The sequence below is a fragment of the Colletotrichum spaethianum genome (genome assembly GCF_022836535.1).
Source record: "Colletotrichum spaethianum MAFF 239500 DNA, contig71, whole genome shotgun sequence".
NCBI classification, from domain to species: domain Eukaryota; kingdom Fungi; phylum Ascomycota; class Sordariomycetes; order Glomerellales; family Glomerellaceae; genus Colletotrichum; species Colletotrichum spaethianum.
In genome coordinates, this window is record NW_026054841.1 from 59,845 (window position 1) to 126,340 (window position 66,496).

At 54.7% G+C, this 66,496-nt stretch overlaps 21 protein-coding genes across 21 annotated transcripts in view; 10 read left to right on the forward strand and 11 right to left on the reverse strand.

The window, feature by feature from the left end:
- Window positions 1–2,522: 2,522 nt before the first annotated feature.
- ColSpa_12721 (polyadenylate-binding protein 2) lies at window positions 2,523–3,276 on the reverse strand (the record flags this gene model as incomplete). The annotated part of the gene is made up of 3 exons (XM_049278933.1): window positions 2,523–2,772; window positions 2,846–3,102; window positions 3,172–3,276. The coding sequence occupies 3 exons, from the start codon at window positions 3,274–3,276 to the stop codon at window positions 2,523–2,525; spliced, it is 612 nt and encodes a 203-aa protein (XP_049134890.1).
- A 1,966-nt stretch (window positions 3,277–5,242) lies between these two features.
- Window positions 5,243–5,889, forward strand: ColSpa_12722 (von Willebrand factor A domain-containing protein 5A; the record flags this gene model as incomplete). The annotated part of the gene is made up of 2 exons (XM_049278934.1): window positions 5,243–5,586; window positions 5,640–5,889. 2 exons carry the CDS (start codon window positions 5,243–5,245, stop codon window positions 5,887–5,889), a joined length of 594 nt encoding a protein of 197 aa, XP_049134891.1.
- Window positions 5,890–8,702: 2,813 nt separating this feature from the next.
- Window positions 8,703–9,303, forward strand: ColSpa_12723 (uncharacterized protein; the record flags this gene model as incomplete). Its single annotated transcript, XM_049278935.1, has 2 exons — window positions 8,703–8,816; window positions 8,917–9,303. The coding sequence occupies 2 exons, from the start codon at window positions 8,703–8,705 to the stop codon at window positions 9,301–9,303; spliced, it is 501 nt and encodes a 166-aa protein (XP_049134892.1).
- A 1,743-nt stretch (window positions 9,304–11,046) lies between these two features.
- On the reverse strand, window positions 11,047–12,747 carry ColSpa_12724 (uncharacterized protein; the record flags this gene model as incomplete). Its single annotated transcript, XM_049278936.1, has 1 exon — window positions 11,047–12,747. One exon carries the CDS (start codon window positions 12,745–12,747, stop codon window positions 11,047–11,049), a length of 1,701 nt encoding a protein of 566 aa, XP_049134893.1.
- Window positions 12,748–17,816: 5,069 nt separating this feature from the next.
- Window positions 17,817–18,479, forward strand: ColSpa_12725 (uncharacterized protein; the record flags this gene model as incomplete). Its single annotated transcript, XM_049278937.1, has 1 exon — window positions 17,817–18,479. The coding sequence occupies one exon, from the start codon at window positions 17,817–17,819 to the stop codon at window positions 18,477–18,479; it is 663 nt and encodes a 220-aa protein (XP_049134894.1).
- A 567-nt stretch (window positions 18,480–19,046) lies between these two features.
- Window positions 19,047–19,581, reverse strand: ColSpa_12726 (vacuolar transporter chaperone 3; the record flags this gene model as incomplete). The annotated part of the gene is made up of 2 exons (XM_049278938.1): window positions 19,047–19,402; window positions 19,548–19,581. The coding sequence occupies 2 exons, from the start codon at window positions 19,579–19,581 to the stop codon at window positions 19,047–19,049; spliced, it is 390 nt and encodes a 129-aa protein (XP_049134895.1).
- Window positions 19,582–20,746: 1,165 nt separating this feature from the next.
- On the forward strand, window positions 20,747–21,454 carry ColSpa_12727 (uncharacterized protein; the record flags this gene model as incomplete). The annotated part of the gene is made up of 3 exons (XM_049278939.1): window positions 20,747–20,779; window positions 20,973–21,047; window positions 21,110–21,454. 3 exons carry the CDS (start codon window positions 20,747–20,749, stop codon window positions 21,452–21,454), a joined length of 453 nt encoding a protein of 150 aa, XP_049134896.1.
- A 4,436-nt stretch (window positions 21,455–25,890) lies between these two features.
- Window positions 25,891–26,868, forward strand: ColSpa_12728 (uncharacterized protein; the record flags this gene model as incomplete). Its single annotated transcript, XM_049278940.1, has 1 exon — window positions 25,891–26,868. One exon carries the CDS (start codon window positions 25,891–25,893, stop codon window positions 26,866–26,868), a length of 978 nt encoding a protein of 325 aa, XP_049134897.1.
- A 3,284-nt stretch (window positions 26,869–30,152) lies between these two features.
- On the reverse strand, window positions 30,153–31,460 carry ColSpa_12729 (uncharacterized protein; the record flags this gene model as incomplete). Its single annotated transcript, XM_049278941.1, has 3 exons — window positions 30,153–30,879; window positions 30,954–31,178; window positions 31,381–31,460. 3 exons carry the CDS (start codon window positions 31,458–31,460, stop codon window positions 30,153–30,155), a joined length of 1,032 nt encoding a protein of 343 aa, XP_049134898.1.
- Window positions 31,461–33,727: 2,267 nt separating this feature from the next.
- ColSpa_12730 (norsolorinic acid ketoreductase) lies at window positions 33,728–34,371 on the reverse strand (the record flags this gene model as incomplete). The annotated part of the gene is made up of 2 exons (XM_049278942.1): window positions 33,728–34,215; window positions 34,329–34,371. The coding sequence occupies 2 exons, from the start codon at window positions 34,369–34,371 to the stop codon at window positions 33,728–33,730; spliced, it is 531 nt and encodes a 176-aa protein (XP_049134899.1).
- A 1,947-nt stretch (window positions 34,372–36,318) lies between these two features.
- ColSpa_12731 (uncharacterized protein) lies at window positions 36,319–36,528 on the forward strand (the record flags this gene model as incomplete). Its single annotated transcript, XM_049278943.1, has 1 exon — window positions 36,319–36,528. The coding sequence occupies one exon, from the start codon at window positions 36,319–36,321 to the stop codon at window positions 36,526–36,528; it is 210 nt and encodes a 69-aa protein (XP_049134900.1).
- A 1,037-nt stretch (window positions 36,529–37,565) lies between these two features.
- On the reverse strand, window positions 37,566–39,626 carry ColSpa_12732 (sterol 24-C-methyltransferase; the record flags this gene model as incomplete). Its single annotated transcript, XM_049278944.1, has 3 exons — window positions 37,566–39,282; window positions 39,346–39,421; window positions 39,503–39,626. The coding sequence occupies 3 exons, from the start codon at window positions 39,624–39,626 to the stop codon at window positions 37,566–37,568; spliced, it is 1,917 nt and encodes a 638-aa protein (XP_049134901.1).
- Window positions 39,627–42,180: 2,554 nt separating this feature from the next.
- ColSpa_12733 (neutral ceramidase 2) lies at window positions 42,181–44,569 on the reverse strand (the record flags this gene model as incomplete). The annotated part of the gene is made up of 2 exons (XM_049278945.1): window positions 42,181–42,766; window positions 42,816–44,569. 2 exons carry the CDS (start codon window positions 44,567–44,569, stop codon window positions 42,181–42,183), a joined length of 2,340 nt encoding a protein of 779 aa, XP_049134902.1.
- A 653-nt stretch (window positions 44,570–45,222) lies between these two features.
- ColSpa_12734 (uncharacterized protein) lies at window positions 45,223–47,086 on the reverse strand (the record flags this gene model as incomplete). The annotated part of the gene is made up of 6 exons (XM_049278946.1): window positions 45,223–45,408; window positions 45,494–45,824; window positions 45,882–45,943; window positions 46,005–46,311; window positions 46,412–46,650; window positions 46,757–47,086. 6 exons carry the CDS (start codon window positions 47,084–47,086, stop codon window positions 45,223–45,225), a joined length of 1,455 nt encoding a protein of 484 aa, XP_049134903.1.
- A 1,626-nt stretch (window positions 47,087–48,712) lies between these two features.
- On the forward strand, window positions 48,713–50,160 carry ColSpa_12735 (putative oxidoreductase bli-4, mitochondrial; the record flags this gene model as incomplete). The annotated part of the gene is made up of 5 exons (XM_049278947.1): window positions 48,713–48,854; window positions 48,910–49,243; window positions 49,294–49,389; window positions 49,448–49,915; window positions 49,971–50,160. 5 exons carry the CDS (start codon window positions 48,713–48,715, stop codon window positions 50,158–50,160), a joined length of 1,230 nt encoding a protein of 409 aa, XP_049134904.1.
- Window positions 50,161–53,224: 3,064 nt separating this feature from the next.
- Window positions 53,225–53,807, forward strand: ColSpa_12736 (mRNA stability protein mug134; the record flags this gene model as incomplete). The annotated part of the gene is made up of 2 exons (XM_049278948.1): window positions 53,225–53,260; window positions 53,397–53,807. The coding sequence occupies 2 exons, from the start codon at window positions 53,225–53,227 to the stop codon at window positions 53,805–53,807; spliced, it is 447 nt and encodes a 148-aa protein (XP_049134905.1).
- An 828-nt stretch (window positions 53,808–54,635) lies between these two features.
- Window positions 54,636–55,667, reverse strand: ColSpa_12737 (UPF0173 metal-dependent hydrolase; the record flags this gene model as incomplete). Its single annotated transcript, XM_049278949.1, has 1 exon — window positions 54,636–55,667. The coding sequence occupies one exon, from the start codon at window positions 55,665–55,667 to the stop codon at window positions 54,636–54,638; it is 1,032 nt and encodes a 343-aa protein (XP_049134906.1).
- A 597-nt stretch (window positions 55,668–56,264) lies between these two features.
- Window positions 56,265–56,492, forward strand: ColSpa_12738 (uncharacterized protein; the record flags this gene model as incomplete). The annotated part of the gene is made up of 1 exon (XM_049278950.1): window positions 56,265–56,492. One exon carries the CDS (start codon window positions 56,265–56,267, stop codon window positions 56,490–56,492), a length of 228 nt encoding a protein of 75 aa, XP_049134907.1.
- Window positions 56,493–56,792: 300 nt separating this feature from the next.
- ColSpa_12739 (uncharacterized protein) lies at window positions 56,793–57,515 on the forward strand (the record flags this gene model as incomplete). Its single annotated transcript, XM_049278951.1, has 1 exon — window positions 56,793–57,515. The coding sequence occupies one exon, from the start codon at window positions 56,793–56,795 to the stop codon at window positions 57,513–57,515; it is 723 nt and encodes a 240-aa protein (XP_049134908.1).
- A 903-nt stretch (window positions 57,516–58,418) lies between these two features.
- Window positions 58,419–60,115, reverse strand: ColSpa_12740 (isocitrate dehydrogenase [NADP], mitochondrial; the record flags this gene model as incomplete). Its single annotated transcript, XM_049278952.1, has 3 exons — window positions 58,419–58,843; window positions 58,910–59,446; window positions 59,719–60,115. The coding sequence occupies 3 exons, from the start codon at window positions 60,113–60,115 to the stop codon at window positions 58,419–58,421; spliced, it is 1,359 nt and encodes a 452-aa protein (XP_049134909.1).
- A 5,588-nt stretch (window positions 60,116–65,703) lies between these two features.
- ColSpa_12741 (uncharacterized protein) overlaps window positions 65,704–66,496 on the reverse strand; it is a gene marked incomplete at both ends in the record, with an annotated part of 924 nt that continues 131 nt past the window's right edge. The window contains 2 exons of the mRNA XM_049278953.1: window positions 65,704–66,121; window positions 66,176–66,496. The exon at window positions 66,176–66,496 is cut by the window's right edge and continues 131 nt beyond it. Coding sequence (XP_049134910.1) covers window positions 65,704–66,121; window positions 66,176–66,496 — 739 coding nt within the window. The remainder of the gene's footprint in view (window positions 66,122–66,175) is intronic.

The window sequence follows — 66,496 nt, forward strand, 5'->3', positions numbered from 1 at the left end:
TGGCGGGGCCAGAAGGTCACTGTGGGGTACCGTCCGGAAAGCGGGCAAACGTGCTGACTGTTATCGTCGGCGGTCCGCGACAGTTGCAGTGGTCTACCTACCTAGTACATTGGACTTACCTCGCTCACATCAAACTCTTCGACTCTTAATACTAAACCTTGGCCAGCTGTATCATGGCAGATACCAGAACTAAACATGGATGGAGCGTTCTACGGAGGAGTGGCCGACCAGAGACGGGGGCAGAGGCTGGTGAGAGATGCAGATGGCACTATGCCACCTCTGTGTTGCTTGGTTAGATATGAACACCATCAAGCGCTCATGATACCCACCAAGTCCGCTTCCAACTGCGACTCTGGAGTGTTTACCACGGCTGATGATGCTGGGCTCTCAGGTTTCGACTCTCTGTGCCCTTGTTGGAGATGCTACCGAGGTATATGGTCCCGTCTCCATGCATCTATGCGGCATTCGCATAGCAAGATACAACGCAGTTGAAGCACGGAACCAGCAAGTACCCCCCTTTGACTTGTCTCCGCGTCTAAACGTACCTCGCCAAGCAGCCAAAAGACAGCAGCGGTACGGAGTGAGAGTAGGAGGAAAACCAAAGCACCCCGAGGACACGCCATAGGAAGAACGTGACAGGCCGCCAGTTTCCAAACACTGTTCCCAATGGCGTTTCGGATGCCTATGACCGTCAGAAATGTGCCAATCCAACGTGCCCCTGCCTACTGCACTGCACCACACCTGTCCACATCCTTTCCGAGTCGAGTTGACCTGGGTCGAGGTGCTTCAACAATGGTACCTGTCTCCCGGTACGGACTCTACCGACATGGCCTGTACCCTGGCGGTGCCCGCCATGCTAACAACTGGAGCCCATATAATGAATGAACGCTTGGGAGGCCCCTCAGTCCGGGCCGTCAGGAGGGATCTAGAACCTGACCAAGCGATTGCATGAGCAGATGCCACCCGTTACATAATCCCTCTGTGGCGATTTGGTTACCATCATTCGCCTTCTGTCGAAATTTCTACACAATACACAACCCCCCCTTCCATTCACCGCGCGGAACAAGGAAAGATTTCGTAATGATGTATTTCTCATGTTTGGTCAGAATTAGAAACCAAAAAGTCATCCGAAGGGCCAGGGAGGAAAAGAGAACACGAGCAACCAGAAACAGCGCATTGTTCCTCGTCCCATCCCACCCTCCCGTTCCCCGAACCTCATGCGCCACAGCCACCCTTTCCCTCCTTCTGTCCCTGGTGTCTATCTCGCTCCCCAGCAAGTAGACCCCCAACTGCTCCCCCGGCCAGCGTTCCAGCATGACGGCAGAGCCACCAAAACACTCAACTCACATACTCGGTACATCATGTCAATATGGCCTGAGGCCCGAGGTGTTGAATGGTGCCCGGCACGTCCAGTCCGTTCCCTTCCCTCACCCTCCCTGACGCTCCAACCAACCAGCTATCCCTCCATCCATCCTCCCACATCCCCCCTCGGCGCACGACAGCAAACGAACAAGAACCGCCAGAGGATATGGTATGCCATAAATAACCAAAGGGTCCAACCCAATGAACGCTTGTCTGCCCGAGAGTGTCCTCCAATGAATCATCGTCCTCCTTGGTTCCCTCTACCTACCTACACCAATCGCAGCCGCGGTCTTGTGGACTGGCGGACAGCGACATCCAACAGGATGCACGTGCCGCAGACACACTTTTGCTCTTCTCGAGCCGAGCTATCCCATCCCGTCCAATCCTCGGTGTGAAAAGGGCACCACCATCTCCATGTTTTTGCTATACTGGGAGATTGTTGCGTGGGATTTACGCTTTACTTGTGGTCAGGGCGACCTGAATCCGGAGGCGAGTGAGGCCCTCCCTGGGTGACCCTCCCCCCTTAGCAGAGGAAAAGGCACTTCCGTGTGTCAGCTGGCGGATGGGGACTTTAGAAATGTCAGCGTCCAGGGGCGGCACCTCTGCGCCCGGATCGGGCGACGTCGTGGGTCGCCTGCGGAAGGGCGGCACCGCTAGGCTTGTCCGTCCGTCTTGTCTCGCTGCGTCCCGACCCTGTGGATTTACATGATTGATCACTTGATGTGCCCATGACGTGGTTTATGCCATCTTTTCACAAAGTCTACTCGGTGATGCTGTGTCCTAGTGTCGGAAAAGAAAGATTTTCGGTGTTTAGACTTCCTGGAACGATGGATTGAACGAGTAGGCGCAGGACAATGATTTACCCAAGGCTTGTTCTCGACCAAAAGTGTCGCCTATGGACTAGTACTATGTCTCGGACGTTGTTCACCATCCGATATTCGACGTCGAAAAACGGGAGCACTCTGTCACCCCTCGCAACGTGAGAGTTTCCATCTCATCGACCTTGTGTGTTGGGCCTGACCTATTCCTGAACGCCATATCGAAGCTTTCCCCTTCCCTACCGGTCCTGTATGTTACAATCGAAGTGATAAACCGTCTCGCATCCACCATTCCTACTTTGACACCCGGCAAGCCCACGAGGGACGTAACTGCGCCTATGCCTAATAAGGAGTGTACCCTCCTCTTCCTCGGCCACGGTAGCCTCCACGGTAGCCGCCTCGAGGCGGGAAACCGCCGCGGCCGAAGCCGCCACGACCGCCGCGGATGCCGCCACGGCCGCGACCGCGGGACATGCCGGGAATGTTGGTACGCTTGGGGACCACTTTGATGTTGCGACCCTTGAAGACACTCTCGTTGAGTACGAGAGCCTGGGCCACGAGACTCGGCTCGGTAAACTCGACGTAAGCGTATCTAAAGCGCAAAAACACGTTAGCCTCCTTGACAGTCGGTAGGTCGCTTCGCGCGTGGGGGGGACATGTCATACCCCTTCGGCTGTCCAGTAAACTTGTCCAACAAGATGGTGACGCGGTTGATTGAGCCGCAGCTCTGGAAGTGAGCCTGAATCTCTTCAGGCGAGGCAGAGTAATCGACGTTTCCGACAAAGATACTACGGCTGTCGATGTCTTCCTTGTTCTCTGACAGCTCCCGACTTTGCTGGTCAAGGCTGGCCTGCATCTCGCGCAGTTTAGCTGCCTCCTCTTCCATCTCGGCCACCCGTCTCTTCATCGCAGAGATCTCCTCCTACGGTGTGCTGTCAGTTACCTCCTCTTATCTGCGAAGCCAATGGCGGAGAAAGCCTCTTGAGCGCACCTCATCGTGGCCGTCTTCCTCGCCGACGCTGTTGTTCTCATTGTTCTCGTTGTTCTCAACGTTGTGGTCCTCCACAGGGGTGTCCTCGGGTTTGACGTCCGCCATGGTTATGGATTGAGCAATCGTAGATTGATGCGCTTGTCTGTAGCAAGGAGGGTAGTTAGCTGTCGATGCTCAGAGCTGGCAGAATGGATGGTGCGACAAGGCAGACGCGCCCTTTTTAAGGCGACCACAGCCTTGGGAGGGGCTCCCTGGATGGAAGCTGTCTACACCACCAAAGAACACCTTGATTTGAGATGGAAGATACTCACAAATTGAACGTTTACGTGACAAGCTCTAGCTCTACGCTGGATTGATGCAGCAGCGTGTACAGAGGCTGAGACCGGACGAAGCTGATGGTGAGGCGGACGTGTTGATGGTATCAGCAGTTCCAATGCCAAAAATGGGCAGGGAGAAGATCCACGGTTTAGCCGGAGAACCCCGATAAGAGATAAGAGCTCCGACCTCGAGCTTTCGCAACAACTGAGGGGCCTGGAATAGGTAGCTGCCCTGATTAATGCGGGAAACAAGAAGCGTGGTTGAGCCAGGAAAGAAATGTGCTTGGTACGGAGAGGATACGTTGCCCACTCACGATGCTCAAGGTGATGTTGGGGAAATCTTGGACAGAGGAGGAAGTCCCGTGGGCCGTCAATAAAGTAGGTGTGAAGCTTAGTTCAGACTGGCAAGTCCCTAGAGCAGTGCACCTTGTCTGGCGGGGTCGTATAGCTGCTGTTGCACCTGCCGCTCACCGTGCATGCTTCAGAGATCTGGCGGGCAAAACAACCGAACGAGTATCACAACTAAGAACACGACCAGGGTCCCTTCTAGGTAGGAGTTTGGATGTGTTTGAATTCGATGCTTCAAGAGTTCCAGTCCCCAACTATGAAATCAGGTAGGTCAGGCTGATAGCTTCAATCTTGATCTTTCATCTTTCGAGGCATACGGCATGCGTGTCTAGTCATGCTCAAGGTTTCAAGTCTCACAGGAGACGAGATTTCAGTATACTTTACTGGACAAAGTAAAGACCCAACTACTTTGGTGAGAAGAGGTTTATCAGTTTTAGAATGTACATGGGAGGTTCAGTAGCCGCTTAATGTTTTTCGAAATCGCCAGAGTCAGGTTGATTAGAATGTGGTCTTCTCGACTGCCCCTTTACATGTCTGCTTAGATCACTTGGCTTCACAGAAGGTTCCTGCTAAATCTTTGTACTCGGTTTTTTTTTTCCAAGGGTGCTATTTGAGGGCTGAGATATTCCCCATCTTGAATGGGTCTGCACGGATATCGTATCTCGATCTGCTTTCAAACGTCAGCCTCAATATTCATCCCTTGGGTTCAATATTCGAAAACTACGTCATACGCCAACCCTGCCCACGTTGCATTGCAAATTTCCACTTGTGCTGTCATAGCGGGGGAGCGTGTGTTTATTGAACATCGAGCATCGGACCACCGTAAGCCCCTGCTCCAATTTACCAAGTCGATCGCGACCGTGGAAATGGAGACCAAATCTCCCTCCCAGCCTCCGCGCTGCTCAGACATTCCGATAGTCTCCGTGATCCACCCGGGGCCGGAGTCCGATATTGAGAGACTAAAATCACCGGCCGGGCATCCGGCCGGCTAGACAATAGCGGGCCTCCAACCTTTGGTCTTGACTTTATCTAAGTACGGCTGCTGGATTGGAATGTTCGTCGAAAGCGCCTGCCGAGAAGGTGGTGTTGAGACTTAGTCAGCAGTTCTGCAGGATTTCGGAACCTGAGCCGCCTTGTGCGCCCCGTCGTCCAAGTCCACGTGTGACGTTACTGAAGGTGCACTGCGTCAGCACCGCATCGTCGGGTTGCCGGCTACCCCCTTCACCTCAAATTCTGTTCTCTTTTCCCATCCCGCGTCCGCTCATTTGCGCGCGCGAGGCTTTCGCCCGGATAGGCTGCGACTGCCCGTTCAACGCCCGAGAACGCTACGTTTGGTGTACCACGTATCCCGAACCACTACACTTGGTGTTTCGCATCTCTACTTATGATCGACACCCTACACAGCCATGGCATCCGACGATGAATCGATTAGGCCTCTACTTTGGTCGTTCTCCGGGTTCCGTGAGAACAGACGGCCAACGCCCATCAGGCGACAACTTAGCCAGTCGCGGACCAGCCTCAAGGACATCCTTGCGTCTCGGAGGAAGCACTATGCTGTCTTAGCCCTAGTATCCTTAGACGTTGCGACACTCATGGCCAACATCTTCGTGGAGCTCGTCGCCTGCGATATGAAGCGGGATGATGAACCATGGGTCAAGAACACGCGCCAGGGCCTTACCCTCGCCGGTCTTGTGTTCAGCTGTGTGTTCCTAGTGGAGCTGGTTCTCTGCGTAATGGCGTTTGGGTGGAGGTGAGATGGACATCAAAAGCTCTCGCACAACATACCTGACTGCTCCATTCTAGGTACTTCACCGATTGGTTTCACGTACTCGACGGCACAGTCATTGTGGCGAGCTTCGTCGTTGATGTGCTCTCGCATGGCATCGTGGAGGAGATTGCGTCCCTCGTCATTGTCTTTCGTCTATTTAGGTTCGTCAAACTGGTTGAGGAAGTGAGCATGGGCGCAGTGGAGAGGATGGAAGGTCTCGAGGAGCAGCTGGTGGCCCTCAAGCGAGAGAATGGGGAGATGAAGAGGCAGCTGGCGAGGCGGTGATTCCGAAATGTCTCTAGCACTAATAACGGCGCGCTTCTTGTGCTGATCGATACCCGTCGAACATTGTACTAATGATAGAGAGAGGTTCTGGCACAAAGAGGGGCTTACGCGTGGTTTAGGCGTTGTGGTTTTTTGTTCAATGATCGGCAGAGTTGTCCGAACGAATGAGACATACCTTTATCGAGATGCAGCTACTGCGATGCAACGAACCGTAAGAAACATGCTGCAAGCACCAACGTAAGACGCGGCTCATCTATATCAAGCGTCTTTGATGCGAAGGAGATGCAGACACCATTGTGGGAGAGCTACGGTGTTTCTTGATCCGTGATGACAGCGAGCACACCAAACAGGCCAGCGGAGTTGTCGTCAACTTCTTGACCAGCTGCGAGCCAACAGACATGACTGGCCGACTCATGTGTTCGAAAAGGTTCGATATTGGATCCCAAAATTGAGGGTCTCGGCCGGACTCGGTAGCAGATGCGGTGGGGGATGGTACGTCGCCGGTAAAACATTCGCGATGCAACACCAGCCGCCTGGACTGCTACTGCACCTCGTATTACTGCTCTTACTGCAGATGCTATGCAGAGAGACGTGATTGGGTCGTAAGACAGTTTTTTCGGCGGCGCCCTCTTTTCTCAACCCCGCCATCTCTTCTTCCAGGCTAGACAATGGAGGTGCGAGAACGGATACCCCGTACAAACGACGAGAATAGCATCAGGCAAACACGCCAGTATTATAGGTACCAACGGACGACAGTGCTGGATACGAAGAGGGTGCGAACGTTTAGACACACTTATCCCCAGCCTCGATAGATGCATGGTATGAGAACATGGTGGAGCGATCTGAAGAATTATGCTTAGACTCATAAGCTACAGCCAATGATCATGAGTTAAATAGCGGGTCCCGAGAAGTTCGGACCAGCACCTACGGACGGAGCAACACACAACACAGACACGGGCGCGGACAGACCCATGGACATTCAAGGCAAAAACAAAGAAGGCAGCCAGTCAAAGGCTCGCGCTTATCGGCTCCAAAACACGAAATAAACAAGTCCTTCATCCTGGCCACTCCCATCCGTCTCACTGTCTGCCTTATGCAAGAAAAGGAGGTCAGGCCTTCCGCAATCAACGGACGACAGCTGCGCCGTTTGTGCTTAGATCAGATGCCACCCTCGTCCGCATGTCTGCCTGGCAGGAAGCTCGCTCGACGAACGTCTGTTGGCCATCGATCACGGATCTGCGGGATCGTGACTCTCAACAGGCAGGCGAACTTGCCAGAACCACAGAGAGCCGCCACAAACGGTACTTGCATATCCGGTGCGACCCGTCTGTCGAGGTTCCGACGCCTCCTCCTTTACCCCCCTTGCTCCTTGCGGCAGTCAGGGGTAAGGGAGGAGTCAAAGAAGAAGAGCCAGAAGAATTGTCCAATCAATGGGCCGCTGAGTCGAGCCCACACCCCTCGTCCACCCCCGAACGAGATTAGACTTCATCTCGACGACCGGGCCCCATGTTGGCGCGGCCGGTCGTTCGAACCTCGTTTCCATTGTTGTCCTCTGCCATACCAAGTCGTATCGTTGCAACTGCATAATATATTGGCAGAACCGGCCGGCGAGGGACACCTCAACGGAAACCATCCTGGACAATATCGAGGGAGCACGGCAGGCAGGGACGTCCACCAGCCAAGGAAATGGTCTGGGCTCGAGTGAGTGCCATGTCGAAGACCTGACAAGTACAGTCTCAGCCCTGGGTCGTTCGGTCCTCTGCCAACAATTTCGAGGCATTCCCAACCGCCAAAGAATCCCCCGTTTTCCAGAAACACCCGCGCGGCCTGTGGCTAGAGGCTGAAAGGCTAGAGAAACACACGCCCGACGCGCACAAACCGTGGTCCGTCCGTCCCTGCTCAGGAAAGCAAAAGACGGGGATGGAGCCGGGGACTGTATCTTTTCAAAGCCAAAGTGGGAAGATTCAGGCGGGGATTGGCAGGGACAACGGGGTCACGGGGACTTTACTCCTTCTCTCGCTTCTAGTTGAACAGGGGCTTGACGCCATCACCATGTCCCAATGGCTGTTCCCGATAATCCACTCTCCATTGTTGCTGCTGCTGCGGAAGAAGAGGGCGCGGGTAATGCTCCTCTTTCTTCTCTCTATCTCATCCGACGCACCACCATACAACAACACGGCCAAGAACTCAAGTAGCCTCATCAATCTCCATCAAAGTCAAGCATCCGGCCCCAAAACAAGCACCCCTGGCGACCACCTCCTTCCTCCTCCACTTTGTTAGCTCCTTGACCCGGAGAGAAAGCCAGAAGGGACGAGAGCCTGGCCTATCACATATCCAATTCACTAGTGGCGGCGCGCCACTGTTTTCTGGCCCGCCTCGGCCTAGTCCGGGGGGGAGGCGTCCTCTTTCTGCTCGATTCCCTCCTCGTCCTAGTCTTCCCACCCCCAGCAGCCTGCAGATGGGCGTGCCCAAGAATCGTACGGATACAACGTTTGTGACAAAATTGGTCCGTCCCTAATAATGTTATGTTCCTTATTTAATATTCCCACCCTGTCCACTTTGCCTCGTCTCTGGTCTTCCTCTCCTTCCCTCGCCCTCCCATTCCGTTAATAAGCCTCCGCCAATCCACTGTTGATCAACAGCTTATTCCGTTCGCGACAAACCTATCCACCTCCGGTTCGTCAAGTCATTCGCTACAAGTCCCAGGACTAGTTCACTCGTTGGATCGTTGCATATCCATACCGTCGCTCCCGACAAAAAAAAGAACACTTCGTAATAATCGACTTACCCGGTCAACACAAACCACACTCACAATGAAGTTCTTCTACCCTCTCGCTCTGGCTCTCGCCGCCGTTGTCGCCGCCCAGGATGACGACTGTGACGCCGCTCCCATCGTCGAGGCCTGCTTGACCAGTGAAAACGCCAAGGTAAGCTCCATCTGTGCCCCAGCGCAGCTGTCTTGACATCTTCATGAATGGATGGCTTTACTTCACAATGACCGCGTTACTTACATGACATCCACTCCAGGTCAAGGACTGCGACCCCGTCGACTACGACTGCCTGTGTGCCGCCTACCAGGCCGTGGCCACCTGCTACAACAACTGCCCCAAGGACACCCGCGCCGCGCCCGCCCAGCAACAGGTCACCGTCTTCTGCCAGCAGGCCTCGCTCTACGGCTCCGCCGCCCAGGCCAGCAAGACCCAGACCGTCGCCTCTGCCAGCGGCTCCGCCACCAACGGCGTCGCCTCCGCCTCGGCCACGGCGACCGCGACGTCCACCGCCGCCGACGACTCCGCCTCGACCTCGTCCTCCGCAACCGCCACCAGCACCCCCAACATGGGCGTCGGCCAGCTCGCCCGCAACACCGGCGGCGTCCTCCTCGCCGTTGCCGGTGTCGTTGCTGCCGTCCTGTAAAAGAAGCCTCCCAAGTAACGAAGGACAGGAAAAACGAGACCAAGCGGGTTTCTGGGAACAAGGATACCAAAACATTCATGTCATTTCAGCGGTAATGTTACGGTGCTAAAGAGATTTGGGATTTCATAACGGGAACATTATTCAAAGCATATTCGAGGCGGGCACAGCGAATTATCGGGCCAGACCAGGGAAGAGAGAAAACCTAACTGTACAATGGTTTTAATCTTTGTAATTACCTAATTCCAGCACTTCATGACTTCCATGAAACTCATGAAATGAAGAGAACACAGGTCGACGAATCAACCCAGATGCGCACCCGGTGATTTAGCCCAGACCCAGATTTGCAGTCCAGAGAGCCAGGGGGGCTTACCCGTCCTATGCCGTCCACCAATCGAGGCTCACCTAGCGAGTCTGGCCGGTGGCTGTTTGGCTGTTGGCGAGACAATTGAAACCTGCATCGCTGCGCGTCCATCTCAAGCTACGCTCGCTCACGTCAAAAGTAAAGGGCAAGGGGGGGGAAAAACCGAAACAAATATTGGAGAAGGCGAGTGAGTTGACTCAGCAACATCATCCCAGTCGCTCTTTTCCCTCCCTCCCCCAATTCTGCGTGAAACATGAGCAGTCGATATGCAGAAGCAGCCGTAGCTCATGCACCCTCCCAGCAACACATGTGCACCAGACACTGCAACCACAACTCCGGTTACATCAGCAGTAGCGCGGCAGGGGGAACGTCCTGCATGCGCTCTTTGTCTCGAAAAGTAAAGAAGAAGGAAAACCCCCGTAGGCGTTTATCCGATCATGGATTGTCAGAGACAGATTGGCCCGAGGTCGCCCAAGGCTCTCTCGGGTAGGGCAGAACAGCAAAACTTTGCTCGGTGCGCCCATCAACTCTAAACTTGCGGGAAATGTCCGGACCAGAAACTGACTTTCGGCGCAATGTGCGGGAGTATTGTCGGTTTGAAGTCGGTGGAGAGTGCCCCATCCTCTTGGTGATCTTCATCAAGCCGCTGGGGCGCGCGCGCGCACCTCAGGGATGTCAGCCAAGGCCGCCCAAAGCCAGCACCAAGGAACGGGCGCGCTCTTCCAAGATGAAATCAGATCATCACACAGCCGAGTCACGTGCATTTAATGAGGAAGGGACTGTAGGCAGTGGTCGCTCAATGTGAGCTCGTTCGTATCATGTTTTTTTCGTCATCAAGCCTTCGTCTCCAATCGCTATGATACAACACGGATGTCCTTGAATCCTACAGCCGGCTCGTAAGCGTTGTATCCCTCCCCGGGAGACCATCTCCCTCGTTTCGAGTTCCTCCCGAACCTGTCTCCCGCCTCCAGGAGGGCATTGGGTTAAGGCAGTGAAGTTGTAACAGTATAAAGTCTACAGGCAAAAAAAGACAGAAAACAAGTTGTACGCAAAAAGGCAGACGCTTCCCAACAACCGTGACGCCCGGTTCATATCTCTAACAAGTGACGTTATCATCTCCGGCCACAAACGTCACCGCAGCCTGCTTTTTGCCTGTCCCAAATGACCCCTGGTTGCGCAGAGTCGGATGAATAAAGATAATAGGAGAGAGAAGAGAAACTTCGTCGACTAAAGGGAGTATGTATGCGCAAAAAAAGGTCTTGCTCGCCAGGGAAAGCAGTGAATTCAAAGGGGGGTTTGGCGGCAAGTTGAGGGTTTTGCCTCAGAAGAAGTCTTCATGCAGAAACAGAGCATCATCGGACTTGGAAAGAACCGAAAACGCCCTAAACTTTTCGGGCTCGCTTCGCGCTGTCGTGGACAGGGCTAACGAAGGTGACGTGCTTGTTCTCGTCCTTCTTGAGGCGCATGGCGGCGCCGGAGCCGACGCTGCTGGGCTCCCGGTGATGGGCGAGAGGTCGACCATCATGGTCCTCGTCGATGGTAATCTCAGCAACATCAGACACCGACTCAGCATCCATGCGATCGCTGACGCCAGACTCGGACGACCCGTCGTCTGAATCATCGTACTCGCCATCATCGCTCACTAGCGAAGGCGCGTTGTTGCTAACCATGGTATTCGGGCTGAGGTCAACGTCCATCTCGACGTCCTCGTCACGAAGCATCATCATACCGGGACCATCGTCCTTGTCAGGACTGCTCATGGGCGGCGAGGCGAAGCCCGTATGAGGCGACCTGCCCTTGCTACTCGCCGGTCTCGTCGAAGATGCCAGAGCAACAGGAGACATCGGAGCTCTCGCTGGCATGCGCATGGCAGTGGTGGGAACACGGGCAGCAGGCGCAGCAGTGCTCTGCGGACTGCCAGGACCGGTCTCGGTCTCTTCCGAATCCTCTCCTGGCGAAGCGAGGTCCTCCGTTGACATCTTCTCCTTGGCATCGCTGACAATGTCATTGAGGTTGCCGTTGAAGTTTCTGCTCTGCATGAGTCGCGAAAGGAACGGGGTGTCGGCTGACGGAACAAAGGTATCGGCCTTCTGCGCGGTGGGTTTCGCAGGCTCAACCTTCGAGGATCCGCTGGGAATGCCAGTAACGCCAGGCAGCTTGCCTTCACGGTACATCTTGAGGGAGTCTGCGATCCTAGAACGCAAAGCAACATAGGCCTGTTGAGTAGACATATCGGACTGAGCGAGCGGGTGGACCAGACCAGAAGCGATAGCGGTCGGCGGGGCAGGTGCCTTTTCCTCCCCAACAACGCCGCCGCCTTCATTCACCTCGAAGGGATGGCCGCAGTGAACAGCCGCCTCTTCGTGGCTCTTAAAGTCTCGCCTGTGAGCGATTCGGCAGTGATTGATGAAGCCCTGGGTGCTACTAAAGTTCTCTCGGTTGCAGTCCAAGCAAACAAGCTTGACAGTCTGGCCGTCGGAGCGCTTCAGAACACAAGGCCCAGCCTTTTCCTTGGGTTGAGGGTAGCCACTGGACAGAGACTGCAGCTTTTGGCCACCAAGACCCCGGGCCGGGCGGTTCTTGTTTGTGCTGGCGAGGTCAGACATGCTGTTTCTCGTCGTTCGTCCCTCCGCTGAGCCTCTGCTACGGGCAGTCTCATGTACGGGGTACCACTCAGGCTGCATGCCATCAAACTTGGGATCGGGAATGAGCCACTTGGCATAGTGTCGAGCGTAAGGACCATCGACAACTCCAAAAGGCGGAGCCCATTGGGGGGCAGGCTCTCCCGGACGGGTCTGCAGAGCAGGACCTTTTCCGTTGGTGATATCCAGCATCTGCGCCGGGGTGGGGCAAGCGGTAGGATAAGGAATCAGATGGCAGCGGCGCAGCTGCTCAAGAGCGACCTGGCATTTCGCCAGCTCTTGGTTGATTAGCCTCAGCTCATTATGCTTGAGCAAGATCTCCAGACCAAACTGGTACTGGATCGCGTCGCGCGCGTCTTCAATGTCGTTAGTGACTGCGGGGGAAGCAGCAGGCGCAGTTGCGGGTGCTTGTGCTTGTGCAGCGGCATCGCAGGAAGGCATGTCAGCGACGGAGGGGCTGCTGCTCTCCAGCTTGGCCCGCTTCAAGGGCTGCTCACTGCTGGTGAGTGCAACATCTTGCGAGGGTGAGTCGTCGATGCTGGACAGACGCCTTTTTTGGGGCTAGCCTGAAGTGACAGCGATGTCGTTGGTGCAGGTGGATGCGGCAGAATGAACTGGTGCTTTTGCGCGAATGACGGCATTGGTTGGCTGAGACTGACAGTCGTTTCGCTTCCCCGCTCTGAGCCCCAGAATCGGAACATGAGCGCGATCTGAAGGAAGGCTATGAGATGAGAGGTCGCAAGACGGGCGGCCTGGGGATTTTATGCAAGGTGAGGCGAGGTGCAAGGCAACGACAGCCTGACGAGGATGCAATGTGGCCAGTGGCGGACAGGCCAGGCAACTGCTGCGACGTGATACGCGGGAGCCGGGAGGAAGCGGAAATGCTGAGGTGCAATGGCAATGCGCCGAGGCGAGGTGCTACGGGGGCTGACGTAAACAGTGGATTCCCCAGACAGGTCAGGTCGGGTGTAAGCGTGTGGCTGCCGTGGGCGTGGGCGAGTACGAGGCGGCGGGTGTGTGCGGTGTGCGGTGCGTTGGTTGGTCTTGGGCTGATGGGGCCCGAAAAGGGGTGGCAGGGGGCAAGTGCGCGCGATGATGTGGTCGGGCGTCCACCTCAGAAAAGGCCAAAGCCAGGAGGGAGAGAGAGAGAGTGTGTGTGAGTGAGATGAGGGAGCCGGAGGCCGAAGGAGGCGAGTCGGCGACAAAGAGATGGGATTGCGACGGGTCGCGCAGCGAAGACGGCGACGCAGAAGAACCGAGAACTAATGAAAGCCTCGATTTGGCGCAAGAAAACGGAGCGAAAATGAATGCGCGAAGAGAGTTGGGCGAGCAAAGTGGAATGGAGCGACGCCGTGGATTGCTCTCTAAGTCGGGTGGACGAGTGGTTTTGGTGCTGTTTTGGGGGAGGAGGAGGTTGTTTGTGAGGAGTATGAATTGTTGGAGATGGGAATGACAGCGGAAGAGTGAGAATAAACCGTCGAGCTGTCGGGAAGCTTCCTCCTGGCGGGCGACGTGCGCGAGTTTGGTGGGAAATTGGGCTCTGGGGTGGTGATTGCGAGTGCGGGTGGGCCTGAGATCCTAGGGGGCCCAGAGTCGATGAAAGGTAGCAAAAGCAGCCAGCCAGACAGAGAGCAACGGGGGGGAGACGGCGACAGAGACAGGCAGGAGAGGACCAAGACCGGGAGGTGGACTGGGACGCTGGGCGATGTAGCACACTGTGTGCCAGGTTTTGGTTCTTGCGAGTGGTTCTGTTTCTTGTTGCTGATTGTTGTTGGTGCAGCAGATGCGGTACACGCGTTGACGGGCGGCGCAGGCCAGGCTAGAGAGCAGAGCGGAGGCCAGAGGCAGAGCAATAGGAGAGCGAGCTGCTGGATGGATGGATGGATGGATTGTGGATGCAACGGAAGCTGATGTGGATGCCTCTGGTGCGACTGCGACTGTGCTTGTGCTTGTGCTTTGGTTGCTGGCGATGATGTGAGGGACTGACTGACTAGGAAAAGGCAATTTTGTGTATTGAATGCAAGGGGGGCATAAAATGGTGGGGGGGGAGGGCGTGAGATGTGGGTGGTGTGGATAAGGATTGTGCCCCGAAACACGACGCTGATTGGCCGTGGCGGTGGAAGAAGGAGGGAACGGGGGAATGCGCTTGTTTGGTCTGACCCAGACGACAGACACCGGCTGCCAGGGAAGAAAGAAGGCGAGGGAACCCAAGGAAGGAGGCGTGTGCAGGGGTGGCGGGCGATACGACGGATAGGACAGGAGCGACACGGCCAACCCTAAATGACACCCGGACGGTTCGGTCGCCAGCAAAGGGACGCTGCGAGAGTCAGGACTGATGACTGAGAGGGCCGGGGACAGCGAATGGCTCAGGACGCGAGACTTTTTTGGTTTTTTTGCTCTCTCTGTCTCCCTCTTTCTCTCTCGTTCTCTCTCTGCCTTTCTCTCGGCTTGGCAAGAAATATGCCACCCGAGGGCCGGCACACTGACGGGTTTGCGAGTCTGTGGTGAAGTGCCGGCGGTGGTCGTGGAGTGCCAGATGGCGGGGACAGACAGTGGCAGCGCACTGAACTTGGGGGTCCTGCGTGAGACGGGAGACGAAGGTCTGCTGCTGGTCGACGACTGGTGCGGTGCGGCGCGCTGTCCAGTGTGTGTAAGAGATCCTCTTGAGATGGGACGCCTGTTCCTTCCAACTCTCCCTTGTCTGTTTGTGTCCGTGTCTGGCGCTGGCTTCCAGAACCCAGAATCTTGTGTGTGTATCCGTATCTGATGGGACGATGAGACTGACCGGGGCCCTCCTATCTGTCGCAGCCTGCAGCCGCTTCTCTAGCGACGCTGCACTGTGTGTTTTATCGCCGGCCCGAAAATAGAACGGGACTGATATATGTAGAGCGCTCTCAGTGGATGCGCCCGAGGGCCAAGGAACGGGCACAGCTGTTATTGTGGATGCTTATTAAAAGGGATCCCCTATTTCGCGATGATCGAGGAGGACGGGATGAGAGAGGATGAAGAACGAGAAGGACAGGAAACGGGGAGGGGAAACAGGACACTTCGTAGGAGACGATCGTCTGTCCTGCAATGAACGGCACCTCTACGCCGATCTAGCTTGACTTGCTGTTGTGTTTTGTTTGTAAGGGTTTCAACATGTGTCTTATTCAAACCCGCCTCCCAAGCGCGCCCACGCTGCCCATGCTAAGGTTTCGGTAGGTAATTAATGAGGAGCAGAAGACGGGGAAAGCTCGTGGTGTGTGAGAAGCTTGACTCCGGGCGTGCTCTCTGCCTTACTGTCTCTACCGGATACCTTGGGGCGTATGCTGCACGAGCTTAAAAAGTACCTAGAGGCGTGGGAATGTTCCTAGTTCCTAGTTCCACCGAGTCGGGGCCCTGCTGCCTCTCCCATTGGAATACTCACACACACATCGCCAACGCGCCCGCCCTGTCGCTGTCTGTCTGTCGCATCATGTCCGTACCTCTCTGGTTGGCCTTCGTGTGCCTCCCATCGCCGTCTGGGGCAGGCAGCACATACATGCTTTCTGAAGATGGTCGAGTGCTCCAGCCGACCTGCAGTTCCCCTCAAGTATATTGACCAACACCGGAAGGGTACTTGAGGCATGGTCCCGGCTGGCGCATATCGTGCCAATAGCGACGAGGCCATCAACACGTCCGACGACGAATGCAAACATTCAACAAACAAACCTCATTTGTCCATGGCTGCTGTTGTTGCGTACGCCGGCCGCGCCCTCTTTTCCACGTACCTGATGGCAGCCTCTCATCTCATTCGTCTGAGTCGATGACTCGTCATTCCGGCCGAGCTAGCATTTCGCGCCTAGTATCAACGATGGCCTGACTACGCCGACTTCCAAATGCCAACTATGAAGCACTAAAGTTTCCCATACAGCCCCCGGGCTGACGCCGGCGCCGGAACAAGAGGACGTGGGATGACATGAGAGCTGGACCCTGAGAAGCCAGGGAAAGCCATGTGCCCGTGTGTTTCTTTTGCTTCCATGCTCTTTCCTTCTCGGGCTTCAGTTTCGCCTCACTCTCGAACCCTTCGTGCACCACCACTCGCATCTACTATTCGCTCTTCTAAGAAATGAACTGAGGCCTCACAAGCTTGAGCGCCTTCTAGAGCTCTGCGACCTTGACGGCAGCCCCGGCTCGCACGAGGATGGGTGGGTGCGACATGCAGAAGGGCATGGATGGACCGCTTGAAATGCGCCACGCCACCCGACGTGCCCAGCACGCCTTTAGCCCTTTCTGGTTTCAGACCTGTGCACTGCTAGCAAGGTACTAGGCATCTCGAATTCCCATCCGCACTTTTGCGCCCGAGTCTGCGATATAAACCAATCCCCCTCTCGCTGTCGTGCTGCGACGCTCAGCGGGAACGATGCCGAATTGCCCCGACTCAGCACCCAAGAGCACTGCGACACAAGTACCTAGCTAAGTTGCAAATCCCTGCCCTGAACGGCCCTTTGGACGTTCCTCCAGGCCCCATCCCAGCAGCCGAATGGCGCTTTCTGGGCGAAACGGATTGATGCGACTATGGGTCGTGCAGCTCGACCAGCATGCCGCATCTCGGAAGCTTGGAAATCTTGGGGAGAGCCACTGCAGGCCCTCTTTGAAGCTGTAGTATGACGAGATGTCGGCTTTGATCATGATTCAGTACCCAACACGCCGTTTCTGGCTTTTCCTTCCACCAAAGACAACCCTTTCGCCCTCCGCAGAGTCCCAGGGAGCGAATACGCATCTTGGAGGGTCTGTTTTGACCATCTCGATGTCAGTTCGTCAGGGCTAGTGCGAGTCTGCAAACAGCAGCGCGCGCACCAACGTCCCGCGCATCACACAAAAATGGCGTTCTTGGCGATTAGTCGGACGGACCGCCGCACAGGCCACGCTAAACATGTGAAGTCGAAAAGCCATGGTGCATCGGCGCATGGGCGGCCTGTCTGGTGGACCCTTCCAGCTTCCGCGGGACGCTAGTCCAGGTCCGGCGTTGCAAGTAGGCTCGTGTCCGACCCATCGCTAAGCCTGAGTCCACTCCTGTCCCAAAAACTTGCCGCTTTAAGCATCACGTGGCTGATCACGGGAGCAATGTCGAGATCTCGCCGGGTAAAGACCAGAACGAGTCGGCATACAGCGAGATTTTGAGCGCAGATTAGACCTTGGCTGTCCCGTCGTGACAAACTCCACTACCAACGATGGTAAAGAGACGGCTGTAGGTCTTGGAAGGACTATCGAACCAGAGTACGAGTCGAGCTTGGAAACTGTCAATTTGGCGCTCCGTTCAAAACCGGTCGCCGGCTCCGAAGATCTGGCGGTGGTCTGAGCTTCTTATCCGATAAGATCTCGGAGAGATCCAGATTGACGCCGCACTTTTTTATCAGCAGCAGAAATCCAACGCCAGCCTTGCATCTCCAACCCGGCTCCAACCCAGCCCCGCGCGCGACGTTTCACCCCAAAGCCATCGAGAAGCAACGGCTCTGCCATGGTTCTAGGCCTTTGCGACGCAGACCATGGCTGAAACTTCCTCAATCCAGCAGCCCCAGGGCAATAAGAAGAGAAAATCCTCGACAACGACCGAACCCACCGAACCGAAAAAGAGCAAAGCGGTCCCCAGCGGCCCTACGACCCCTCTACCTACGCACGATGCCCTCCTCGCCGAGCTCAGGTCCAAATACGACATCCTACCCGCCTTCACCATTTCCTCGACGAAGATCCAGAAGCGTGTGAACTGGCTCCTGCGACACCTACGCAAGGACGACGGCGACCCGAGGAAGCGCGCCGTGCTCCTCTACGCGCGGCCGAGCGAGGCTGTCAAGATGATCACCATCGTGGAGCTTGTGAAGCGTATCGTCGCCGAAGAGGACAAGAGCGGACGGTGGTACCAGTACAACCAGATGTACGAGCTCCCGCCGAAAGCCGAGGTCGTGGAGGAAACCATGCTGGGCGCCGGCCTCGGCGAGGATGAGGCCGCAGGGGGCTCGGACGACGACGATTTCGAGGTAATGGAGAGCCGGTTCGAGAGAGCGGTTCTGCCTCAGCCGGTCCGCCGTGTGGCCAAGTCGCTGAGTGTCTTCCTCTCGCTCGCGCCCATTCCAGAGTTGAAGGCCAAGGACGACGTTACCACGCAGACGAACGAGCCTCAGGGTGCTTCAACAAGCTCAGTCGCGTCGTAAGAAACAACGGAGACCCGAGGTCCGGCGCGAGGGCAGCGAGCGAGTCCAAAGGAGGCCGGCAACGGGGCCAAGAGGAGTTTGGCCTATGGATCATCTGGATCTGGGACTTGGGGCGGTACCTTGAGCAGGCTACATCAACAGGCGTTAAAGGATGAAAAGTTTCATGGTTGATACCCATCAGGGCGGGAAGTTGTCAATATGACAGATTTTGATTTTGCTATACAATTAGGCAGCCTTGGTATACGGACTGATGCGATCCTTCCATAGGCCATTACTCCAATATCACAATGCATGCCCTTTTTTTCCCCTGACCATCTCCATACACTCTCGACTTCTCCCCCTTTGGCGGCATCCACTTGCACAAGACATAGGAAACTATGAATCAGACGCGGCAAGGTTGTTCTCACATATGTCACTCTTCCAATATCTCCCTCCCCTTTCAGCTGTTACATATCCTCGGTGCGGCTTCGACAGCGTCCGCTCGCGAGCGCGCGCAAAGACAGCTGTTCCCGATACACCTCTCTTTTTGCCCTCCACCGACCGGTCCGTCTCCGCAAAGCAGCCACTTTAGTGCTTGCCCTCCTTGGACGAGTATGTAATGCGCAGGACAAAGTTGACGACAACGGCCAACAGCAGGATGATGGCCAGGAAGGTGGGGCCGAAGCGGTCGTCGAAGCCGGCCTGGCCACGGACGCGGATGGATTTGGCGCGCCAGTGGTACGTCGCAAGGGCGTATATCATGGTGAGCATGGCGACGCCGGTGAAGAGGAAGGCGCTGATGAACGCCGGGCGGTCGCCAAAGTTGAGCATGCCAATGGCAAGGGCGCCGAGGATGACGGTGAAGTTGAGCCACGAGAGGAAGGTGCGCTCGTTGGCGAAGAAGACCTTGGGCTCGACGCGCGTGGGCAGGGCAATGCGCTTGCCTGTGAGATCGGGGTCGGTTAACTTCTGCGCCTTCTTCGGGGGGGGTGGTCGGCGGATTTCCATGGGTCGGGGCAGCGGGAGGAGCTTGAAGGTTTGTGTAGGTGTAGGGCAAGTGAGGGGTCAACTGAGAGAAGGTGGACATACCGGGAGCGGTCTGAAGGAGAGGCTGGCTAGACATTTTGGTGATCTGCTTGCTTTCTCCGGTGCAACTGCGGTTGTATGTATCGTGCTCTGTCCAATCGCGAACAAAGCTCTTTTTCGTGGCTCGACGGGATCGAGGCGGGTGTTTCTGTTGCTCCTTGCGACGGTTTCGCCGATGCCAGAGGAAATTTAACGTTCGCTGGTGATCTGGTAACAATGTGAACCCAGTGGTTTGAGAATCCTCTGATCGGTTGGCCTACAAGTAAAACCTAAACACGGATTTCCGAGAGCCAGCAGAACCCAAGTCGAGCGAGGTTGACAATGGATCGAGGAGGCTGTCTAGCGTTGTTCGAGAGCTCGGACTCGTGTCGGGCAGGGCGTTCGACCACAACGGTTATCGCGAGGGGGAGACAGGCGATGAGTTGACGACGTCAATTGCTTCTCTTTCCAAGATTTCCGTCTGGGAAAAAATTGAAAATCTTATCAGGAGTGGATGGTGGGAAACAATGCGGGCAGAGAGGAAAAAGCGAGGAGGAAAGACGCGAGGATCCGTAGCCGAGAGAACCCGCCTGAAAGCTTGTTTGATACGACACTGACCACAGACGATGCGGCCGCCAGCCCCTCAAAAGCCTACAGCGAAAAGCTCCATCGCAAGAGAAACTTGTGACGCTAGGCCTGCAAGGCTAGAGCTCACCCCACCAGCCACAGCTCGAATCCATGTCACTTCCCTGCGAACCGTTCAAGCGAGGTACACGTGCCGTTCAGTCGTATCATGATTGGAGAAGTCACTCCGGAAGAGCCAGCGCCACATCAGACCCATAGACAAGCTGACTAACATGTGGCTTTGCTGAAGATTCGAGCAGCAGACCACGTGATCTCGTTGCCCCGCGCACCTGGCTAAAGCACGGCCCGCAGTGCGACATGAGGCGGCCAAATCGGGTTGGCATCACAACATTGGTAACTTTTTGTGGAGGAGCCTCGTCTTTCTCGTCTTGTCCCAATCTGTCAACACCACATCCAGTCCTCACCAGCAAACACACCACTGAGATCTTCGCACGAGTCCATCTAACGTCTCGACATCTTCCGATTTCACACGAATTCCACGACTTTACGAAAAGCAAGCGTCAATTGTCGGCACTTCGGTTTCCCAAGCATCTGACTGTTTACCTCCCTCCCCCTAAACATAACATCCAACAATCACAATGTCCGCTGCTGCTCCCACAACAGCCACTCCCGTACGTCACCCATCCCCGCGCTAAGATCGCCTCGTCTCTATTGTGCATTAACTTACGGTTTCTCTGTAGCCCGTGGCCTTCAACCGCCTCAAACAAATTGCTACCGACGTAAGCCTCTGACCATGCGACTTCGCAAATGAGGTCGCAACACCCCCAAAGAGACAACGACGACTAACCCGGCACCTTCCACCAGGCTTGTCAATCAGCAATTGGCTCCGCTGAGTTCTACGACCACGCTAAGACCGAGGCATGGAACTCGCAGATCATCGTACGTCCCCGTGCCGCGCCAGCTACAGACTGTCCCCAAACTAACCACTGCGACACGAACAGTCCTCCGTTCTGAAGGCGGTCATCTCTGAGTCCACACCCCAGGGCGGCTCTGCTCCCGCCTACAAGTTCGCTTGCAACTCGACGATTGTCCAGCACCTGGTTCCTACCTCCTCTCTCAACAAGTCCAAGGGAACCTCCGCCTCTACTGAGGAGCCCTCCGTCTCCACGAGCGCCGACCCCGCGACTGCCACCGACGGCAAGCCCCACGTCGGCCGCCGCGGCATGCACTCCGCCACCGGCGCCTACTGGGACGAGAAGAAGGACGGCATGTGGTCCTACAAGTACGATGGCGGTGAGGGCAAGGGCATGGACGTTGTCATTATGCTCATTTGGGTCGCCATCTAGAAGCCGGTGAAGCAAGCTTCACTCGTCACTGACGGAAAGGAGGAACCATTAAACTGGCATGCGGAGGCGTGCGCTTCGCCTTCCTCTGCGGTCCAGCCACCAACCGAAACCGCCCACGCGGAAGGATTGGAGTCCTACGGCAATTGGGTCGGTGTAAGGAGCGCCCAGCAATAGGTGTAATGAAGGAGACTTTACAGCCGAGATACAGGGTGTACATCGGAAGACGGCGGCAAGCCGAAAAGGGGGGAACCTGTCTCTGTCTCGATGTTCAAGTCAGGCATCTACGGCGAAACGGTTGTGTAGGTTTGTTATTTGCGCTTGAGTTGCGTTGTCCCCAAACCAAAATAGCCGGAGTTTTGATGAGAACAATGCCATATCATGAATTTGTTCAACCGATTTTCCCCCAGGATGTTCCGTATGGATTGTTTACTTATTGTCGAGCCGCTATTTGGCGATGCAGCGCATTGCACGTTTACAGGCGGCACCCCTGCTACCAGGAGATGTCATTGTTATGCATCTTCCAGTTCCCCGACTTGCCCTATATCATCCGAGCCATGGCAATAATATCATACTCGAGTCAAAAAGCCTTTCAGAACAAGGAGCGACGGTGGCTTGCGTGCGGCTGGTGCGTGGGCACCTTCGACTCAGCAAAACTTTTGCCACTGTATTCATAGCACACGCTGCGGTTGCATCGGAAGATGGAAAATCCATGACCTTTGAAATCAGCGTCACCCTGCATCACAGGCGGCTCTCCGCTGCAGAACGTCGATGTTCAGTTTAGTTGTTTTTCCGGCTTCCACGAAAAGGCGCACACGGACCCACGGGTTCTGTCATCAACTGGAGGGGCCGCTATCCACGGCGAGGCCAAGCGCGAGCGAGCGGACACACGAGGTCCCATTTGATGACATACATGGTGGCGACGTTCGGTTCCCCGCTGTCACGGAAAGACGCTGGACCCTGATGATCCTTTCTTTTTTTTTTGCTTTTTTCTTACGACACGGCCGGCGCCTTGACGTTTGCCAATCAGGCCCGTTTGACGCGCGTGCTTACTTTTGATATGCTGCCAGTGATGGTGGGAGGACCCGTCGTCACACAAAGCAAATCCAGGGCACGCGAGTCAAAAGGAGGGATTGGGAGAAAAGGTTGCCAGACAGAAAAACGCTTCGCGGTCGCATTCCACACGGTACAGGATGGGCGGCTGAAAGGGGCACAATGCGAGCGTTGGGATGGACGGTCCTCAGAGGATGCAGGGTCGTACACCCTCTCCGGCGAGAACGACGTGCGCCGGCTGTTTGGGACGGGGGGCGCTGACGAGGAAAGTGTCGGGAGTGTGAACGTTGTTCGGAGAAAACGTAAATCTGATCACGATCTCCCGCAGGGTTCACATGTTCTCCCCCCATGGGGCCTTTGGGGTAGGCCTCTCCGGCGAAGGCTCCTTGTCTCTGGGACTTCGCGTCGGAGCGCAGCGTCGCGGTGGGCGGAGGATGCCGAGCTTCGCCGAAATCCTCGCGGAGGCAACGGGAGAAGAAAAGGTCAGATCATGATAGCGACGAGTCCTACACATATCACAACACCCCATACCGTCACCGTTCAGTCGGTGTGCGCCGACAGCGGGAGGGTGCGTGGCAGGAACCATGAGGGATGCGCCAGATCAGATCAGCGAAACGGGTGACGTTTCGACTCTTTGGTTGCCTGGAAGTCTTGGGCAGTTTTGCTCCATACGTTTACTCCAAGGCTCGCGCCAAAGGTATCATGACATTACACGTGTAGAACAGGGTCCTATCTGGAAGGGGGGTCTCTGACATGCCTCGGGATACCTGATCAAGAAACCCTCCCCCAAATGTGAGAATTTCCCCAGCGGCTATTGGGTAGTTCGGGGAAGTAGATTATCAGCAAGATACGGTCACAATCAGCGAGACGTACAGAAAGACGCTGTAAGTCTTCGCTCGAATTATCGAGAAGAAGTTCGCCACCGCTCTTTGGGTCCCCCACAAATTTTGGGTGGCATCCGCGGGAGGTGCAGCAGCATGACGACGTCGATCGCAGGGTTGGCGGGTTACCCTCTTTCTAGTGGTCTATCTCTTTTGCCGCCGGCCGCATTGAGCTCTCAGTGTTTAACATCGCTGCGGTAAGACGGACAGGAAGCACAATGACTAGTCAGAACAGCAGGCGTGTGCCCCATGTCCTGATCCGACAACATGACTGCCGTGCAACGGCGACAGCCTCGCTGGGCTAGTTGTCCGCGGTCATGGGACCATTGCTCCCGGTGAGGCCTGTCGGTGTGTTACAGCGGTTGCCTTGCAGAGGTACGAAAGGAGTGCCTTCACGACCATGGGGTAGTGGTTTAAGAGGTTCATCATTGTCGATTGACGCCTGTGTCATGAAACTCAGAAAGATTGACAGATGACTGAGGATCAGTCGATACGGCTTGCGGGGTAACCGACGCTGCCGCTGCCGAATTGCGGATTATGCAGAAGACACAGAGAACTGGTTCGAGGACAATGGCTTCCGTGCTGCGTTGCAGTTGGGTTCATGTTGGGAGTTGGACATGCGGGTCGTCGTTGGCAACTGAAGGGGGTTTCGTATAGCTGGGCTTTGCTACATGGTGTTGCTCCTGTGCTTCGATGCGCGACGTTGCATGCCATCGACGTCTGGCCAGTTCCAGAAGCACGAAGAACGGAACACGACCTATCACGACCTGCCAATCGAGCCCAAAAAGACCCCATATTCGCGATGCGCTTCACACACGCAGCTGCTGGTTGGTCAATCCAGAAAGACCAAAGACATACAGCGCCAAGCGGGGGGAACGAGGGGTGATGGAGGGTCATGATCTAGAGCGGGAGCTTCGATTCGCCAGGTGAGGTGCGGTGGCTTTGCGTCGTTGTCGATTTGTGCTTTGGGTTTGGAGGAGTTCCCCGCGAGGATGATATGGTATGGAACGGAATGGTATGGTGGTGAGGTGAGTCTCGCTCGCTTTTCCGAGCCACCGAGCGCTGTGTCATCGGATCTGACGACTGCAGAGCTCCGCTCTGGTCCTCGTCTGCCAGTGGCTCGCCCTGCTCCCTGTTCGCTGCGCCCTAGACCGCGCTACCGTTTGCCTTATGACGAAAGTAACCGGGCCCAGGTACCGAGTACTTTAGATCGCGCTTGCAGGAGACCGGTCCGTCCCCTACGTAGGTGGTAGTGTAAGGACGAGGGCAAAGAGGACCCCTTCAGCTGAGCGTTGTTGGCAATCGAGAGCCGAGAGGGGTGGAACTTGGCCCTTCGGTCCCCTCTAGGTGGTTACAGGAGAAGGAGAAGCAAGCCATCGTCAGCAATCTCCATCTTTCTCCAGTGTTTTTTCTGTTGCTTGCGAGGATTATCGAGATTGTTTCTGGATGTGCTATTGGCGAACTTCATGCTTCATGATTCGCGCGAGGATGAGAATGACCGAATTCCCCATTTTTGTTCCTGCCATATTCCCTCGGCGTCAGTGGGGGGCAGCGGGAAGAGGAAAAAACCAGGAGACGAAAGGGCCCTGACCCAGTGACACTCACTGCAACAGTTACAACCCTTTCGAGTTGGCAAAGTTGCTCTCTTTTCAGCGTCCTGCATCGCCCTCGCTCCCCAGCATGGAGCCGCTCGAGGCCGGGAATACCTAGCGTGCGTGCCTCGCACTATCCGCTAGCTTATCAGGGGAGGCACTGGAAGGAACAACCACACACGGCTTAATATGGCAACAATGGCGTATGGCTCTTGTGTCCCAGTGCCACGCTGCACCCCCCAATGAGGCCGCTAATCTGCCTACCACCTCATCTCGGGGACTTGTACCAGTGACTTGATGGACCCCGTCGATTTGGATGTCGAAACGGCCAAACACTGCCTTTCCCGTCCGGTTCTGGCTCCATCACACCACATACGCACCCTTTTTTTCATCTTCCTTGCCTTCCCCGTCTCTTCTCCTCCTTCAAAAGAACACCCCCGATCGGCACTCGAGACCACCTCATCGGGGTCCTGTCACTTTTTGTTGCCTTTGGCGTCCCATTATATATCTAGCGAGCCTCTCCCGGCTCCATCCTCATCAGCCGTTTCTCGCCTCATGAACTTGCTATTGAGGCTTGCCCACTCACAAAGAAGAATACTGCTATCCGACCTTGGTCCTCCCAGCCGCACCATCGACATCACTTGAACCGACACATCTTGACTCGCAAAGCTGGGAGCTCGAGATCATTCCACTTCACCACCACACACGCAGGTGAATCCATCCGTCTAGGGAACGAATCCCCTTCTCATCTCACGAGACCGCCTGGCGTTCTCCACGTCGTTGGTTGCTCTTCAAACCCGCTCGCCTACACCACACAACACACTCATCGTCAGATAATAGCCCAGCTCGGGCCTTCGACAACCCAACAAAACACCACCCGCCGTTGCACAAGAACTCTCTTTCCCCCTCCACGATGGTTGAAGTACTCCCCTCGGGCCTCGCCCAGAACGGGCACATCCAGGAGTCCCAGGATTCCGCCGACCACGTAGCCTCTGTTGCTCGTCTGCTCCTCGCAACCAATCTCGCATCTCGTCAGGAGAACAAGATGATGACCCGCGAGGAACGCCAGGCCATGATCGACGAGCTGAGCAAGAAGCGTGCAGGCTGGCGCACACCCCGCCGCGGCTGGTCTATCACCGACTCTCCCGTGACATCAGCTCAGGGAAGCCCGGCGCTCAACGCCTCCCCTTATCCCGCTCCTCCCCACGCTACTCAGCACGAAGCTGTCGAGAGACACGCTATCGCTTCTGTACCCGAGCAGTCCGAACTCGCAATCGAAGAGATGAAGCAACTTCCTCATGCCCCTATCGCCCGCCGGCCACCTCTCCCGCCCCCGCGCCGTTCCTACTCTGTCACGGACTACGAGCCGCCAGCCCGCATCCACCGACCCTCGGCGCGCATGGACATCTTCGACCTCCCCGCCGAGCTGCATTACGCCATTTTCGACCACCTCGATCCCATCGACAGCACCTGTTTCGGCCTGACGAACAGCCACTTCTACAACATCCACCGCCGTATGCACGGCTCTGTGCCGTTGTCGTCCCGTCGCAACGGACCCAACGATCTCGAGTGGGCCTGGCGGTTCGCTGGTCCCCTCATCTACCACGAGTCCGCGGCTCCTCCTGCCGAGGCCTTCCAGGAGCACGCCCACGCCCTCGAGCGCATGCGCGTCAAGGGCCAGGTCTACTGTCGCAAGTGTGGAATCTCTCGTTGTGAGCTGCATCGTCACCTACGCGAGTGGATGGGGCCCAACCTCGAGTACTGCTCCATCACCCAGAAGTACGGTTCCAAGGCTGCCGCGGAAGCGTCCGACACTTGCTACATCAAGTCCCCGAAGCACCCGCACCGATGCGGCCGACACGCCTCCAAGCCTGTCAAATCGCACAACTAAGTGCTGTGTGTTTTGACTTGATTGGCGTTTTTCTTTGCTTTGAGCATCGCGATTGACTTTTGTATGATTAAGACACGACGGCACCTACGGGCTGCTTCGATCGTGCGGCAAGGAGTTGAAACGGGAAAAGAGAGACACGTAGGACGAGAGTTGTATTATTACATGGGACGGCGTTGAATTGGATAAACGAGACATCAGAGACACAAGAGATGGAGGCGAGAAATGAGAGAGTCGCTCTTCTGCGACCTGAGATTATGGATCCACGAAGAAGCAGCAGACAAAGACTAGCATGCATAGATGAGAAGATATCAGGAAGCTACGGCATCGATGCTGCTGCGTCTTGAACTACAGCTAGAAAACACTATCATAAGCATCCATACTTTGACTCTTTTCTGCTCAAAAACCCCTCCCATCGATTTCTGTGTCTTTACCCCATACACGACTGATGCGGTCAATTGAAGAAGTCCACGGCTATGACGTAATGCGGGACACATGCGGACTGTGGAGCCTGGAATAGTTTCGTTGGATGGAAACGTCCTCCCATGTCTCAGATACCGGGGACCCATTCGGCCCTATGGCATGGCCGGCGTCATTCTGCTCGGCCAGAGGCCGAGTTCCACGAGTCGAGGGTGAGGGGCAGGCAAGTCATCGCCTCTTTCGATGCTCTGCGGTACATCGGGATGGACCTCTACGCGATGTGGTGGACAGCGCAGAGCTCTTGCATGCTTTCCTAGACTCTGGCCTTCGCGGCCTCTCCTGGGCTGTATTCACACCTCTAGAGGCTCGTTACCTCATCTCCGTCTTTCCAGGCTTGGAGTTTACCCAACGGCTCAGAAGGTTGGCAGAGCAAGCCACCTTTTGAGGAGTCCACAGGGCTTATAGTTGCCCCTGGACTTATAACGATATCATGTAAATGACGGAGGCAAGTCAGCATTGCGGTGAGTGCGTACAACCCAGGGGACCGCCTCATACAAACGTGGTCACTCAATCACTGCGGCTGTGTCGATTTCAACAAAAAACAACTGTAAACCCCTGGAATTTGGCATGGCTCACTGAGTGGTGCACAGTTGTCGCCAGGACTTGTGATCTGGATTTCGAAAGGACCAGGAGGGTTAGTCTTTCTACGCCATATGTATATACCCATCACAGGACAGCAGCAACAGCACTCCCTGCCAGTTGCCGTTAAGGTTCCTCGATGCTCGTCCCAAGTCTCTTGGTTGTGAGGTTCCCGCCCTCGGTTCGCAAAGCTTCCAGCTGAACGCAAACAAAAACCACAGCAGATCAAGGAAGGGCTTGCTGGTTCCTAAGAATTCAGTCGGCTGGTTGCTGAACGTCAGGAAAATCTTTTTGAGAGCATATTTGGCGGGTTTTGCGCGATTGTCAGAGCAGCTCGTTTGTGGAATGTTCTCTGTACTCACACTACTGGCAATTTAACCTCTAGTAGCTCATCTCTGAATACAAGGGAGGAGAGAGGCGTCCTGTATGAAAAATCAGCCGTCATCCCAAAGAAGGGATTGTTGGGGTTCACCAAGCTGTCCGAACATGCGCCTGTTTCGTCCCAATCGTAACCATCACACAAAATAGGCAACTAGACTTGCATATAAATACATAACAAGTGCGCCCGCCGGTAGCCAAAATCACAAAAGTTACACCAAACACAGTTGTCTTGCGACATGCACCCCTATGTTCTGCATCAGGCTGGGCCCCTGAAGCCTCACGATTACCCAAGCCTTTGATCTTCGTCCCGCATCTCTCCGTTCGTATTCACGGCGTGACACGTACGGTTCGGACGCCGACGGGAAAGCCCAGTGACGAAGGAAAGAGACGACACCTGTCTCCTTCATGCTCTATGCTCCTGTCCAATGGTCAAAGGTTTGCGCCTCACTTGGCTCGGCCGCCGAAGCACCGAGTGTATGAGCAGAGTCACAGGTTGTGGGATCCAACAGATAGAAGGAGGAGGTAAAGGCTCTTTATATATTCTTACTGATCGCAGGCCTTCCTGTCGCTGTTTCGTAATCGCCCTGGCCAAATGGCGGTTCGGAGAGGTCTATCTCGAAGGTTTTGACACACAAGCCCAAGTAAAAGAGTTGGAAGCATTGGCTACTTGCCTAAATCTCCCTCTCTGTTGGTATTGTCCCCAGTCCACCGTATAACCTAGGGTCGGACGTTATTTTGTCCAAGGCTGATTCGACTTTGGTCTGACACATCAACAATTTGTCCTGTTTGCATCTGCAATATACTAGTCAGGCCTGCAAAAGCCTCGTTAACGGGCCTCAAGCAATCCGGACGCGTTGCGCATGGGATACAAGCAGGGTGGCAAACTTTCCTCGTCATGATGGCAGAAACACATGGCTAGGACAACATCCCGAGATGGCTTCTTGTCAACCATAGATACACGTAAGGGTCCATCTTGATCCTGCCCTGCTGAAAGGACAGACAAACATCACCATTCTCTCTATTTTTGTTCAATACCAAAGGCGTGTGCCCCCCTCCTGGAACAGCAAGCCTTTACGTGTGTGTTGTTGAATGTTCCTTTTCGTTATACAATGATGTGACGTTCAGCTCCGTTTCACAGTCTTGGCCCGGCTTACACAGGTTGCCTTCAGCTATCATTGAAGCATAGACGCAAGCCAAGACAAGATTGAAAGGACTCGCGGGGTAGATTTATTCACCATAAGGCCGAGACAGCTTCATGCAGAACTTTAAAGGCAATATATTTCTGGGCATCATCTCTCGTGACTTTCTGACAGTACTCTCAATAGGCTCAGCGGCCTACTTCCGAGAATCGGATCGAGAAACACCTTCAATGTCCCATTGCAATGAAACTCTGGCACCCGCCCGCCGATATCCATGACGTTGTAAATCAACTGCACCATCGATAGGAGAAGCTACAGCGGAACCAAACCCACGAACCACAAACCATTCCAGAACTCAGCAGGAGCATATATAGTAGCCGTCACAACACAGACAGAAAGACAACGAATCCGGCTAAAGGGCCTATCTCAGACCCTAGATACGACTTCGGGTGTCATTGTCACAGAATCCCAACAAAGGACTAAAGAGGTATCAGTCGAAGAGCCACGCGCGACGCCGATGTAACGCCAAGAACGCCGCCCTCGAGTGATGAGAAAAAATGAAGATACGCGTCAACGGTCATGCACACTTGCAAGCAATCCCAACGAGGAAGCGGCTTTAGCCGACCAGGTTTCCGTGGGACCTGCACTGGCCAACCCTCCGATAGACCTTCCCGGCCCCGAGCGACAATTGTGTCTTGGAGAATGTTCTTATTTCTTCAAAACGGCGTCGTAGAGGCTCACCAGGGCGGTAATGGCAGCACCCGTCAGGATGCCCTTCCACTCGCCGTATAGAGCGCTGTTGATGCGGTCGATGGAGTTCTCGTTGATCCATCCGCCGAAAGTGACCTTCTGGCCGTAGACGACGAATGAGATCAGGGCCTTGACAATGCTGAACACTAGGGGGTCGACATTGTACTCAACCGTCGAGCTCTTGCGGCCCCGAGGCTGGGGATGGCTCGCGGCACTCAGGTTGTAGAAGTAACCGAACAAGGATGGGATGAGAACCGAGGTGAGCGTCCACAGTGTGACGGGCGACCAGAAGGAAGAAGTCACAAACAGGAACGCGTCAGGCACATAGACGGGGTAGAAGTTGGTGCCCAGGGCAGGGATTGCGGGGATAGTAAAAGCGTAACGAAGGGGTAGGACCTCGGCTCTCAGGTTCCACGCCTCGAACGCGGCAACTGTGAAGAGTACCGAGGTGACTGTCGACAGGGACGAGCGCACGGCTTGGGTGCCCTCCTGGATACCCGACTGGTCGTAGAGCTCCGTGACGCGCTCGCGCACCGCAACGGTATGGCGGTCGACGGCCTCAGCGACATCGGCGGGCGTCGCGGGCAGAGGGATGCGGCTCGCGAGAGATAGGTTACGCGCAGGAGTGCGCGTCGCCAGGGCGGTGGAGAGGGCAGGCTCCGGGCTTGGTGATGATGACTCGGCTCTGCGACGCGTGTTAGTCGCGACTGAGGGGCGACTCCGCAACGCATCGCGGGGAAATTTGAAGAGATTACTTACTCGGGCTCGGGTTGGATCTCTTCGATAACTCTCGTCGCCCTGCGGCGCGTTGTCGACCTCACGAGGTCGGTCAGGGGAGCCTCTCTCTTGACGGGCGAACCGGCTGCCTTGGCGCGGCTGTTGTAGTAAGGCGCGAGCTTAGGGTTGTGGGAGAACTGCGTCGCGTTCTCGGCGAGGTACTCATCAAGAGTGACTTCCAGGTCGGCCTTCTTCTGGTTCTCGTAACTGAAAGGAGCGCGTCGTTAGTATCGTGGTCCGAAGAGAATCGTAGGCCCCTCTGCGACAGCTCGACGCGACTCGGATGTGCTTGGCAGCGCTCGCAGCGAACGCGACAACGGCGCTGCGTAAGGTCAAATGCGACTTGCGCAACAGCACAGAGCTCGCGAAAGATACGGGAAACCAAAGGCAAACGAAAGTGAAAACATACCCAGTGAGTCCGGTCAGTTCGGCAAGCTCGACGAGGTCGCTCTTGCGCTGCCTCGCCAACCACGAGTTTGCGCCCGACATGGTTTGGTCGTTCAAACAGAGGGAAAGTTAATTGAAATGGGTATCAGAAGAATCGCGCAGAGGCGGCGACGTTAAATGTGCAATGCAAGAGATTCTCTCGTAGAGTAATTGCAACGAATGCAGGGCAGATAGTGCTTCGGCTTGGAATATGCTCAAAGGCGATGGTGGGAGGGGCAGATTGATGGTGATAAGCTGGGCTGAGCTAGGTTGTAAGGGGGGTCGACAAGGTGAGATGGTCGAAGCGTTGTCGGGTTGTTTATGTTTTTTTTTTGGTCCTCTGTCCGTCTTCGACAGCGGGTCTCCGGGTGTTGTGGTTAATGGAAGGGGAAGTGACGCAGTGGGATTGGGGGGGGGGAGGCAGCACGAGATGGGGGGAGATGGGCAGTTACCTCACAGTGACTGGCGATTGCTGCAGCGGCAAGTGCGCTGTGAGACTGAGCTCGGCACTGGGGACATTGCGACTGGTTTAGCGCCATTTCCCCTTCCCCCCCGGGAGCAGCAGACATGGAAAAGCACTGGCCACGGATGACGACCGGGACGAGACGGACCCACTCGAGCTGTCCGAATGTGGTAAGGCATGTAAACAAACGGTTTAGTTGCTGGCCTCTGCGCGCGACTGTTTGATGATCTCCCGCGACGAAGGCAATATTACAATCGAGGCCATCAAGGGGCCGTTCGGGGGAACTGGGATGATGCGAGCTTTGCGCGAACACGTGGCCTGTTGCTCATCAGAAGAACCACACGCGAGTCTATCGAACGCGATGTCCGCCAACACTTTCCACTCGCGATCAACACGTCCAGCTGTCGGGACAACCAAAACATACCTTCGACGTCTTCCATCTGTCCAATCACGTGCTCGCTCCAACTTCCACTGGCGATGTGTGATTTGGCCCCCAGCCTCTCAGGGCAGGATCATGCCAGAAGCCAGGATCCCAATAGAAGTAGACGACAATAATACGAGTAACCCAATCAGATTGACCACAGCTCCTACAGCCGTTCACCTCGAGACTTGATCTTTGCTCTTTTGCTGTTGTTTGCCTTTTGTATGGTTCTGATAGGAGACATGACACATGTAAGAAAAAGAAGAGTATGCAGGGCTTTGCGACAACGAGCGACGCAGAAATGCTCGGCGTTCTACCCGAAGTTTCCAGCAAGTATGCGTTCGAGAAAACACCTTTCCAGCTCTACAGGTAGCTATCGAGGATGACCACATTGGAGTCATTGAGCGATTGCTTGCCGCGCAGCGGACATATAAAAGCAACAGCAATAGAGACCAAACACAAAGGAAGTATCCTCTACTTTGAAACGTTGCCGATCAGCTCCACTTTATAGATCTCACGAACCTGTTGCAGTGATGAATCCCGGTAGTCTAGGCATCTAGCATCAACATATCAGCTCGGTTACTCACACTTTCGCCAGCCTCGCCCCTTCGCCATCACGGCCTCCAAGTCGAAAGTGCCAAAGATAAAAGAGTTCGGGGCATCGGCTGTGACCCGTATCGTCTTCGCCTGGGTCGTAGTCTATAACACGCTTTGTTTTGTACCAGTCATGTTTCCAAGTGTGGCATTCCCCCCCCCCCCCCCCCCTTAGTAAAATCCGGCATTGAAAGGGAAGAAGGAGGCAGGTGTGTTCTCATACTCGTGGCCTGGATTCTTGATGACTAGGCGCACGTTCTTCTCTTCTGCAAAAGCGAGCCCCGCCATAATCTACATTTGCATCGCAACAAGTGCATTGCCTGTCTACGCTTCCAGAGTTGGCCCGATTGGCTCCCAATATACCATGTTCCTTCGAAGCTGAGACGCTGGGCCCTTCGGGAAAGGACCGCTGCCAGTTCGCGCACTTTCAAACTACCAAGGGACCTCGGAGCCATCAATGACGTTAATGAACTTGCCCGAAGTGGTTTCGCGGGTCGCTTTCTCGATCTGGCACTGAATTAGCTACCCACAGCCCCGCGGTGTGCAATGCTGTTGAACGGGGGGACCTTACCAAATCGATGGTCTTGGTGGCACTCTCCTCGATGGTATGGGGAGCTTGCTCCATTCCCATTGAGCGGGCACCGGCGTTGCCCATTTCTGTTTGGACCAGGCTTTTAGGCATGTCAGTATCTTGTGTTTCTCTTGCTTCATGTGTTGACGTTGAGAGCTCTGTGTACGTACCCGGGGTGGATGGCGAACGCGATGAGATTCTTGTTTCCGGAATGCACCGCGCTGATGCGAAGGTCAGTCACTTTGTGGCTCAAATATTCTCCAGAGCTCAGGGGAAGTCGCTCACACAGTGAACCAGTCTTGACCGGCCTTGGCAATACCATAGGCGCTGACGAACGCAGCCTTGTGGACCTCAAGATTGGTAATAGAGGCAGCGGCACTCGATACGGACACCCACTTGGGCGAGCTGGACTTTTCGAGCAGAGGCTTGACGGCCTGGAAGAGCCGAACAGGAGCAACGGTGTTGACCTGGAGGGAGTCGATCAGATCCTGGATGTTGACAACATCGGGGGGGGCAGGTGCGGGCGAGAAGCCGGCATTGGCAATCACGACATCCACGTGGTTGATGCCGGCCGCCTCGATGTCCTTGACCGCCTGCTGTGGGTCGGTAGGTGAAGTGCTCTCGATGCTGACGAGGATAAGCTGGGAGCCCTCGGCTGTGGGCAGGCTCTTGAGCTCCTGTGCCGCCGGGGCCTTGCTGTCCCGGACACTGCCGATGACGGTGTGATTTGGCCGGGAGAGGTACTGCTCGACAAGTCCCCTGCCGATACCTAGAAGCGTGGTCAGTCGTAAGATGCATCTCGGACATGTTGAAATTTCGGCCTGCTCCGCTGGCACATCTGCTCATCGTCCTTCATCCCAGACCGAGGAAGATGAGACGCACCTTTATTGACACCGGTAACCAGAACCACAGTTGAGGTAGCCATCTTGTAGAAAGCACTAAGGGAGTTGGAGTAAACTTCGTCGAGACGGTGTACGGGCGTAAGGCGTCAAGCTGGGCAGAGTTTGATAGCAACGATTTGTGAATCCCAACCAGAATCGGGATGGCAAGTAGTAGCTGATGTAGTCATGGCCAGAGCATGGTATCTTTCACTTTGGCAGTTCGCATTTCTAAGCAACAGTGGGGTCAATAGATAGGAGCTCGCTCGTACTGCGCTTCAAGCATGCTGCTCGTCTGTCTCACGACCAACGCATCCTAACCAGGCAAGGCAGGTGTTTCGGCAAAGACAGCCGAGGTGAGGCAATTAAGGATTTGCTAGCTTAGCTAGCAATATCTTTTTGATTATTACCCTTAGCTTTACTTCTTTTCCGTAACCTAATACAACCACCTTTGCAGATCTACGATATCGTGGCCCTTTGCGATACCTAAATCTGTACTTGTTCGGTATCCCTGTAATACCAACACTAATGTCCTTTATGCGATGGCAATAAGCCATACATTTTGCCGTCCTAGCAACACGATGCGGCACCATGCAGTATCAGCACACTGACTTGGAACTGGGCTTGGAGTTGCGCGGCAAGGGCGAGATTTCGAGGCCATACAGGCATCGCAACAATTTGAGGATGCACAGTCGCCAAGCTTTCGTCTCTCTTCTTTCCGCCTGTTATCCTCAGTACTTCTCATCTGTACCGAGGACATGAACCCTTGACAACATTTTAGTCGGAGCTAGACCGAGCCGACGTATTTATGGCGAAAACCATGGATGGGACTCTCCTCGAGCCAAGCCAGATCGCACAAGCAAGACCAAGTCACAATATATCCACACCGTGATGAGCAGCTCTAAGCTAGGTTTCGGCCAGCTGTTTGAAGAACTCAGCTCGTTTACTCAGGAGTTCCTCCAGCGGATTGACCCTCATAGCCTGTAAAGGTTCTTAGATGGACAACGACATAAGAAAATCGGTAAAGTCATTAACTATGAGTATAAGTATAACAACCCTTGTCAATCTGAGCTGTTTCAATAATGTATATCTGTGAGCTACAATAACAGGGTGTATCAGCTCCAACCTGCCGCACCCATAGTCTTTACACATTAGATAAAGAAGACAATTATCGTTAGCGAGAGGATTCAATATTGTATATTCTTTGACTTCAACGTTCAGTTTAAGAGTTGACGTTGAAATACAAAGTACAAGTGTGTTCAATGTCGGGGTGTGATTAGGCCGACCAGCCGAGACGTTGATCCCGCTAGCGACCGAAACCGGGACAGCTGAAAGTTGGTTGTCGAACATCCTCGTCTTGGCTGGGGTAGCTTACATTTTGATGCAACGGGTCTAGCGGCACTGCAGCAGTCCAGCTAAACAGCTTTCTAGGCTTCAAGCGATAAGATTCTACTCACAGCAGTAGTTCTATTTAGTCAGGCTACCTTATCAAAATCATGTCACACATACTACAATAAAACTCGTACGATGTGGCTGGTTGCTGTATGTAGACAGAGACCGGAGTAGCTTATAGTTGATTATACTATTATAATAGGTCTCACCAGTCGACGCATCTATTGGCCTCGTTTACGAATGTTCATCTATCCGAATTCGTATGAAGCGGCTGCAGAGTAAGATTTGAAGCCACCGAAAAGCAGCTGCTACTGGATAACAGTCATTGTTCTGCCTAGCTGATCGTATGAGTTCTTTTCCGGATTCCATTTACGCTGCTTGCATAGAGTTTTAAAGCCCAGCTAGCCGCAAAAACGCTGCTGATAGCAGCTATCGAGTAAGGAAATCGGGAGTTGGTAGACGTCCGATCAGGCAAGGAGAACTATATAACGCCTCCTTTCCTGCTCGCTTACATAGTCATGAGGTGTCCTCGCAACAGTTATTACTGCCATAATATCCTTTGTAACTTCACGAAAAAAAACGTTTTACCTTTTACACGAAAAATGGGTTTCTGGAGTAGCCTCGTCGACGGTGTCAGTTCTGCTGGCCAATGGGTGCTGAACCACTCAGGCGACATCAGTTCAGTCGTCGGCACCGTCACCAAGGTAGCTGGAATCGCTGCCCTTGAAGAATTCAAAGAACCGGGCGCTACGGCCAAAGGTCCGGAGGCTGCGCAGAACGACGGAAAGCGCTCCGATGACCCCCCTCTCTGAGACGAAGAGCCTGTCTCCTTATTATCACGGACGACAAAGAAGCGGAGGTCAGGGGCGAGAACAGAGAACCAACAATGAACAACGAGCCGGAGGGAAGGATCAGGGAATAACCCAAAGAGGAAGGGTTTGGGACGAAGGCTTGGCGGGAAGCACACACAGATCAATGGGACAGAGGGAGCAGACACGTGCAACACAGAGGGAAAACCATCCCCAAGGCTTCGAAGCGATGATGGCCCTAGTGGGGATGTTAGCAAGGAAGGCATCGGCATGGCCTATCCCGCTCTCGCCCCAGGCATCCAGCTGCAGAACTCATCATCCATGGCACCAAACAGAAAGCGGTCTAATGGAACTAAGGCTGTGGAGATCAGGTTAATGGTAGTCATTAGTCAGGGTGGGTGAGAGGATTAAGGCCACATGTAGACCAACAAGTAGAATACTTATACCATCGTGGCCATGACGATTGAGCTTGTTCCTCTGTGTTGAATACCAACGCAAGTCCTAATATCACCACACCACTAGCTGCACCGGTCTCACACAGGTGGTAAGGATGGCCATTAGCTCGTTAATTAGACACTTGGTACTTTCTAACACTTTGAATCTACCATTTTTTGTCTCGGTGGATGATGCTAACCCAAATTAACCGGCACTGAAGCACCTCGATCCATGCGTGCGTACATAGGAGCGCATGTGTATGCGCTAGCTCTGGTTTACTTATCTGGATGGATAGATCGACGTCCAAGACGTTGCTCTCGCATATATCCTAAGAACAGTAGGGTGAAGTTCATTTTACAATTCTCAACAATAGTTCATTCTCAGCGTCAGCCTCAAGGCAGCGTTTCTGGCATGGGGCTTGGAGAGGCTTGAACGTAGCGTGCGTAAGATGTGTCGTCATTCTAAGTCCAGTTCCATGCAGGAAACACCGAGCAACCTAAACCGCCTTGTTCCCGCCGGGTATTCCCATAAATCCGTCCAGCCCAACAGTACTTGTACAATCGAAGATTCCCGCGGCCCCAACATTGGCCGGCTAATACTATAGTCTAAGCAGAATCAACAAAGTTGACAAACCTCTCCTCCCCTCTCGGCACAACCCGGACCGGGACACTCATCCCTTGCGGCAGCTTCAGCGTCAGCATGGTTGTTGCCTTCTTGACCGTCTCCCGACACTTGTCCTGTGCCTTCTTGTACAGCTTCTGTCGCTCCGCCCGGCCCATGGCTTCGACCTCGGCGTCCGACGCCCACTCGTCTACTGCCAGCTCGAGGCTGTACCGCTGGAACACGACCGACAAGGCGGCAATGATCTCCACCTGCGCGATGCGCCGCCCGAGGCACGACCGCGGGCCATCGGAAAAGGGGACGTACGATCCCCGCACCGGCCGAAACATCTTCTCGCTCGTGTCTGAGCCCTTGTACCCGCCGTAGTCCTCCGTGTCGCCACTCTTGTCCTCGGTCTGCGCCGCGTTCAGGCTGGCGCGGTACCACCGCTCCGGCGCGAAGTCGTCGAGGTCGTGGTCAGCGCCTGTGACCTTGCTCGGCTTCGATGGCCAGTTGCGCGGGTTGCGGTGTGCCGCCACGCCTACAATGGAGATGTGCGCCCCCTTGGGCAGGGCGTACTTCTCACCGTCGAGCGAGATGATGCCGTCACTCTCGGGGTTCACCTTCTTGGGGATCTCAACCACAGCCGGCGTCATTCGCAGCGTCTCGTTCATACAGGCGCCTAGCATCGAGGCAAGCATGGGGTTCACTGTGCTCTCGTAATTCCACTCGCTCGGGTCGGTGTCACCAAAGATGCTGTCGATATCCTTCTGGAGCTGCCTCTGTACCGCCGGATTGCAGGCGATCTCGATCAGCCCAAAGTGCATCGCGTTCGCCGTCGTCTCGTGGCCCGCGACAAGCATGATGAAAGCGTTGCCCGAGATCTCCGACTTGGACAGCTGCGGGATCTTGGATTCCTTGCCCTTGGACATGACCCCGTTGGCGCCGCTGTTCGCCGCCCTGTTACCGTACTTTGACCTCACGAGCTGGCCCATGAGATCCATGCCGGCGTCCCCGTGGTCGCCGTTCTGCAGATCTTCGATCTTGTCCTGCATCAGCTCGTCAATGTACTGCACGTAATTATCGTGCGAATCCACCGCCTTCTTTGTATACTTGAAGGGAAGCATCTTCAGAATCTTGTGCGGCACCAGCAACAGAACCAGGATGTGTTCCAACATCTCGGCAAGGGCATCGCCAAAGCTCATCGTGTGGCCATGGGAGGCCTCGAGCGAGCTGTACTTTGTGAGTTTCGGATCCGTGCCCTCAGGGAGTGCCTGCCCCGGCCAGAGCAGGCGCATGCCGAATCCGACGTAGCTGATGATGTTGAGCGCCAGGCGCATGGTATCGTGATCCAGCGTCTCGACGGTCTGTCTGCTCTTTCCGTCCGGGCCGAGCCACTTTTGGATCATGCTCTGCGACTGCTTGATGGACTCGGCAAAGACAAGGGCGGCGTTCTTCTCGTTGAAGGCGGCGGAGGTGACCTTTCGGTGCATACGCCACACGGCGCCCTCGGTAGTCAGGACATTGTCACCAAACTGTTTCAGGATCGCGTACGACTCGACCAGCTTGGGGAACTTCTCGCGCTGTTGCGTGATCTGGTGGATGGCTTCGGCGCTGTCGGTCACGATGAGGATTTGGAAGGGCGACACGATCATAAAGGTCTCGCCGATGCGCGCAAATGGTTTGTGGAGTTGGTTGTAGGACCAGTTCGGCACGAGGAGACTACTCGCAAGCAGTTTGTATTAGCACGAGCTTGATAGACAGACGGGGTTAGGCAGTACTGACTCGAGCCAGTTTTCCCACCAAGACTTGGGAAAGGTCTTGATGATGGGAATCCAGAACTTATGGGTGAGCTGCCATACTATCGAGAAGGGCGACGCAGCTTTACTCGGACGGTCAGTCTATGCCCGGACGGAGCTGGAAGCTGATTGTTTCCACATACGAGTTACGACATATGGCAAGCCGACCTTCTTCGCTTCGGCTATGTTGCGCTGGAGGCCGGTGAAGCAGGAGTAGACACCGTAGGCGACCACAGCTACAACAAGGATGTAGATTGATGATACCATGGCGATGTAGACCACCGGGTAGCAACAGGATCGCAGACGTTGCCCGGAAGGCGAGGAGACGGCCCAGACACAATGCCGGATCTCGAAGTTAGAATATTGTCGACCGCAGTGGGGCTAGATTCGACGGGAGATCGATGGGGTCCGTGTTTAGCCTTGATACCCTGCTTGAATCTGGCGTCAGAGTTGGAGAGAAGCTTGATGCCGTTGCGACGATGACAATATCTACACGAGAAAATAAAGACAAATCCCAAGCCTAAGGAAGAGGAAAAAAAGAAGGCTGAACGAAAGAAGGGAAGGAAAAGTCACAGAACCGTCATGGAAACAAAAGAATGACCGGAAACGTTGATTGCGTCTGAGAGCGGGACGGAACAGGGCCATGTGGCAGACCGTTGGCAGGGATCGAAGCTCTCTGGTTTCGGATCCAGCGCAACCCGAAACTAGCAGACCCCCTACCCCGTCCCATTGGCAATTGAGAGCGTAGCGTAGATTTTTAGCTTGACGGGACCCTGGGAGTTGGCCTTTTTTTGCCATGAAGCTCACTTCACAATGGGCAGCAGGTGATTCGTTGACACAAAAGTATGGCGGGAGGGTCAGAAGCTTAGTTATGCTCAATTGGCGCCGGCGGTTCAAGATGAGACAGTTTGTCAACTCGGCCAAAGTTGCCCTTGGATTGGATACTTTGAGAAATTGGCGGGTGAGTTCTGGTCTTTGATGCTATCAGTTCCAGGTAGTGCAAGCAGTGAATGCAAAGTCTTGATGATGGTTCAATAACCATCCATCTCGTATGTCGTGAACACCACCTCAACTTCAATCAGCCGGCTGCAGCAAGGGGGCAAAAGCGCCCGGCTGTTGGTTCCCAGCAGAGCGGGCCCAGCTGCGGGGAATCGCTTCCTACATAGCTGCAGCAAATGCCGCTATTGGTAGCGGAGCTCATCACCCGTACAAGCCCCCCCAGACCTGGAAAGTTGGCCCCTGCATGAAGCTGCGACAGCTACCTCTTTCCCCACGCTCTGCATGCCATGATAGGCCCGACGTATCGCAGGTGAAAAGCCGGCGAATCTTCCGTAGGTCTGACGTCTAATCAGACTAGCCTTGTTGCGGCAGCTTTGCGTTTGCGGAGACTGACGCGATGATAAACAGTACCGGGCTGTTTGGCCAAGAGACATTGTGTGGAGTTAGTGACAGTCGAAGACATGCGCGTCGGGTGCCAGGTCAAGGCCGTCTCGGCAGGAGCCGGCGCGGGATGGTGGCGTAGGGGACCCAGGTTCTTGCAAGCAGAAGAAGATTTGTTACTACACGAGGTCGTTGAGAGTTCCTACCTTTATGTTTCGGTTTTCTCTGGCAATCGATGAGTCTTGTTCGCAAGGGGCCGTCGCGAGTCTCCTCCTCTTCAAGATGCTTGAGCTGCCTGGGAAGCCCAACAACTAGACGTGCCTCTGCAACATAGCCGTCGCAAAGGTTAGCGAAATTGGGCGGCTCAACTCTCCGAGCAAACAAACCCGCAACCCAATGCATTGATCCAAATTGAGCTCCTTTGAATCAGCATGGTTGTCTTGTTGATAAGTTTGCGACTTCTTCTCGATGTTCCTAGTCGACTATTCGTCCAATCAGAAATTGACGGCAGTTGTCAAAGTCCTCTCAAACTCTAATAGATGGAGTTTCCAACAACCATGCATGACATGAACGCAATCTATCAAACGTAAAAGCTGCGAGTACAAACTTCAGACATATGGTGCCGTTGGACCTTTGCTCATCCCACCGTCGAGAACCAGCATGTTACTGGTGCGTCTGGGTCTTGAAGACTTTCGAACCTCAGAAAGACCGATGGGTTCGTGTGCAAGACTAGCTAAATTGAGGAGGCGGATCTTTCGCTGGATGAGGTTTCCTCCGCTCAATGACTTTGCTGTCCTTGTGTTCGTCTGGTATTTCGAAAGATTACTGCCGATCAACGGGTCATCTATAAAACTTTGATAAAGGCATACTTCCCGCCGTCTACTGGATAGCTTGAAGCGAGCAACGCTCATTAAGTTGTGTTCATCCTGCTCACCATGCAAATCTCGATCGCCCTTTTCCTCTCCTCATTCCCTCCAAACTAGCCTGTTCGCCGGGCTGCGAGCCAGACCGCGCCATCGCCCCAGCCGACTACGCCTGGCGCCTGGCTTGAATCCGACTACAATGCTGGCAACATCTCCCTTTGCAACGGCAGATGTGCCAGCTTCTGTACAGCGCCGCACAAAGTCAATAGGGCCCTACATAAACTGTGCCAAGTGGAACAGCTTGATGAGGTGCTTCACCAAACGAGGTCTTATATCTGTACCACCAACCAAGCCTCCGCGTGGGCCTTGCGTAGTATAGCGTCTTTGCAAATTACAATATACTTGTCTTGATTTCTTGTTACCCAAGGTGTGCTTTGAGTCACACCAATTGGACAGAATTCCTCCCCATTCAATTCAAGGTTCATCGCTGGCCGTCTCGATTTTGGGGACCGATGGCATACCGCGCTTTTCAAAGGCACCCAAGCCGGAACCAACGCCTACGTTTGACCAGCTCAAGCTTAATACAGTCTGAACTGTCCACTCACTCCTTCAAAACTCGTGATCTTGCCACCCAGCGACTTGGAGTCTCCATAGTAGCGGAACCGGTACGTCCCTGGCTCACCGTCGTTCTCCGTCTCCCATACAATCTCGACTTCGCTCGTGGCGAGTATGTCACTCGTCCGTCTCCAGTTGAAAATTAGACTCCAGTCGTTGTCGTCCCGCACTGGTTTCCATTGTTTGATGACGCCCTTGTCAATCACCAGTTTCTCGACAACAGCGTAATTCTGCTCCAGGCGCAGATTGTTGCGAGGGTTAGCCCCGACGAAGGTGGCTCGCACAACATCTCCAACAGTGTACTTCTTGTCCACATCTGTCTTGACGTCGCCAAAGCTGCGGAAGACGGGCGTTCCATCTCGCACTACGCCAGTGATAAAACTCAAAGATCGATTGCTGTTGTCGGGGGGGTATGGGCCTCCGGCATGAGGAGGTGGCCCCTTCGTGAAAGAAGCACTCAGAGTGGGTAGGTATTGAAGAGTTCGGTTGATGTATGCATCTAGCGTATAGGGTCCATATAGAGTTGAGGCGCCCTCATATCGTTGTATTCTGCCACTTTGGTCAGTCGCGTACGGCAAACTGCACAACGAATGCTTACCCGTATTCCTGTTGCGTTGTAATGTAGTGCGTATAACTGTTTGCTGGCCCTCCAATTACAACCACAGGTTTGACACCAGCCTCATCGGCAAACAGGGACTCGGCCTCGTGTCTGACGGCATCTTTCCATCGCCGTCCTGCCATAGTGGATGCCTCTCCAGGGCTAACGATGATGACCAATTGCCCAACTCGGAATGCCTGGATATCCACAATGTTGGGTGTCCACTGGTACGGGTTGAAGACCTCGCCGACATCCAGCAGAACCGGTTTAGGAGCATGACAGGCGATTTGATCCTGGGTGGGTGCCTTCAGCAACCCGCCAACGACCTTCCAAAGGGGCGACGTGTTCGACGAGTTTGAGTCGTGTTGAGTAAAGTCAAACGCACCAGGGCCGTCAGACGTCCCCGCTGCGAAAGAGTACCCCAATGCCGCAGGACAGGTCCGTACTTCTGTCCCGTTAGGCAGCTCGAACTGAAACTCCGACATGTTATGGAAGGTGTGGAATGACCTGACCCATGAGCCGCGGACTCGCTGGGCGCTGGGTCCCATGTCGTCAAATAGTTTTTTGGCAGCGGTGTACTGTCTCTTGCCAATTTCAAAACACGAGGCGGCTCCATTGTCCTTCTTCCGGAAGAATGGACCTCTGGCATGGCACTTCTGGCTCTTTCCGTCGCTGCAAGTACTTGTCTTGAAGTCGCACAGATCGCCAGAGCCGTCCTCGCAGAAAGCGCCCAGCACATTAGGACTGACATCCCCCATGTTCGCCTGAGAGAAGCCAGCAACGAAGTCTTTAGTCGCATGGGAGTTCCCTCGCACACTCTTCTCAAAAAGCCAGGCCGCTACGCCCTTGTTGTCTCCCGAGATGAGCGTGTTGTTGCCAAGCATGGAGGTGCCGTGGGTTGGAAACCATGTTAGCACACCAATGCTTTTGCCGTCAGAAGCTCGTTGGAACTTCAGCAGGGTCATGTCTTTCTCAACAGACCCATCCTCCTGAGCACTGATGTTGTACTTGGCGCGCTCCTCTTCCGGATTAGCCATGTACGCATACAAGCTGCGGTTGATGTTGGCGCCGGTGACCTTGGTTGAGCCAATACTGATGTGCCCTGGCTCCAAGCTCTCGTGAGCGCGCCGTATTGCCAGTAGCGTGCCGTCGACAATGGCTTGATAGCTTTGCTTGTCGAAGCCTTTACTGGTAATCTGGGGTAGTAGATAGTTCAGCCAAGCACCCGGACCGGAGTGAGAATGTGTTCCGGTCAGTGCCAGGTTGTGATGTCCGTACATGGAGTAATCGAACCCCAGCTCGGCGAGCCCGTGGAGGACGCCATACCGAACAGCTGTGTCTCCCGACTGTGTGTCCAATACAACATAGATGAATCTGTCGTTGCGCCTTTCCACACTTCCGACGATGAAAGCGCGGGCGTACAACCTCTGTCGGAGGCCGGTGCCAAGCTGTTTGGGGTCTGCGTAGCCCATCATGTTGATTTCTACGACCGGGCCCGTGATGTCGGCGCGGCCAGCGCCGATGAGATACAAGTCATTATCTGCGTCGATGTCGGCGATATTAGTGGAGGCTCCGGGGAACCATTTTCCGGTGTCATAGAAACTCCGGCTAGGCGTGTAAAGTCCGTAAACAACCAAAAGGGTCAAGACGAAGCCGACTAAGCAAACAAAAGCTCTCCGGGAGCTTGGTGGGGAAGCTGTTTGAGCCGCGGCCGCTAATGCGGGGCTCTTCTCGGCGCTCCGTCCAGGTGGCATGTTGTCCTCGCCTGTGAGAAATAGTGATTCTTTTTAAGAAGACATGTAGGAGAATTGAAGCGCAAATGGTGAGGATGAGCCACTGGACATGGAAGTGTGTTTGTTAGCGCTACGCCATCGCGAGGAGTGTGGCCAGGCAGGTGCGACACGGAAAGAACGGCCGGACCTCTGCAAGGGAGGGGCGGATGACGCATGCTCAAGGTGATTAATTGTTAGTGCACGGCCGCAGCCACCTTGTGGAACACCAATCCCCAATGACTTTCTTGTCTTTGGTATCGTATTCTCGCCTTAGATTCAGCCAGTGCAAGATTCCTTTACAGCTTCCTGTTTTCTAGTGTCCCAACTGTCACTTTTCAGTGGCTGGTCATGACCCGTTTTCACATTGTGGCACATAGGAGGAGCCTTCCACTTCAGTAGTCGATTCACTGAGCGATTGTAGACCTTTCTACTCCATGTGTAAGACGCCAGGGTTCTTAATATAAGACTCGTGTATTATATGAAAATAGCAGTACCAGAAATGACCATGATCAAGAAGTTGAGGAACGCCACATCGACTAAACCCGCCTTCCGAAGCGCACACTAGCCTCCCTCCACCTTCATTCATCGAGCGTCAACCGGTGTGACCTGTAAGCCGTGGCTCCAAAGACGTGACTTCAATAGTACTTGGGGTTCTTGGGGTCAGTCAAGTCGAATATGACGGATGAGTGAGGTCGCGCGCCTCCACGGTCGCGGCTGAAGATACTCTCAAAATCGATGGATCTGTTAAAGCTCAGACTTCCATCAGGGAGGATGTCAAGCCAGTGGCCCTTGTAGTCACCCGGCGTGTTTACGATCGAGATCTATATTTGAAATTGTACCGATTAGTAACTTTTCCCTACGACGCTCCATGAATGGATTTCATGGGAGGGAATGAAGGGAGCTCACATCACCGGCCTGCACGAAGTACCCAGTAACGAGCAGGTTCTTCTTATCAGGGCTAATCTTGACGTAGTGAGGACCGATAATAGGCTGCGTTTCGTTGGGGTCATCGAGCCTCTTGACATTGCTCAGGTCCGAGATGTCGAGCGCCGCGACGTGGTTGCCCAGCGTGATGGTAAAGTAGGCAAATTTGCCGTCGTCGGTGATGTCCGAGTAAATGGCCAACGAGTCCTTTGCCTTGGGGCCCAGGTCGTACAGCAGCTCGGCAACGCCCTGTTTGCCAGACGAGTCGCGGCGGAATGGATAGATGATCCAGACCTGGCCTAATCCGACAGCTCTGTGACATACAGATGATTAATACATGTTCGATCAAAGAAGGTAAGAGGAGACTTACGTGGCGATGGCAGCGCTCTCGGGGTTACCAGGAATGAATTTGACATCCTGAATACCCAACCCCTGAAGGATCATGTAAGCCATCCGAACATCTCGAGTGAATCCACCGAGTGTAGTAACTCACATTAGGAATAGTTATAGTCGAAATGATGGTCTTGTCGGACAAGTTCCACAGACGCAGAGTGCTCGCCTTCTGAATTCCCAGCGTCGGCTTCAGAATGGTTAGGGGCACCACAAAGTCCGAAGTCAGAATAATACCCTTGTTGAAGTCGACCGCAAGGCCGTGCGGACTAAACTGCTCGCCCAAGATGTTGAGCGTCCCAGCGACGTCCTCGGGCCACTCGTGGGTGATGTCGCCATCAGCGTTGGTCTCGACGAGGCGGCCAGGTGAGGTGCCTGCAGCACTGCCCATGTAGGTGATGAAAAATCCACTGGTCGAACCAGAGTGTCAGTAGGGCTTGTCTTTGGCAGAGGGCTTTGAGAAGGAGGTGCTAAGAGTAGGTACAATGAATGGGAAGAAAACGAACGAACCCCTCTGGCTTGGCTCGGATCTCGTCAACGACGGAACTCAATAGAGCACGGTTAGACTTCTTGAACTTAGGCGCATAGGGGTTGGAGACGTCGAAGTAAAAGGCGGTGTCCTGGGTCTTGAGGAGAGACAGGAGACCGCCACCGATGAGGGTCTTGCCATCGTGTGAGGTCCCCAGATGGTGAGGGGAGTTTCCACTCGTCGGCACATCAGTGAGGGCAACGATTTGACCGAAAGTGTCCTGGTATCCCAAGTTCCATTAGCACATATCTCCAAGAGTACAACTTGGGGCTCAGAACTAAGTAAAAGGGGCAAACAAGCGAGGAAAGCAAAGGGATCTATCATACATCGTCCAGACTTGCAGTAAGCAGAAAGTCCTTGTGGATGTTATCTCCAGCTCCAGTCCAGAAGTATCCAATCTTCTTAGGCTTGATGTTGGCACCGGTGAAAGGAGGGCTATCTAAGGGAGGCGTGGGGAGTTGAAGGATGGGAAGAGGAGGAGCAATAGAGCCCAAGGGCTCTGTCACGCCCGGGATAGAAGGAATGAGGGGAGGCAAACTGATGCCAAGTGGGCTTCGTTTATTCACAGGAGTGTGATCGTTGGTATTGATCGGTCCTGCTGCGACTGGAGAGAGCAGAGTGCTCACGAGAGCCGCGAGGGAGATCTTGGAGAGCATGGTGGAGTTGGAAATGTGATCACAAAGACTGAACGATGATGGGCAAAACTGTGTACTTCAAGAGAATCCGCGAACCAATTGTTATGGAAAAGGCTCCATTTTATACCTTAGCACCAGAGCGTTGGGCTTCTTCTCCCCCAAGGTCTTCCTGACTTCTCCGTCACTTCAAAAAGGTCTCTCTCTTGAAGATGTGTTGAAGTGGAAGAAAAATTGCTCATGGGATTCCGCACTTTAGCTACCAAAAGTAAAGTTAACTTCCAAACGGGGAGCGATCGACAATCGAAATAGTTGGACTGTATACAGATTTCTTAATAGACTAGCTTACTAGAAAAATGGTACTAAGAGAGTCCTCGTGAGATGAAGAGTGCAGATCATTCCATTCGGCACTCACACAACATGTTGTGTCTTCCCTAATACACACGGGCAGACGAGCTAACTTTGACTTTATTTCAATAGCTTGCATGGCATCATGGCCGACGAATTAAAGATCTGAAACTGTTGAGACCTGATATGGTATCCTAGAAACCCAATGATGATCAGCTGAGGCTGAAAGGCAGGGAATGTGTTGTAGCATGCGATGAAGCTGCTCATGACTTTGACCAGGACCTTGTGCGCAAAACTGGTTAATACCATGGCAATATTCGGCCATTGAGCAGAGATCTGTGAGTCAATAGGACAGACAAGATAGATATCAGACATGTCTAGGAGTCTCCTGGAGATATAGCGTATTCGTGGTCGACGAGGACACATGCTTTTATGAGACCCCCACTTCCAACGATATGGCCGATGGGTCATGTAAGAGAGACATGTCTAACAGACTTAAGCTACACATGATGAGCGGAAGCCATCTGGAGACATTTGACGAGCAGATTCTGAGGCCTCAAGCAGAGAAGCATTCAAGCCCGTATTCCATAGAATGCCATCATAGCGATGTCTCATCACGTAACACGGCACCAGCCCCTGCTTCACAAGGAAAATACCCAGCCATGTGTATCAACCCGTCAAGTGTGCGTTCAATAGATATCATAAACAATTCCAATATTCGCCAAAAGACAAGGGTAGAGAAGAAATTACGGCAGTCCATCTTGTCAAAGTAAGCTTCAATGGGAATAGGCTAGTGAGGTGGGATCGGCAGTCCACCCAGCCTCTGGCCCTCCCACCCCACGCTTTCTCCCGCGATGTCGTTATTTTCGGACATATGTCGTATGGCCGGGGTTGAGGCTACCGGTGAACCCGTTTCAAAGCCAACGACGGTCGATCAATTCAGCCGTAAGCTGCGGGCTCTGAGATGGCAGGTCTCGGCGACGTATTTCGATTGGTCCCGGGTCGATAGAACGGCCGGATGGTGAGAGTACCGTGCCATGGTCCATGTCGTCATCGCGAACCGTTGCTTGTGCAGATGCAATGTCGAAATTGCTGCTCATCATTTGAAGGAGACTTTGTGAGAGATTCCGCCATCGCCAGAGAGGATGAGAGGCTTCTGGCGAATGTGCGTGCGGAGTCTTTAAATCTTAACCTATCTAGAGAAGTATAAAGCCATTTCGAAGACATTGGCAATGCTCCCATCTCTGCTGTGTCTCTTGGGTCCTTCCGTACCACACATCATTACTGGCTCTCTCTGCAATCATGAGACTCCCTCAAGCCCCGGTCCTTAGCCTTCTTGTTTTTGTCGCCAGCACAACTGCTGTGCCCCAGAACGTGAAGAGAGACGCTCAATTCAACGTCGGCCAGCCCATTGACGCCAACGGCAAGGGAGGCCCGATTCTTGGTGAGCAAATCCTAGCCCATACACATGCTCCCAACTCAGCTAAGACGGTCCTCAGGCGGAACCAATAACCAGATCGATAGAGACAACCCCGACAACCTCGGCCAGCAGCCGACCGACAACGGTGTCGTGCCAAACCTGAAGTGGAGGTTCTCGGATTCCAAGACTCGCATCCTGAAGGGAGGCTGGGTGCGCGAGCAGGTTATCCAGGACCTGCCCCAGAGCCACGATATCGCGGCCGCTCAGCAGCACCTCAAGAAGGGCGCCATTCGCGAGTTGCACTGGCACAAAGTGGCCGAATGGGGCATCGTCTACTCTGGGAGCGTAATCATCGGCGCAGTCGGTGAGGACGGCAAGAGCCAGGTCGAGAAGCTCAACTATGGAGACATTTGGTGAGTCTCGAGCTGATCCCTTTTCCCTTCATCTCTAACCATGGCTTCAGGTATTTCCCCAAGGGGGCCGCTCACTACATCCAGGGGGTTGATGAAGAAAACGAGTATCTTCTAGCCTTTGACGAGGCTGACTTTGACAAGATTGGGTGCGTAGTCTAAACCCACCAGGAGGTGAAGCGGAACATTCAACTAACAATGTTACAGAACCACCTTCAACATCGTCGACTGGCTGGCTCACACCCCAAGAGACATCCTGGCCAGGAACTTTGGAGTTGACCGCTCCGTCTTTGACAACCTACCAGCCACGAACCCGTACATACTCAACGGGACGACGGCCACTACCGAAGTGACCGTCAGTCCAGACCAGTATCTGTCGGGCAACAGCTCGTTCGTGTACCGCACGTTTGAGCACCCGCCCGAAGTGGTCCCCGGCAACGGCGGCGAGTTCAGGAAGATCGATTCGACCAATTTCCCGATCAGCAAGACGATTGCAGCCACGTTTGTCACTCTGAAGCCCGGGGGGTTGCGAGAGCTTCACTGGCATCCCAATGCCGAGGAGTGGCTCTACTTCCACAAGGGTAAAGGGAAGGCAACGGCATTCATCGGAAATACTGCCGCGCGAACCTTTGATTTCGAGGCTGGGGATACGGGCGTATTCCCGGACAACTCTGCGTAAGAATGCCCGCTCAAGCAGCGCAGAAACTCGGTATATTGACCTGTTTTGCAGACATTACATCGAGAACACTTCCGACACGGAGGACCTGGTTTGGATTGAACTGTACAAGTCGGACAGGGTAGTAGACATATCTCTTGCTCAATGGCTGGCACTCACGCCACCCGAGATTGTTGCACAGACTTTGAAGGTTCCCGTCGAATTCGTTGGACAGTTGAAGAAGGAGAAGCAGATACTGATCTAGTCCATGGCGTGGTAACAGCGACCGCTACAGAGGACATTGCGCTTCTTACACTTGAAGTTCTCTTTCTCCCCGGCACAGGCCGAGTACTGTTTAGTAACCCAGATACTTGATAACTATTGAAAGTCTATTGGTGTAACTAAACCAAGTTGTTCTTGTTGGGACCAACCACCACGAGGTCACGATGGCTACGACCGACTCGTGTTTGATACTTAGAGGTGCACGGCAGCAAAGGCAGATAAGCGGGGTATGTATCGAGGAGAACTGGAGCCGCGGCTGGGAGTCAGCAAGTGCTACGACGCCACAGAAGAAAAGAAAAGAAAGATCCGAAAGCATCCTCAACTCTCTATCCTTTCCCGTTTGAGGCCAGACGAGACGGGAGCGGCACATTCAGTAGGATGGCAGCATGCGTATGCAGGCAACCCTGGGGGACCAGAGCGGGAAACTCTATCAGCGGCTAGCGGACTTTGGCCAAGCGTATTGCCCGGTGCGGCCAACAGGAGGAGGGTTGACGGCTGCCATCAACCATGCTACCCCCGATCACGCGGGATCGTATGATGGATTAAAGTTGTGCTGCCGTGGATGGAGCCATCAATGACAGGGCAGGTTGCAGAAGCAGCCCATTGACCTTCCACGAGCTGCGGCGACCATCGCGAGTGTGTCCAAGAGACCCACTCTTTCGTCTTATCGACTGCAAAGGGGAGATGACGGTTATCTGGCTCGTGGGATCGTGTGGTGTGAAGGGGGAGGGGACAGAAGAAAGCGCAGAATGGCCAACTAGGCCAGTTGACCGACCCTTGTTCTTTCACGTCGCTAGTCAAACGGCACTTGCTCTGAGCAAATCATGACATGCCCGCAGTCGACACCACGTTGGAGGCGGAATGCGGGGAGACGTGGCCAGAGACAGTCTTGGTCCAGACAGCTTCAAACTCTCGAGACAAGAGTTGGTGTCGACACTGGCTCGCAGTTGACCAGCACCCAGGCCGTTCCTCCACTCCTGCACCGCGGCATGGCAGGGATAGGAGCTTTACGTCACCTCAGTCTCTCCGGGTGTTACATAGTATGTATATCAGAGGTTGGGGATCATCCCCTTCTTCGACTGGGTGTCGCACCTAGGATTGCCATTCGCCAGTCAGGAAGGTTGATAAGGCATCGGGAATCGGGGATGGGTAAAGTTGGATCTCGCCATGATCTCCAAGGTCTGGGAGCTTGGATCCAGTCGCTCATACATAGTGCCTCCAGGATATGCGAGCCGCGGGACGGCGGCAGGTACCACGGACGGCACCAGAGGCGACAACGGCGATTGAGCATTGGTAAGGTTCGATCTGAAGGCCATGCGGCCAATCGAGACCCTGAGGATCGCCAGGGAAGTCCAGGGCAATCAGCCGGTTGTTCTTGGAATCTCGTGTCTTGGTGGGGGCCAGCGACGAGCCAGTCCAAGAATTGCGTCGCATCGTCCGAGTGGCAGTGCTGGGAAATACATAGGTAGTATGTCGTCCATTGGCGAGACAGAAGGAATGCCGCAGTGAATCGCTTTGGTCCTCGAGGAACATTGGCGTGGTAGCTCATCCCTTCCGCATGGGGACGGGGGCCGAGAGGTCAAGTGAGCAGCTGGAGGCTTTCCGGTAGGACGGCACGCAGTGTCATCGGCAACGGTTACGCAGTTCGTGGTGGAGACGCGTTGCTGGTGCCGGGATGCTGCATTGGTCGAAAGCGGAAGAAGAATAGACGGGTAATTGGGTTGGGCTGCCATCCATATTGTGCATGTCACAGACCACAGGCCACAGGCAACAAGCGCTCTAGAGGGAGTCTGGAGCGGATTGGGAAAGACGATCGTGACAAACACAGTCGAGAGTTTACGAGACTCCAAAGTCGCCACGGAGTCGGCGACTAGAAGAAGGGACAAACAACCAGAGGCGATGGGACTCGCAAGGTGAACCATGTCATGTCGCAGAGGGAGCCCCTACCGTGGACTCTGTACACACTATTTCTTCACGAATGGGGTCCTCTCCGTCTCGCCGCTGTTCCATGGATGAAAGTAGCCGCCCCGTTGTTTGTGTGTCATCGGGGCCCGGCCAGTCTGCCACAGCTGGAGCCAACGGAGTCGGATGGACTGGTACATTCAACAAGGCAATGCGCTGCAGAGCGAAGCGGATTGCATAGCGAATCGTCGCCCAGCTGGGCGATTGGGAATGGGGAGCCTAGCAATAACATGGATTGTAAACATTCATGCAGCCTCATGGTCACTTTCTCCTAGGGCATCTAGGCCTGGTCCCCGACTTCAGACCTGGATCCTTCCCTTTCCCCCTTTCCCCCTGCTCTGCTCATGCTTTGCGCTTCGTCATGGCCACAAGAACCAGATGAAACCGAGTTTTGCCAACTCCCCGTCTTGCTAGGTGATTATTGCATGGAAAGTTCACTGCACCGGTAGTGTAGTCATAAGTCAGTTGTCGTTCAATCACATCCCCCTCCGAACCGAACCCAATTGCATTACCCTATCCTGCTTTCCAATTTACACACACGCATTCGCTCAGCTTTGGAGTGTCTCTGTGCATTGTGTCCTTGCTGTGGTTTGTCAGACCTGTCTCTGAGCTCAACTGAGCATACCTACCCAGCGACCTTGGAGATAGCTGAGAAGCTCCTCCGACGACACACCTCTGTGTACCGCCTGGTATCTACTCCAAACTCGGTCCCCCGATACATCGGTACCTCGTTGCAGTACGTACCCCCGTCCACTTGCTCTGTCTGTCCCGCCCGCCCTTCATCACCTCTGCCGGGTAACTGCCCCCCTCTGGCTCTGGACCCGGCCTGACTTCACTGTTCCGTTCCCCTCTCCCCAAAAAGAAAGGGGCCCCGCTAAAAACCACTAAGACGCACCCGCCGCCTTACAACCCACCAGCACCTCCAACTCCCGTCACATTCGTACTGCATCCCACTCCTTCTACCTCACCTTCGACATCCCTCCTCTCCCTTCTTCTTCTTCTTTTTTATTTTATTCTACCGCTTCCCGCTTCGGTCCTGCAGCGAACGGCCAGCACCAAGTTCAAGTTCGACCCCCGCCGACAAGATGAACCCTCTCCAGAAGAACAAGATTGACGTCTCGGTACGTGAACACCAACCTCTCGCTACCCAATGCCCCACCTTGGCGATGAAGCCCGCGGTGGCATCACGACTCGCAACGCGATCCGCCCTTCTCTGCTAGAACCAACGTGCCTTTCGCTGACTCCATCCCGTCGCAGTCCCTCTCGCCCGAGGAACAGCGTCTCTTTCGCCTCTACGGCAAGCTCCCCTCTCGGTCCGATCACTTCGCCAAGCACCTGAAGGACCGCAAGTACTTCGACTCGGGCGACTATGCCATGTCCAAGGCCGGCAAGGGCGACAGCGTCGACACGGGCGCCGTCGGCTCTCAACATCCCGTTCCTGAGAACATTCCCCACCTCTCGAGTCCCGTCAACAATTCCTCGTCCTCCCTCAACGGCAACAAGCACCATGGCAGTATCCCCAGCGGCGCCCACGCCGGCAGCCCCGTGAAGGAGGCGAGCTTCCTCAACCGGGAGACCAGCGCCGAGGAGGTCGAGCATAAGGACAAGGAGAATAACTCGCCAGTGGACGGAATTGCCAAGACGGAGAGCATTCCTATCCGAAGATGAGGACGGGCTCGAACGACCTTTCGTCTACCTAGTCTACTCTCTTCTTCCTCTCCCAGGTTTCGCATGGGTGTTGTTGAAACTCCCCGGAGGCAAATTGGGTGTTTGTCGGGGCCGGGTTTCTACTATGATGTTATGATGCTGTGTTGAATCTTTTTCACGGAACTCCTAAGGCGTTGGAATCGGGTGGGAACCAAGCACAAACGGTTGTTGATGGAAACGAGACTTGTTGTCTCCCGGCTTCCCTGTTGTGGATGAATTTGCGGACTGCGGCGCCCTATCGACGACGCACACCCCTGGACATCCTTTCCGCGATGCGCGGCACTATTCTGAAGACTGAGCTTTTTACCGTATATGTATTTTGGACTGAAGGAGGAGGCAAGAGAACGACACATGAAAAACAAACAAATCGAGACTCTCTTCGTCTAAATCGCATGTGCATGTGCGTCTTGCCCGACCGGTGTATCTTGATCTATTTCGCCAACCAGCTGTCGAGGCCTGAGCGCGCTGCTGATCGGCTTTGGCATGTGACTCCTAGAGGCAGCATTGGCTTTCCCAGACGCATGCGGACTTCAATTAAACCGCTCGAGTTGCATGGACTTGCTGCGATAACATCAACAACAATTGTAAGTCATTTCCCGATAATTCTGTATGGGGAGAGAATCGGCGCCTTCACAGTTAGAACATCACAAGGCGACTTGCATGGGGCGACAGGCATGATGGGAAACCAATATATTGATGAGCAATAAGACACTTTTTCTTTTGATGCCATACGCCGTCTCATGTTCCGATAACCTTCCTTCCAGTGACCATTCCCACGGGATGCCCTTTTTACAGACCCAATGCCTTGATCGCCATGTCCTTGGCGCCATCAAAGGTCTTGTTTCCACCAATGAAGCCTGCCGCATGGACGAAGACGCAGCCGGGAATGCCAGAGATGCCGTCCAGCTCCTCGTCTCTGAATCCGCGCCACGCCTCGGGGAGCGGCTTGCGGCTCTCGAACGAGTCCTTGGTGACGGGCACTGCCTGCACACGCCACTTGGCATCAGGGGCGGGCTTCTCGGGGTACAGGACGTACACGACCGAGGGCTTGCCTCCTTCGAGCGAGTAGAGATGGTCCTTCCAGGGGGCGCTCTGGCCCTCGAGCACCAACACGCGGCCCTCGGGGTCGTACTGTGTGCGTTTCTCGAAGGCGGCCTGCACGACAGCGCGGGCGGGCAGCCACGCCTTGGCGTAGTAGTCGAGGTCGGCGTCAAACTCCTCGCCGATGCGGCGGCTCGCCTTGACGAAACGCTCGTCCTCGAGCTTCTGGGCCTCGACGGGGTCCGAAGGAATCGGGTCGTTCCAGTTGGGGTTCAGGCGACCGACGACGGAGCCGAGAGTGAAGGCACCCTCACTGAAGCGCTTCTCGAGACCCGCGGCGGCGACGGCCTTGGGGTCATAGACGGAAATGCCGTTGTCGTGAGCATCCAGGGCCTCGACGAAGCTCTCGTACAGCTTATTGTACAACAGCTCAACTTCCGCGCTGTCCTCGGCGACGGGCTTCTCAGCGCCCTCGCTGAGCTTCTGGGCGATTATGGCCTTGCCAAAGTGCATGAAGACGAGGCCGGCACTCGACAGCTTGGTGTTCTTGCCGGGGAAGGTGGTGGCGAAGCCGCGCTGGTGGTGGTCGTAGCGCTTCTTGCCGTCGTCGTACTCACCGCCGACATCGACAACGGTGTGGCAGGTCTCGAGAAGCTTGGGGTCGCGAGTGCGGATCAGCTGGGAGTCGTGGTAGGTGGGCAGCTTGCGCAGCATGTGCACAGCCAGGGCCTCATCGGCGTGGAAGTGGCCATTGTGGGTGCCGATGGTAACGGGCGACATCTTGAGTCTCTTTGCTGCGTTTTCGGCCATTCGTAAGGGTCTGAAGAAGCGGAACATGCAGTTGTGGATAGGAGACGGGTTTAGTGAGTGAAATAAAACCTTTTGTGGGAGCTGCAGTTCAGTCGATTTCCAACTTCTCACTCGATGTGAAGACGAAGAATTGGAGAGTTTGAGATGTGATAGCCACACCCCACTCTTGTCTTCTCGACCCACACCTTTACAACTGATGTGAGCTTGCTTGACTTAACCCCCGTGTGGCTGTATTCTCGACGTTTTCCCAAGCTCTCACTGGAGAGAGGTGGCCAGGAACGTGCATCGCAGCCTCGTCGTCGCCCTGCATCCGCGCGCCCGTGGAAACCCCGTACGCAACCTCTCGCTCTCCCAACTCCCAGTCAGCTCTTAATGTCATCAACAGCAACAGCAAATCTCCTCGACTACCAATGGTAGGAGATACCTGCCATCTGCCCTAGGTCGTTCAAATACCCCCTTTCGATTAATCAATCAATCGATATCATCTCCGATTCGCGATTGATCGCCCCATTTCAACGATTACCGCAAACCCTCCCCGTTCGTTGTCTGCGCTCCATGCCATCCGCGATGAGTGACGCTAACGGCACCATCACGAGCCGTGAAGTCAAGGCCGAGGGCCACGACTCCGACGACGGCAGAACCGGAGAGGGCAAGGCGACGTATAAGTCATGGAAGAAGAAGTATCGCAAGATGCGCATCACATTCGATCAGAAGATGCACGACTGCGAAGAGTTGCATCGTCAAGAGTCTCACGCGCTTGCCACTGCCAAGCGCATCGCCATCGAGAACGAGTGAGTTTGCTAAATCTCATCAAGAAACAGCTCCCCCGTGGAACGTTGCGCAGCGCGTTAACACCTTTTTTACCAGTCGCATACTCGACCTGCTACTGGACATGAACTCCTCAGCTCAGATCCCCTTCGACAAACGCTTCCACCTCGCACAGGATCCCCCTGAGGACTCTTCCTTCCCCCTCTTGACGTCGATCAAGAGGCAAATCCCGATGAACCTACAAAGTCGCTCAAGACGCTCCTCAAGGAGGTCCCGCACTACACGTACACCCAGGCAAAGGAGCAATACCCCACCGTCGTTGCCGACATGGAGCCTTTCTCCGGCGAGCCTCATCCCCCGTCCTTCTTGACGCCCGATGACATCGATGACTACGTCCACGATGTTGACAGACGCATCGACCCCGACAGCCTCCTCCCAACGCTGGCGCCCGCCGCTCGCACGAACGCCCCCCTTCCGGAGACCAACCCCCACGCCCTCTCCCAAAGCATCGCCATGAAGAACCCTACAAGCGTTTACAACTGGCTGCGCAAGCACGCGCCCAAGACTTTCCTGCAAGATGCTGAAAACGCTGCTCCAGCCGCCGACGACGAGGCCGTGGAGACCCCCCAGACCGATGGCCGTAAGCGACGCGGCGGCGGACACAGGGGCGAATCAACCCGCGGCGGCCGATCTCGAGGCGGAAAGCGCGCTTCTTTGGCAGCTGTACGGGCCGAAAAGGCCGCGCAGAGAGCCGCGGAGAAGGCCGCCGCTGCCGCCGAACGGGCTGCAGCTCTGCGACGGGACGCCGATAGCTACGACCACAGCATGGAGGACGAGGCGGACTCAGACGGCCCTAGCTTCGCAACGCCGGCCACGGGTCGTGGCAAGAGAAAGCGCGCCGGCAGGGATGAAGACGAGGGATACCGGCCTAGGGGCTCGAGCAGCCGACCGACCAAGAAGAAGCGTAAGAGCGAGGGCGCTGACATCGGGACCCCTACGGTTACTAAGAGGGGCCGCAAGAGTGAGGCTGCGCGCGAGAGAGACGATTAATGGCTCTCTGTAGATGGCTGGCGTATTCAAACCTGGCTGGGAGCGAGCCAGCTGCCCACAGCAACCAGCAGGTCTGCATCCGGGGTACGCTGGATAATTAGATTCTTTTACGCGTAGCCGCCTGTCGACAGCATCTGCAGTCCAGTAGGGCAAGGCAGCTCGAAAACCCCGGGATGCACGGCTGAGAAAGAATTCAGCGCGAAACACTTTCTTCCTTTCTTTCTAGACTTGTACAGTACATCATACAATGATGGTTGTTTTCCTTTTTCTTTCGACTGCCAGGGAGGCCGAGGCTTACGAGCATGTACGTGGGTGAGAGAGTAGGGACAGAGCTCAAGGAACGGCGCAACGGAGATTCTTTATCAGATCCAGATTGGGAGGAGGGCAAAACTAGGGACAGGCAATGGCACGATTCTTTTCTTTCTTCACCTTTCACTCTTCTTCTCGATCACTCTGTCATCGAGCTCGTATACCATCGTCTTTTCATGTGAAATTGGCTTTCGAGATTTTACCACTGAGCTGGCCTCTCCTATTCGCATGTGGCCTCTCAGTCCCTTTGTCTCTCTCTCGTAGTGTCTGCCTTCTGCAGGGTTGATGCCTAGACAGGTATGATATCAAGTAACTAAAAGAAATTCCGAAGAGAGGAAATGGAAAATACAGAGATATGTGGCCATGCTGCCGCCGCCGCTGCTGCTGTTGCGTTTAAATGCCAAAAAAACAAAAAAAAAAGAGATCGCAAGCCCATAGATACAGACGTGTTCTTAAACAAGAGATAACCTCCCGGACTCTGCCACCTAATTTTTTTTTTCTCCGACATTCCTGGAGTCTATCCCGAGGGAAGCTCGACTTTCCCCCCCTGAATGTGGTATGGTACGCTCTCGATGCCTATGACAACGGACCACTCTACAACTTCTCCTTGAGGATGTTCTTCATGCGGCGCTCAACGGCGTTGAGGTACTCGTTGGTGGTAACGTAGTCCTCGCGGGCGGACTTGCCGCAGGCCAGGGCGAGGTCCTTTGTCATGATGCCGTCGACGTCGACGGTGTCGATGCAGGCCTTCTCGAGGGACTCGGCGAAGGCGACAACCTCGGGGGTGTCGTCGAGCTTGCCGCGCTGGATGAGGCCGCGGGTCCAGGCGAAGATGGAGGCGATGGGGTTGGTCGACGTCTCCTTGCCCTTCTGATGCTCACGGAAGTGGCGCGTTACGGTGCCGTGGGCCGCCTCGGACTCGAAGGTCTTGCCGTCGGGGGTGATGAGGACCGAGGTCATGAGGCCGAGGGAGCCGAAGCCCTGGGCGACGATGTCGGACTGGACATCACCGTCGTAGTCTGGACGTTGTGTTAGTCATTGTTCCCCGAGCATCAAAACGTGGTAAAGGCGGCAGGGGCACTCACTCTTGAGAGCCATGATGTAGCCACCGGAGCTCTTGATCATTTGGGCAACCATGTCGTCAATGAGGCGGTGCTCGTACCAGATACCGGCAGCCTCGAACTCGGCCTTGTACTGGGCGTCGTAGAGCTCCTGGAAGATGTCCTTGAAGCGGCCGTCGTACTTCTTGAGAATGGTGTTCTTGGTGCTCATGTACAGGGGCAGCTTCTTGGTAAGGGCGAGCTTGAAAGAGGCGTGGGCGAAGCCGGTGATGGACTCGTCCGTGTTGTACTGGGTCTGGGCGACGCCGCCGCCCTCCTTGAACTTGTAGACCTCAATCTCCTGGGGCTCGCCGCCTTCGGGGGTGTAGACCATCTTGAGGGTGCCCGGGCCGGGGAGAACGGCGTCCTTGGCGCGGTACTGGTCGCCGAAGGCGTGGCGGCCGATGATGATGGGCTTCTTCCAGCCGGGCACCAGGCGCGGGATGCGGGGGATGACAATGGGCTCACGGAAGACAGTGCCGCCGAGGTGGTTGCGAATGGTACCGTTGGGGGAGAGCCACACTGTTAAGAGGGGAAAGTGAAGCCATTGAGTTAGCCTAGTTCTTCTTCTTGTCTTGGGGTTGCAACTCTGGAGGAGGAGGAGGGGTACAAGATGCAATGACGAGAGCTATGCATAACCCCAGGGGAAACTCTATGCAGGTTCCGGCGCCGCCTCCCGAAGTGTGGAGGACGGGCGGGACGAGACAAAGTGATCGGAGCCGTAAAAAGTGGAATTCCAGAAAACCCGCCATGGGACGGAAGTCCTAAGCGGATGAACAAAACAATGAACTCACTCTGCTTCAGCTTGAACTCCTTAACGCGGGCCTCATCGGGAGTGATGGTGGCGCACTTGACACCGACCGAGTACTTCTTGATGGCCTCGGCAGCGTCGAGTGTGACCTTGTCGTTGGTCTCGTCGCGGTAGGGCAGGCCGAGGTCGTAGTACTTGAGGTCGATGTCGAGGTAGGGGTGGATGAACTTGTCCTTGATGGTTTGCCAGATGATGCGGGTCATCTCGTCGCCGTCGAGCTCGACGACGGGGTTCTTGACCTTGATCTTCTGGGCGGCGGAAGCCATTGTGCGGGCGGCGATGAATGACGCGGGGGCGGCGGAGAAGCTGGACGGGGGAACGACGAAGGATGGCCGGAGGGCGAAAGTCGCGGGACGGCGAAGGAAACGGGCTGCGTTCATGGTGACGGTCGTTTTTGGTAGCGGCGGCGGTTGCGCGCAAATATGAAGGGTCTTTTCGGCTTCTCGGTCGGTCGACGGCGGGCGGGGGAGGTAGAGTATGGGCCGCGGTTACTAGGACCGGGTAGTGTGATCCGGCAGCTGAGCGTCGGGTGGTGGCGGCAGCAGGATGCAACAAAGGCGACTGGCTTCGGGAGCTTGTGTTGGCTCGCTGCAGGTTTCAAGAGTGCAGGAGAATAACGTACATGGAGGCGCTTCAGAAGCCAAGCTACGACAAGGTGCTGACGATGACGAAGCTACGAACTAGAGTATGTTCGGTCGGAGGAGGGAGAGGAGGATGAGGGGAAGTTCGCAAAGGTTAATGGTAAACCACGTTGGAGAGGAAGAGGTGGTGAGGAAAACGGCCGGTTGCAATTGAAACCCCTCCAGGGCAAGAGGAAACAGAGTCAAACAAGAGTCAAGCAGCAGAATAGCAACAGCAAGCGGAACGACAGCCGAGCCGAGATCGTCACAGGTGTGCTTTACTTCCGGGGACCGGTGTGGGCGGGTTAGACGAAGCTACCAGAGATATTGAAGTAGAGGTACCACAACAGCTCTGTTTTTGCGGGTATTCTCCATGGTGTTTGTCACCATCCGGTGGTCGCAGAGGTTGCGAGGCCTAAGTAGAACGACTAATTTGACCGATGGATAGCATCGGCCCCAGTCAGGGAAGGGGCCCCTCTTCCCGCCTCGGACCTCTTTTCGGCCTTTGCTCTTTTGGGTTCTTCACTTCTGAGGTCTGATGAGTCCTTTTTTTGATCCTATATCGGCATATAGTCTTGGACCGAACCTTGAGCTTAGGGCTTTTTTTTTGTTGCGACATTTGCCCCTTTAGCTGTGGTTGTAAAAGCATGTTTTGGACAAGCCGCCCTACCTGCGCTGCTCGAAGCATCAACGCAATCAACACGTAAATCTTCTGCAGCAGAAGTCTTGTTCTGCAGATAGCACTTCTTCATGTCTCAGAACAGGCGCCTGTGACCAACCCTTGGCCCTTCTACTATTTGCGGACCAATGCCAATCCGTCGTAGGAATGGGTAAAACGTGATGGGAACAATGCAAAGAAGGAGTCTGATTGGAAGGGTTAAAGAAGGCCCTGCCCCCCATGCGGACTCGTTCAGTCTTTTTTGCCCTCTCTTCCCCACATGTTGCCAGAGCTTCATGCGGGGAAAGCAAACAGGCGAAACAGCATCCGAAGTTGTCGCCTTCCAGGCTTTCAACGGACGAGAGTGTTGTGCACACACAGTGATTATTGTTTCGTCTGTTGTTGCTCGAAGCTGCTAATTCGATTTGATTCATAGAATAACTGACGTCAGGTCTAATTGATCCTGAGCTAATTGAGAGGTCCAAGTCGGAATACCTGCGCGTGCTTCGCGATTGCGCACGAGTTGGCCAAGCAGTACTGTTTCTGCCATTTTACGGAAGTTACGCGCTCCCCTACATTCAAGATGAAGCACTACATACGGTTGAAAAGACTCATACCTATTTCACCTTCGCATCGACCCAGAACATGCCAGCAACGAATGCACTTGTCGATACAGGCCTTGGAGCTTTCCCAAAGGACCCCTGTGATAGCTTCAAAAATTTGACATGCCTCAATAAAGGAAACTCCACTATGACTCCTTTTTCCGCCAAAAAGCGGAGCAAGGTCGCTCCGATCTCGGCGGTACTCGATCCCGTGCAGCCGACCTCCCGCGATAAGATCGCAACGACCACCGAAGCACCGAGCTCAGCCCACCGAGGTCCGTACCCTAGGCCTGCCTTATGTAACCCTTTCCAAGACACAATGCTTACCTAATGTGTCGATCTTCAGCTCAACATCACGTGCATCTTCCAACCCTCCCTCCGCCCGACTGTGAGAGCTGCACCGGCAATCTTCGCGGTCCGCGGGGCCTTGTGCATACGTGACCGACCGACTTATAAGGCTACCTACGCAATCCGTGCCGACAACAATATTCAATAAAACGTCAGGCCAGGCACGTAGCATCCAAAAGATCCCACCAAAACGCAACCTCAGCCCAACAAGACCTGCAATGCAACTCCTACCCTCTTGCATGCTGCAGCCAAATCTGCCTGTCAGATATCGGTATCCTTCTTGTGTCGTGTCTCGTGTGCCCCCCGGGCGCCTACGTACACTGCCTCTTAGCATGTGTCCTTCGCATCCGGAGAATGAGTCCTTGTCAGACAGGAGGAATACACATGCAGGCTGTGTAACCGCCAAGAGGCCCGAGGGTGTTGTGCACCTTGACGTCGCCGAAATTCCAGGGTATTTGATGAAGCTCGACATACGGCCGAGGGGTTTAGGATGCCGCCTCGAAGCCCGGAAGCCAATCTGCCAACCCGTAAGACCGCCAACCCGGACGGACATGTCAATGTCTCACTTCTTACCTCGACTGCCCAGAACGGCTCAGCCCTATCCCGTTCCCTTACCCCTCCATCAACCCCTCATATCCCTTCTTGTTTCGGCTCTACAAGTTACGAGAATCGGATGCGGTCGATCGGATAGTCGGTCAGATCAAGGCAAAAATTCCGCCTGCCGTCATCCCACATCCGAGGGGATCTTCGCTGGTGGTGTCTCACTGGAACAAACCACGTCCACTGACGCAAGCTGCAGAGGATCCTTTGCTAGCCTCCCAATATCTCACTTGTTCTTTGCGTTGGGCCACGACAGCGACGATGACGACGATAACGTTGTTGTCTTCGTCGTCGTCGTCGTCGTCGTCCCGTGATGAGTTGCCGAGGACAATTCCAGCATAAACAGCACTTTTCTCGTCGGGTACTTACTTACCATCAACCTAACCTGGCCGCCTGCATAGCACAGCTTTCGCCGAACCTTCCAATCACTGATCCGCACCCGTATCCGACAATGCCATGCCGTGCTGTACCCATGCTTCATGCCCCATGCCACGACCACGCTGCGCCGCGATGGCGCTAAACCCAACTCCAATCCCAACCCGTTTCGATGACTCAAAACAGGGTTCCGTTCACCTCCTGGCGCTACTGCTGTACCCTTCAGGCAAAGGGAGACAGGCAGGCAGGGCACGCTGGATGGCCTCACTACCATGCAAGTGTGCGTGTGTGCTGTATATGCGAATGGTTCCGCATACTGGCAAATAAGAGCACCCTTCGCCGCCTGCTTTCTCCCACGCCTCCAATAAGCATAAACGCTGCACCCATGCGCCCATGTTGGCGCCAAGATTCCTTATTTCTACGCCGTACACGTATGTACACCGCTGCGCAGCCGCCGTTTCTCTCTCAAGTAATCAATATCTCCTGCGTCTCAGTCCGCCATTCCACTCAGTCTCGCCGACCTTGACATTTCCTGCGGCATTAGCAACGGCGGCACCTGCGCCAGCAAATCATGCCTGCTCGGAGTCATGACCGAGCGCGTCTCTCTATCCCCACATTGAACATCCGTAAACGTATGCATACTGACACCATGTTGCGCTAGATGTAGATGCCCCGTGGAGAAACAGACCTTGCTATCTCATGGCGTATCTGGAAAGGCAAAGACAAGAAACTAGCTCTCATGGATCACCACCCCGAGTGGGAAAGCCCCAAGGTAGAAGATTAGAAAGCTATGACATGCATGTAGGTACTGTAATTTGTATTACTATCCACCACCACCACCACCACCACCACCTAACATCACCCGAGCACCGAAGTCCCAGTTCTCTCCATGTACCTCCATCAGTGTATGTACGGTAATCTGTCGATTCTAAGCCACCACCACCCGTCTCCCCGCACCCTGCAGGGCATGCTACGCTAGCCTCCTCCCAGCTTCCACCCCCCCTCAATACCTCACACCCGCTCCCATCCCCAATCATCGTTCTCGGAGAACGACTGTACAAATCGAGAAAAATATGCCCTGCCCATTCCGTGCCATCATCAGACGCTCCCGCAAGGCTGTTTCGGTGGACTTCTGTGTCACCATGTAACCGAGGAGGCTAGTTTCACTTCACTCCTCCACCATTGAACAGTTCCACCACCACCCTTTCCCGCCTGCCACACTTCTGCTCATCTTACCTGACCCAAGGCCTGCCACACCACTGCTCGGTATGGCGATAGTAAGTGCAATGTAGCTCGTTTCTGTGCAACACGGGTTTGCTTGCTTCCTTCCGTGACTCCCTTGCGGCAGACATTGGCGGGGTTGGCTCATCTCGTGTGCTTAGCCTCCCGCTCCCGTCAGCCGTGTGCGATGCGATGCAATGCGAAGTGAATTTGAAGCGGATGTATTTCCGAACAGGGTATCATTGTCTTCCTCTCCCTCTATCCCTTCCCAGCTCCCTGCCTTCCATTCTTGCCTTCTCCGTTACATTATTCCCACGTTCCTACTGCCTGGTTCGTTTGTCGTCGTTTGATGTCGTAGCAGTTTTCGTCATAAAAAAAAGGAATAGAAAAGAAGAGATATCTCCCCTCCGGAGAAAGGTAAGCCGTCGCCGTACCGTATGCATGTCCACCCGCCGTCCGACCAGCCCAGTCAGAGACCCTTGAATGCCATGCCTCGAGTGCGAGGAGACCGAGAAACCGACCCACATCAACCATTAAAACCACCTCTGATCATGCCGAATATGCCTTGCGCCACACCTGCAAGGTGCCCCAATCGTCATCCGTCGTATCAATCAATCCGTCTCTAGCTCTTCTCCCCCTCACACCCTTCTCATCACCCCCCAGTCCCATGAAAATCGAACCAAAACCAGACAGGGAAAGAAGAAAGAAGACACAGCCCCCGCCGCCATGCAGAAAAACAAAAACACCACAAGAAAACCTCTGACTAGGAGCATCTTGGGGTCAAACACCATACACCTGGCAACACTAAGGCTACTAGACCCAACCATCTTGTTGTCATCCTAGCCCTGTGTGCTCGAGCGGCCCCCCTCGCACCGTTCAAACAGAGCAAGCCGAAATGTTTCCAAGGGAGGGTTACCAAGACCATCGTCAGATGCGGAGTGGCCAATGCCACACAGCCCGCATGGAACTCTTCTGGAAGCCTTCCCACTTGAGCAAAGCTCGGCGTCGAACGACACCTCCGCTTGCAACCCTCCCGCTCCACATGACTGCTTGGGACCATGCTGCACATGCCCAATCGCAACCGGGTAACCTTATGGCCTTTTGAGTCCGTTACGGAGAGTCCATGACTTTGCTGCAACTGCGCCGACCACCCAGTTCCGAAAGAGAAAGGGAGCTGCAGCATGGCCGAGTGGTTCCGACATGATTGGCCCTGCTAACCGGCCCTAAGCCTGCCAACGTCATGAGCTTGTGCTGCCTCAGCCGCACTTTTGCAAGTGGACCGGACCAAACAAGAAGACGAGGTTCGTTGTCAGGTTGTCATGTCGTGTGGGTGTCGGGCAACGGCCCCGGCTCCTGGTCTCCGAGCTTGGCTTGTGTTTCGTTTGCGAATATCGACCGCTACCCATCCATATGGGGAAACAGTCGTCCATGCTCCTGCAGGTGTGTGCGCGCGCGCCTGTGTTCTTCATCTCTAGGCATCAGCCTTTAACACTCCCGCCCAGTGGGAATCCACCTCAAGCATGGGGCAGTGCCCTTGACGTCCCTCAGTGCCAGCCTCTCGCACGCTTGCGCTTGTCTTCGCACGGGTTTTTGCACTTGGGGCAGACGTGGTCGGGGTACGAGTTGACGTCGACTCTGATCAAGCATTTCGAGCACCGCCACCACCGTGACGAGAGGTTGCGTCCTTGGAGCCAGCTGTCGTCCACGTGCGTGCCCCGCTTGAAGATGTCTTCGTTGTGGTAGTCTCGCAGGTGGTCCCGGAAATGGTCCCGTCGTCCGAACGGCTCGTTCCTCCGCGAACACTTTGGGTAGTCGCACTTGTGAGCTTCTTTCTTGGACGGGTCTTGGTGAACTTGTCTGTAATGCCTTTCGAGGTCTGCCTTGCGCTTGAATGGGTTTGCTGTGCAGCCCGCCTCTAGGCAGGGGAACTTGTAGTCCACCACCTCCTGTTGCTCTTGGCCCCTATACACAGTATTGTTAGCATTGCTCGTCCATGATGCCTTCACTGCCACTTACCCTTGGTGGGGTATCACTGTTGGATACTGTCCCGCAGGAACATATCGCGGTTTCATCTGCCAGTAACCTCCGTCCTCGGTGGGGACGTAGTCATACTGGGACCAGTCAATGTTTCCGTAATAAGGCTCCGACGTTTGTTGTGCCGACGAAGATGCGGTGCTCGTATAATCATCGCCATAGAATCCCGCATAGCTGTCTCCATAGCTCTCGTCGTAGCTGTCCCCATAATTGCCCGCTGGAGAGTGACTCATGCTGTGCGAATACGAGTATGACATCCCAGGGGAAGAGCCGTAAGAAGAGGGTGTAAGAGGTCCTCTGGAG